The sequence below is a fragment of the Cantharellus anzutake genome (genome assembly GCF_015039405.1).
Source record: "Cantharellus anzutake strain C23 chromosome Unknown EI90scaffold_72, whole genome shotgun sequence".
Taxonomy (NCBI): domain Eukaryota; kingdom Fungi; phylum Basidiomycota; class Agaricomycetes; order Cantharellales; family Hydnaceae; genus Cantharellus; species Cantharellus anzutake.
This window is the reverse complement of record NW_024067022.1, coordinates 344,501-415,367: the sequence shown is the minus strand read 5'-3', so window position 1 is coordinate 415,367 and position 70,867 is coordinate 344,501. Positions and strand designations below refer to the sequence as shown.

General features: G+C 48.5%; 7 protein-coding genes across 7 annotated transcripts; 5 read left to right on the top strand and 2 right to left on the bottom strand.

The window, feature by feature from the left end:
* Positions 1-2,645: 2,645 nt before the first annotated feature.
* Positions 2,646-6,284, bottom strand: EI90DRAFT_3020116 (heme peroxidase; the record flags this gene model as incomplete). The annotated part of the gene is made up of 15 exons (XM_039057474.1): positions 2,646-2,660; positions 2,756-2,987; positions 3,057-3,369; positions 3,429-3,552; positions 3,645-3,797; positions 3,861-4,064; positions 4,134-4,536; positions 4,649-4,793; positions 4,905-5,058; positions 5,086-5,373; positions 5,413-5,433; positions 5,486-5,872; positions 5,921-6,043; positions 6,075-6,162; positions 6,202-6,284. The coding sequence occupies 15 exons, from the start codon at positions 6,282-6,284 to the stop codon at positions 2,646-2,648; spliced, it is 2,733 nt and encodes a 910-aa protein (XP_038910871.1).
* A 1,907-nt stretch (positions 6,285-8,191) lies between these two features.
* EI90DRAFT_3157775 (uncharacterized protein) lies at positions 8,192-9,386 on the top strand. Its single transcript, XM_039066137.1, has 4 exons — positions 8,192-8,510; positions 8,563-8,706; positions 8,756-9,319; positions 9,344-9,386. Exons 1-3 carry the CDS (start codon positions 8,283-8,285, stop codon positions 9,275-9,277), a joined length of 894 nt encoding a protein of 297 aa, XP_038910870.1. The 5' UTR covers positions 8,192-8,282; the 3' UTR covers positions 9,278-9,319; positions 9,344-9,386.
* A 385-nt stretch (positions 9,387-9,771) lies between these two features.
* Positions 9,772-10,661, top strand: EI90DRAFT_2483161 (uncharacterized protein). Its single transcript, XM_039053105.1, has one exon. The coding sequence runs from the start codon at positions 9,959-9,961 to the stop codon at positions 10,466-10,468; it is 510 nt and encodes a 169-aa protein (XP_038910869.1). The 5' UTR covers positions 9,772-9,958; the 3' UTR covers positions 10,469-10,661.
* Positions 10,662-11,401, top strand: EI90DRAFT_2483160 (uncharacterized protein). The gene has a single exon (XM_039053104.1). It carries the CDS (start codon positions 10,855-10,857, stop codon positions 11,326-11,328), a length of 474 nt encoding a protein of 157 aa, XP_038910868.1. The 5' UTR covers positions 10,662-10,854; the 3' UTR covers positions 11,329-11,401.
* EI90DRAFT_3078080 (uncharacterized protein) lies at positions 11,090-12,846 on the top strand (the record flags this gene model as incomplete). Its single annotated transcript, XM_039061759.1, has 5 exons — positions 11,090-11,320; positions 11,346-11,347; positions 11,379-11,946; positions 12,040-12,518; positions 12,577-12,846. Coding segments are annotated over exons 3-5 (1,266 nt in total), but the record flags the coding sequence as incomplete, so codon positions are not given.
* Positions 12,847-18,549: 5,703 nt separating this feature from the next.
* EI90DRAFT_3131107 (uncharacterized protein) lies at positions 18,550-19,827 on the top strand (the record flags this gene model as incomplete). The annotated part of the gene is made up of 3 exons (XM_039064364.1): positions 18,550-18,745; positions 18,822-19,432; positions 19,492-19,827. 3 exons carry the CDS (start codon positions 18,550-18,552, stop codon positions 19,825-19,827), a joined length of 1,143 nt encoding a protein of 380 aa, XP_038910866.1.
* A 41,881-nt stretch (positions 19,828-61,708) lies between these two features.
* Positions 61,709-62,092, bottom strand: EI90DRAFT_2854540 (uncharacterized protein; the record flags this gene model as incomplete). The annotated part of the gene is made up of 1 exon (XM_039053762.1): positions 61,709-62,092. A coding segment is annotated over one exon (384 nt), but the record flags the coding sequence as incomplete, so codon positions are not given.
* Between the last annotated feature and the right edge of the window lie 8,775 nt (positions 62,093-70,867).

Below are 70,867 nucleotides of genomic sequence, written 5' to 3'. Positions count from 1 at the left end.
CCGTCCATTGTGGTCGAATTACATAACGCCGCCATGCAAATGCACACACTGGTCTCCGGACGCCGCCAATGACCACGTAACATTGTACATCTGATCTTACGGTAGTAAATATTGGCAGTCAGTTTTAAATAATAAATTGTTCCGCGGACACATGTGTCAATAGTCAAAGGGAAGATACCACCTCGGAGTACCGTTTGGACGTCAGGCCGGAGACCCTTCGGTGGGAGACATCGGATTCCTAACGGTATGTGCCACATCGGCCAGCAGTTAACCCGTTGCACTGGAGAAATACGGATCCCGCTTATCCGCTGTGCGTTATAATCACCCACCGCCGACCCACACCCCAAGCAATGCAATGCCATTCGAAGGGTAGGGGGCGCATGGCACTTCCTTCCTTCAACTTAGGACCCCTCCGGCCATTTTGAAAAAAAAAAAATTCGACCAATCTGATTTTGGCGGGGGGGGGGGGACCGAGGTGGAGCTGTCTCTTTATCAAGATCGATGGATTTGACGGCAAACCCAGTATATCCATAAGCAACCCGGACTTCATTACGCCCGCGATGGCGATTCATTTGTCTTGTCCAGCCAGCAACATGGCTGGGAAAACATCTTGAGTCGCCGCATAAGGATAAACACATCTTGGTCTCTGCGTGCATACGTCCTCGAGAGGGAGCGCAAATATAAGTCTGCTGACTCGTTTAATTGACGGCGAATCCAGTATATCCATAAGCACCCGGACTTCATTACGCCCGCGGTGGCGATTCATTTGTCTTGTCCAGCCAGCAATATGGCCGGGAAAACATTTTGAGTCGCCGCAAAAGGATAATAATAATTCTCTGTATCAACCGATCATACTTGTTCTCACATGAACAGCACCTTCCATCGATCACAAAAACCCCGATGCTCTGAATTGGAGTGATGAATGGAATGCGCGCAGTTCTCGATCGACCTGGACAACCAGACTTGGTCATACTATGTACTTAAAAAAGTGCTGAAGCGTTATGTATATATTTAAATTTCTTCCCCAACCTTATGTGGGGAAGGCGTTCTAGTCCATCAAGCATCAAGCAATGGCGCCGCGACCATACCGAGAGCAAATACCGCGCGAAAGCTCGGCCAATGGGTTTTCCTCTGAACCACGCTACCGATCGCGAGCGACAGGGCGACTCCTGAGACCAGCTGTACTGTGTCCCCCATGATGAATCATCAAGCACACGGATGGTTCAGGCATTCAGGCTCCAATGTGGTGGTAAGAGACACTCAACCGTGGGTCGTCGATTCCAAAAAGGATTGGAGTCATAGTACTATGGATCTGCCAAACCTTAGGGTTCGTTGCGATCGACCCCATGTTGAGAACCTCGACCTGATCTCCATCAATGAGATGGGAAAAAGGCTCAGAGGCGAAAACAACACAAGGAGTGATTACTTGTCCCACACCTTTCCTGGAAGCTATACTACAAACAGAAGAGAAATGGGCTAGAACATCGAAAAAAACACGTCACAATGTGGGAAATCCACATCGACCACTCATCCAGAGTCTTTAGAAAGAGCCACTGCAACAACAATGAACTGCAAACACTTGTTCAGAGGATAGGCAATGTTTCGGTCACATCGCTTTCTGACGTCAAGTTGTTGCGACATGGCAGTGAGCTGGACGGTAGGATAGAGTGTACGATCTATTTCCTTCCATCGTTCCGTGTGTCCTCAAGCTGTTTTTGTCCAAATGAGGAAATTCCCATTTCCTAAGCCCTCTCGTCCACAATATTATCACACCACGCATGCAAGAGACTGCGGTTATAACAAAACCAATTATGCCACGATCTATCTTGGCAATCGTCGGTATAGCCACAGTCTCGCCACGGCAGTACGATATTCCAAGCCAATGAAAACCTGCAACTTACCCGCTGCCCACCCAGATCGGAACCGATCGGCTGGTAGATCTGTAATCTCTTACCCCCCTGTTTAGTGCTTCGAGCAAAAAAAAATCATAGAGCTCGCAGCGTTATGCTACGTTAAAATCCGGGAGATCAACACTCTGGATTGAAAGAGCGACCCCGAAATATGTAGTCCCGGGCGCTTCACGGAAACACTTCGATGGAGCACTGCGTACAGCTCGACTCCAGCGTGATCCAATCAATCCTCCAGCTTGGATCGAGTTCAACCATAGCAGCCACTCAAGAGCCACGGTAACGTCCAAGGAGGGAATTGAGTGGATCAGTTCAGAGCCGAAAACCAAACGGGCCAGACTCGAAAGTGTGATGAGAGTTTAGTGGATCCAATCACCCCAGGGCCCCAGAGGCGTCAGTTCATGTCGCTGAATGATATGTCAGGGGACGGTGATTTGGACACGACACCCCTGTTTCGCAATGCCCGCCTACTTACCAGTGGAGCAGCTCCGGCTGCCAAACTCCTTGGTACACCGTACAAGCAATGCGCAAGAAAAAAAAGTGGCCGACGAGCGTACAACGGTTCGTTTATCATGCGGTTGGACAAGAACAAGAGGAACCAAAAGGCTCCTTGAGGGTGGGAAAAGTAACACAGCATGAGGTGATCACATCATGTGCACGCAGGGGTGGTTAATCAAGAAATAGGTATTATTGATACATATGTATTGAGAATATTCCGATACAAGGAGTTTCTTTGAGTCATCTCAGACGAGGCTGAGAAGGGGCAGGCAAGATCATTGAAACTGATGAGCATTGCACATGGTTCAGAAGAAATGTTTCGGGTTGCAGAGGGAAAAATGATTACATACGCTAAGAGTGAGGCCAGTAGCCCAGGTGCTTGGCCTATGTCCTATGTCGGAGTCCAGATACGACCACCGATCGGCAGCTTCTTCTGGATCACCAGGCGTGAGTGTGTACTTGAAGACGGTTTCCTTCCAAGGAGTGTCAACGATATTTCCATCCTCGTCGACGGACTTGAAGTCCACTTCGACAGGTGTGGCTTGAACGGTATCGTCGACGCGGATGACAGGTTCACGGTATCTGAAAACGTAAAACAGTGTATTTGTACCTGAACACTCTATCGTTGAAATCAACCCAAGGATGCTTTACCGTCGTAGAGTTCCAGCAACCCCCTTCGTACGTTGTACGTTACGCTGGGTGAAAACAGCACGAAGAACCTGAGCAGTAACACAGGTAACGAAGGCATCGCCCAGAGTCTTGAATACCGTATCACCACGATAGGTAGAATAAGCGGAAGCGGGACGGGTAGGATCTATAATCTCAGGGGAATCGAACGCTTGATCGTCCCTTCCGACTCTGGCTAAGTCAAAGTAGAGTCTATCACCAGCTTTGGAGGTAAGATAGCCGACGGGGATATCTTTAGTTACGATACGGTAGACACCTTCAACCACAGGATCCAAGCCTAGGAATGAGAAATGAATAGTTGAACGCGGGTGAGGTGTTCGCTCTGGGAAAATGTACGAAGAGCTTCGCGAACGTAACCCTCAAGAGTGGCATTGGTACTGGAATCAGACCCCTTGCTTGCGATAGCAATAATTTTGTCGTAAAGAGCCTTCTTCTCAGCGTTATCATCGGCACTCTTGTCCTGGGGGGGAAGATAAAAGTTGATAACGTGGGTGAAGACTAATCGTCGGCCGATCAGTATCCGCCAGGTTGTTCCAGAAGGGGAAGACTCACTTTGATGGAAGCAGTAGAGATGACGCTAATTACATCGTTAGCGGCCTCATCTTCAGGAGTGCTGAGGTCAAGAAGACGTTGAAGGACACGATGATGTTGATGGGTTCCTCCCAGCAACAGGTGGGCAAGGCCACCAAGAACCGTAGCCGAAATCTAGTATCAAACACCCAAAGCGTTTTTAACACCTGCACGATCATCAAACACAATAATGCTCACACCGCCCTTGGCCTCCCTAAGACTGATTTTCACAAACAGACGAAGACGGTCAACATTGTTTCTCGCCTGTCTCCGATCAGGAATTTGCATAGTTGGAGAACCCTCAACGAAGATATACGTATGAATCTCCCTGAGTATTTGATACAACTGTTGCTCGCAGAGGAAACCGCGGGGTTCGAACTTGGACTTGACAGGAAGACCAGCCTAAGGAAAAAAAAAATTCGGAGCCCCATTGAGTATCATTCCTAAACATCGCCAAAACCAGACACTCACAATCTGATACGAAGCCCAATGAACCGGAACAAGTCTCAACACATCCTTCACAATGTCCACAAGCGTCGGTCCCTTCTCGTAAACGACATATTTCTTCTGCCCAATCAATTCGATCGTCTTATCGTAGAACCACTTCCCGTGATCGTCCAGCTCGGCCGAGGGGACGAAAATATCCTGAACAAGTTTCGTTGCGCGCGAAAACACAAGAGGATTATCGATGGCACTGAGGTAGCCTGGGATAAGTTCCACGTCCTTGATCTTTTGACTGTAAAGAGTGATGAGGCCGTGTGAATTATTCAGGTCACCTATTCTGTTGTAAATGCCGTTGGAGTCCGCGATAAGAATGGTTTCGCTTTGAGGCATGAAAGTATACCCTTTCGCCTGACCGAGCTTCGTGAGGACCCTGTCCATGGCGCACGGGTGTCCCGTAGGCAGGATAAGGGGGGAGTGAGTGTAGACAGATGTCCCATCGAAGTGGCGAGGGAGTGCGCGAGTGAAGAGTTTGCCAAGTATACCCACCCCAAGAAGCGTTGTGGACGTTACGGGTACTATCAATGAAACCCCATGTTGTAAGGTTGAGGGGTGTGTAATCGTAAGTGAAATAGCGATCTCCACGAATGAGAGCGACAGCATCGGCTAGAATAGCACGAGACATGGTGTCTACCATCAAAGTCAAGTCAAAATTTAGCTAACTTCATTCGGTAAGAAATTCCTCTCACAAGAAGGACACAATCCAGCACCATCCATGACTTGCTTACTCCGCCACCAAACCGACATACAGTTCCAAATTCTCCGTATTCCTATAAAGCTTCCTGGCAGCATCAGCAACGCTCTTATCAGAGTTCCATTCCTCAAACGTAGCATAAGGCTTCAACCCCAGAAATCTCCTAAACTCATTCAACGAACAACAGCCCCAGTTCCTAGACTGTTAAATTCCCAAAATTTCAATAACCCTCATCACACCGGGAACACCCCTAGCCTGGAATGCATGTGCAGGAACACTTGTGACGTTAACGAGAGCTTTGGCAAGAAGTATATCTGGGTATTTGAACGTCTTTGGGTCACGGGGATTAGCAATCGGTCTACCGGATTCGTCGGTGAATCCACGGTAGTCGTACTCGGGAAGAAGGTAATCAAGTGGTTTCCCGTCATCGATGAGGTCTTTCGCCTGAGGCTCGGAGAGATCCTCAAGTCTGAGAAGTTGGACCTTGTTACCGTTTCGGTCTTTGACGCGACCGTACTAGTAGGTTGCTCGAAGTTGTTGCTGGCCAACAACAACCTCGAAGTCCTTTGGAATGATCTACGCAAAACAGGGTTAGTGTGAGTTTGGGTAGAAAACGAAAAACACTCACCGTGTTAAAGTCAACTTCTGGACCAAACAAGTGATGAAAAGCCCGCTCGGTATATTCCGCATCCTCCTTACTCATACTAGGATGTAGCCTATAAAGTCCAACCGAACAACTGTTCCCAGTCCCCCTCTCCAATAATCGATGGTCCACTTCTCTCCTCTCACCAGCAATGTTCAGCGTCCAACTCGAACCATCTCGAACTGTGCCAAGGATAGCAGCGAGGTAGTCTCCCAAGACGACGTTAGCGTAGGCGGAAGAGTTAATAAGACGCGCAGTGTTAAAGATCTCGTGATCTTGTTGTTTGAGTTTTTGGGGCGTGGGGGCGAGTTTGGAAATATCTTGTTCCCAGGTGCCTCGTTCGTTAATGCGTAACAGAAGGTCGGCTATGTACTGGCGAGGCATGTAAAAGGACGGAGCATTGCGGGGGGGGGAACTTACGTTATGATTCCTGTTAAAAACAATCAATAAAGCCGTAACCGCAGGAGGCAAATTCAACAGCCTTGTTTCAGCATAAACATCAGGAAGGATTCTTCCCCTTCCGTCAACATAACGAATCTTGTCCTGATGAGCTTGAGTGTTTCCATAAACGAACCTGGGCCCGAAAGGCCTCAATCCCGTTCGAGATCCGGGAGTGAAGTTTATTGTCATCAAAATCCTCCGTCACGTCGGGAACGTGGGAGCTTCATGATGTGTGGACGCTTTCCGCAGCTAGGGAGAACTTTTCAAGGCCAGAGTCTGTGGCTTTGAGAGTCACGGAGAGGACGTTGGCTGCCACCTGTCGAGGGGTTGGAAGGCCAGACATTTCGCGCCCCGTGGTCCGTATGGAAGGTAAAGAAAGAGCCTCAAGCGAAGGGAGAGTATTGGCTGAGAAGGGAAGTGGGAGAGGTTGAACGGGTTACCGTGCCCGACTTGAGAAGCACGACGACTGGAGACACCAAATTGTGGTATAAGGTAAAAACAAAGATAAGACCCTTCTGATAGGGACATTTCGACTTGAAGTCCCCTAAATATTTTGAATAATTATTGAGCTTTCAGTTTCTGTCTGACGGGTCGTGGCCTTAATACCAACCACCCCTTTAGAGAAACACGCGCGAGGTTACCCCGCTGCCTGTGCAAAGTGGCCATGGAAAGTTGACGAGGGGGCCGGCTTGTCAGCGCCTCGCCAGATGTAGGCATGCTCGAAGGGTTTTCAAACGGAGTTCTGATATCGACAGCATTTAGCGCGTGTGCGCGCCGCATACGCCGCATCACGCACTTGGTCGGCGGAAAGGGTGAGAGTGGCTGTGTTGCACCAATTCCCACGAGAAGCCAATGTTCGACCTCAGGTTCAAGTGCCCTGTGTTTTGGGCCAGCACAGTGCCCAATAGTAGCTATGACGCGATACTATATACTGGAAGTTCATGTCATTATTTCCGATGCGGTATGGACCGACCTTCACAGTTGCTTTGTCTCGCGCCACAAGAATGTTGCTCAGGCCCAGCTCGAATTAAACGTCTCAATACTGTGCAGCCCATTTAATGTCCTGTACATGTTAGGGCCAAAAGTGAAGCGAATAACCGGTATCCATGCTGTACTGAGCCTTGTATTCAGAGTGCATTTCCGCGTGACTCTATGAAGGAGGCTACCATCCTGGGAGATAAGAGTGGTTCATACGCTGTCCTGCACAATGGGCCGGACATCCGATCAACGCAAGAACTATAGACAAGGACATATTGGTCAAGAACAGGGTGGGGCCTGACCGAGACGTTTTCACGCTTGACTTTATCTGGAGTCGGAACGGTAATATCGGAATGCGCGTAATCAGATGAGTCAGCTGCACGGGAGGCGTTCCAGGACTGTAGACCCGTGGCTTAAATGCATAGGGCCAGATCATGAGTCTGGTGTTCTCCTTGTGCTACTGTAATAGCTCGGCCGGGAGGGCTGAACCGTCTAAAGTTCGAGCCCTTTCTTCTCTCGACAGTCATGTCGCACTCCATCCTCTATCCTCTCCCGTATACGACGTCAGAGCCACTTGCGCAACTTTTTTTTGCCCGATCCAGACAGCTTGGGTCGGCGAATGAAGGATTTTTGCAACAGTGTCATATTATTGTTGGCCGCTCGGATAATGTTGCGGTTCGTCCCATGTGTAATTGGACGCGCGCGAGCCTACTTATCTCTTTTCTAGTGGAAGTTGCTCAACGAGATACGATGGGTCCCAGAAGGTGCCGAGGCATCCCCTGAGCATGAATCTCGAAACGGGTTGGCAGTGTGCGCGAACCATCATCTGGCATTCGATAGGTGGCAATTCTTCATTCGCGAAGTGAGTCCCACCTTCGTACTACCTATTAATGACAACCAGATCCAAAAGTATGTCTTCATCCATTACGATAACACTGGAGAGTCTGGAGAGCAGGCACCCAAGGCCGTTGCCCTTGACCCCAAGGATAAGCACTCACCACTCCCTCTCCTACTTCTTGCCCACGAATATATGGTCCGCGGAAGAAATTTCTACCAACCCAAGCGAATGTTGGACCCAACTAATGCTTGGCAGGATTGGATCGTCAGAGACAGCGTGGTGAACGAGGGAGATGGCGCTTTCAAGCGCTCGCGCTAACTAATTTGTTTACATTAATAATTTATTGTTTAATCGTGTGGCTGTTTATGTAGATGACCGTAGGCGAATAGACGAATAAACAAAATCATGTGCTTTGAATAAACTTGAAAACTTTGAGCGAATTGGCGTTGGTCAGCATGCTAGGTTACGTGTTGGTCTTCTCAGTCTCAGATAGTTGCAAGCGCCGCTTTTCTTCTCTTGATCGCGATGTCGTGCCTAAACCTATATGCTCTCCCCTATACTGCACCAGAGCCACCTGCAGAACTTTTCCGCCACGTTGAGAGAGAGTCTGGACATTCTGACACGGCAGCGTTCAAGGAGGGTCTAGACAACCGCGATGTGTTCTTTGCAAAGCGCAAGTGTGTGATTTGTGGGTCCAGGAATCGGATACTTTTAGAACGTTGTCATATCGTTGCTCGCTCGGACTGTCATGTGGTTCGTCCCATATGGACTCGCATGCAAGCAGAGTCACTTACCTTCTTTCTAGTGGACGTTCCTCAGGAACATAGGATGGATTCCAGAGGGTGCTAGGGAAGCGCCTGGGCATGAGCCCCGCAATGGGTTGACGATGTGCCCAAACCATAATCGGTCATTCGAACGTTGGCAGTTTTTCATTCGCTTTCGACCAGGTGTAAATCTCGGGTTCTTTGCCCTCGTGCTACCTATTAACTGGCAGCTAGATCCAAAAATATATCTTTATCCACTACGATAGCTACGCTGAGTCTCTAGAGCTGGCACAGTTCCACGGCAAGGCCATTGCCCTTGATCCCAAAGACAAGCACTCGCCACTCCCTCTTCTATTCCTTGCCCACGAATATATGGTCCGCGGGAGAAATTTCCACCAACCATCGCCCATCCCGGAGCCAACTAATACTTGGCAGGATTGGATGGTCAATGACGATGTGGTAAACGAGGGAGACGAAGGTTCATTCACTTTCAACCGCTCGGGCCCCCCAAGGCGCAATTCTCCTACCTACCAGTCTGCGAACCTGCAAGGGTTCGACACCGATGCCTCACCTTCTGGTTCTCAAAATGGAATCATGCCACCTACCGCTGACCTTGTCGCGGAATTGATGGCGTATCAACTTACCATGCCCAGTTGGAAGGCGTGGCAGACGGAGAGCATGAGCTGGGAAGGGACGGCGGAAGAAAACATAAAACAATATGTCGAGAAGGTGGGCGTCGAAGAACCTGAAGGATGAATGGTTAAACCCAGACTCGTACCCTGGACGCGCAAAATAATAATAGCTTTTGCATGCAATCTAAATAAACGTTCTCACGTTCTGGTGCTATTCACGTTCTGTACTCAATACAAAAGATCACATGCTACGGAGTTAAATGTTTTGGAGTCGGACGCCACCCAGCAAGTTTCGCTTATGTAAGCGACACCCGCCCGGACTTTTTGGCCAGCCGATGGAGTCTTCAGGCGACAACTCTTGGGCCACTGATGGTTCAGCTCTTCGTGGTCCGTGCCCTTCAATATCGTGTGCAGTAGTGGGTCCTCTGTCATTATCGCTTCGGATTGCTGGGTGTGATGGTTCAAACCTCCACGGTGAGGTGATGGCTCTTATTATGGCTGTTGTCTTGTCACATCCCACTCCCACTGCTGTTACGGTTTTCTCCGATCATCTGCACTCAATCCGTTTAATTCAAGATATTCGTGCCGGCACATTACCTCCAAATTTTTGGTCATACAAGCCCGCTCGACCTTGGTATCGGTGGTTGGAACACGTGGTGGCAAACAACCAGAATTTCTCAGTCCATCATGTGAAGGCTCATACTCAGGAGCTTGATGTCGCTTCGAGGTTGAACAATGCTGCTGATCGCTTGGCAGCTCAAGCTCATTTTGACCCGTTGCAGTTGCTCCTCTACCTTCGTTTTTGATGGATGACTTTGTGGTGTGGCATCCACATCGCGGCTATGTTGATTCAAACCTGCTCTCCTATTTCACATCTCGGTTTGTGTCAATGTCTCACCATGCTTTATCTGTGACACCCGAGTTTTGCCTGCCCAATCCCAACTTCCCATCATGCGCATCATTCCCATATGTGAGATCCAATGCTGGCTACTCTGCTGCCGTCCAGTTGTACCTTCGATCTGGTCAGTTACACTCTAATTCTTTGATGTTTTTCAGGGGACTGAGTCGAAGTGGGCGGTGTCGGAATGGTTGCAATCTCCGCATCATTTGTTCTGTGTTTGCCCTATTTTCAAGGCTTATCGAGTGTCCACTTTGGTTGACATCACGCGTTTGTCACAAGAGGTTTTGGAGGACATCTCTTAATTTGTTCGTTGTAGGGTGTGTCACGCAATTCCTTCACTCCTATCTGATGACTCCGCTTTATCCTGGCCGCATGGAAGGAATAGTTGGTTTTTGGGCCATACACCGTTATTAAAGCAGGATTTCCCTTCACTTCCAGATAGGGCGGCGGTTGCCTTGTCTCATATCTGGCACGCTGCATTTATTCATTTGGCAGGTCGTATTTGGGGTCATGTTCAGAGGTCAGCTGGTGGTGTTCATCGGCGAGTTTGATCATCGAGTGATTTCTTGGTGTTTTGGTTAGCTGGGCGTTTAGGGGGTCATGTTCAGAGATTTGATCGGTCAACGAGGTCCAGTTATGACCTTAGCTGTATTGTAGCGGAGTTGTCCGAATTTATTGTTATATTGTTATATAGAGTTGGCCGATCTATTTGTCTATTAGGGTTAGTTCCTTTCCACTAAGCTATTCGGTTTGCTGTCCTCCACGAAACTATATACCGTCTTACCACTTTTAGTGAGACTATGCTGAGTTGGATAGCTCACCAAGCGCAAAGCGCAAGCCACCAAGTTACCACGGCCTTCCACGACATCCACGACATTGACCTGAGAATCCGTGCCCTTACCACCATCCTGTCAATTCTTGATCCTCAAGCTAGCTCTGCTACCAAAGGCCCCTCGTCAATCGAGTTCAAAGTTGCGATGCATATTGCCACGCTCCTCACCCGTGGTGCGGATGAGAGGAGAGGCATAGTGGGGCCGAACATTGGACCGATTGCAGTCGCCGCGCGAACGACGGTGGATTCCGTAAATATCCTTGCGACGATTGATAGAGACGATAACGAATATTCAGATACCCCTAAGAGTGGGCTCTCAAACGATTTTGTTGTCACCCAGAATCCTACATCAGATGACCGTGTTGCATTTGGTGTCACTGTGACTGAGATTGAATCTAAAGATCTGGACGACGTGCAACACGACGAACTCTTGAACAGGTGATCGACTCCCCATTCTATGCGTCGCCCTGATTCATGATTACCATTGCATTTAGCGACCGCCCCCCAGAGGATATCACTCTGAGTCAGCATGCAGCAGACGTCATGTCTTTATTCAATAATATCCGCACCGCACGGCGAAGTAGATCCGAACAAGCCATTGCCGTTCGACGTATCACTGAATTTATCGTTCGGCGATGCGCACCGATCATCTCCCATCGACTCCGATCTGACATGTTCATCTTTCAAGACACGACATTAGATAAGATTCTCCAAGGATGGAAACCTAGCGACGGGGACCATTTTGTGAAGACTGAGTGTGAAATACCAGAACGTCTTATTCGCTTATTCCAGACGGTGGGCATCCAATGTCGACAGTCCAACAGGAAATATTTCGCACCATGGACGAAGGACATAGCTCCAGCTTGGATGAAAGCATTTCTATCGTGCCTATCATTGTGCAAGGATTGTTTCAAGCTAGAAGACAAGAAAGTGGCAGGCAACACCACCATGGGCGCGACTGTTCTAAAATTGCTCCAAACATTGATTGAATCAGAGGGGTTCAAATATCTGCTTCGACTGAGGTCTGTCAACGCTATCCTGGTGTTAAACCGTCGGCAAGGTATAATATTTTTAACGTCTCCGTTGTCTCCACGATCTAAAAGCACAACCTCTTCATCAGCTCCAGCTCGCTCCGATGCTGGAAACACAGAAGACTCCGCTCGCTCCAATACTGAAAATCCAGAAGACTCCGATGACACACATGGCGACAATTTGGAGCTCATCGCTGAGACAGAAGAGGATCCGGTCGCTCTTACCATGCGATACCTTGGTAACGCCGTCGCGTGGATCAATGCAACAGATTTTTTATTTTCCAGTTCACGTATTCGACGTACCCCGAGGCTTCGTCTCCATCTCGCGATCACCGCTCCTCCTGTCGAGCCGAAAGCAATGGAAGATGCAGTACCAATCTTCACGGATATATTCAACAAAACCCTTAAAAATTGGGAGGATCAATCCAGAGGCCGCAACTCGGGGGTGCGTTCATGGTACTGGCAATCTGTTGGGAGGCTTCGAAAGTCCAGGGAGTTTCATGGTACAGTCCACTGCGAGGCATCGCTGATGGGTGCCATTGTACACTACAATGGCCAAGCTAATAACACGCATAATACCCAACTTCCGGAGATATTCCATGTAAGTTGTCAGTGTCCTACATCTTTGGTGGTGGCTGCCGCTAATCTTTCTTTTGAAGAGCACTTCCAACAAGCCAAGGACAATTGGAGTGGCTCAAAAATGTTGTTGGTGCTGCAACATGCTGGCCACCCTCCTGAACTCAGCAGATATCCAGTTCAGCCTCCCAGGCTCGCATGGTCGAATATTCCCGTGGGCCCTTCCCAGTATGGGAATATCTTATGAAGTTGCTTGCTCCCTTGAGGATAAGCTTCAAAAACAACTGTCACTGGCAATTTGGAAGATGCTGGATGAATTAAGATGTATATCTGAAAGCCAGACAAACAGCCCTGCATCAGATGGCAGTAGTGGTAAACTTGAGCTTGAGGGTGATTATTGGGATGAAGCGATGAATATGTATGAACATAAGCTTCATTCATGTAAGCTTCGTTCACATTGAAGAAACAGGATTCTTTTTCCTGTTTCTTTGAGTTTAGCATTTGAAGCAGCTATGTAGTTTATTCCTGTATTGTCAGGTTAGTTGAGTATAGACCATATGCTTCATTCAGGTTGGAGAAACAGGATTCTTTTTTGAGTGATTTCTTTAGCATTTGAAGCAGCTACTGTTCTATAACAACCATAGGTTCAGTTGCATATTGCACAAAAATTTTGAACTGAACTATAAAACAGTAATGTCACATGTCACAATGGGATTTTGAACTAACAAAGCAGGATCTGTGACCCACCCTTTTCAAATTGTAAATACATCTTTGCAATCAAGAAATTACTCTGCATCTGTGTGTCATGGCCCTGCAAAAGGTGCCCACATAACTACAGTATGTTGGAAATGCACGTGCTTTTCTCATGCATCAGGGAGATTCTCAGAAATCTGAGTGACCAAAATCTGCATTCACACCCATAGAGAAATTGTGCCAATTTTGAAGCAAGTTGAAGTAGCGGAAAGGTACATTCCACTGCTCTGAAGCTGAGATGGATGTGGGCCCTAACTCTGCAAGGTGCAAATATGGATCATGTGTCAGGCTTCACTGATGTGCACTTGCCCAACTTGACTTTGACATCTAGGTCTCTTGCTCCTTTGGCTAGGCTTACATTGGGCTCAAGACTCAACCCTCCCATATCCCCTTCCTAGTCTCCCAAATGCCAAGGGATAGAGCTGCTTGGAAGTATTCCAAAAAAAAGGTTTCTTTTCCCAAAACCCAACAGATCAACAAAGCTCAGAGGACTAGTTTGGCTAAATGACAAACAGATCATGTATTAAGTGAGAATGCATTGACAGGACTATCAACTCGAAGTTGCCCAACCTTTGGACCTATTCCATGATTGTCTGGCCACTATCTCTGTCACCGCTTGTTAGCATGCAGTCTCATGGGGCTAGATGTAAGGGGTTGGTGTAGGTTCCAACCCCAGTTAGCCTCAGTCCTCAGTTCATTGAATATTAAGCTGTATAGAGCTATGATTATTCAACAATGGGGAGGAAAAAAGCTTAGTTGCCTTTTCCCAAATTCCCACATTATTGTAATTACATTGTTTGTACATGTTTAATGTGAGACAAATGAACAATAAGATAAGAAAGTAAAGGGTGGGGTTGCCACTCCTTACACTAGACTAGCTGGGAAACAGTTGAGGGAACCAGCAGAGCAAAATGTGAGCAAAAATGTGCCCCAGTTCAAAGGCACGAAATTCTTGAATCCATCACTCCCACTGCTGAGCTGCTATCACCATCCAATCCAAATGAGCACCTACACAGACAAAGTATATTTACCTTTCCAATTTTTTGGGGGGGGGACAATTAATTGCTTGCAGAAAGACAAAAGAAACCTGACAAAGGCTGCTCATTGGATGGAGATTGTGTTTAGATCATGCATGGCTCAAAAATTCATTTATGTATTCATTTTCACATGTAGATAACCACCGATTGATATTGTATTATTGTTCCCTGAGTTTTAACATAGCTTGCAACCTAAAGATGAGGTCTTGGGAGAGGGGGGATGGTGCGGCCATGATCGAGCCATGTTTCACTTATGTAAGCATCACAAGGTCACAGCCTTGTTGCCGACCCCCATTAAACAGGCCTCTTGAGCATGGTACAAGAAAGCCAAAGTCGAACTGAACAAACTTGGCTTCTCCCACTCAAATTCAGATCACACTGTTTTCATTCTTTCCCAATGTGCTCATTTTTGCATTGTCGCTCTTTATGTTGATGACTTAATGATCCTTTCCAACCACCTTCCCCTTCTTAGAAAGAAGAAAAAGCAGCTAATGTCCACATTTAAGATGAAGGACTTGGGGGAAATTCATTGGTTCCTTGGACTGGAAATCATGTGCAAGCGCCAAAGGTGCTTAATTTTTGTCTCTCAATCTCGCTACATATCCAAGGTTGTCAATCACTTTGGATTTAGCACCTCTCGTACAGTCTTGACTCCTATGATGCCGAATCTCAAACTCACTCGCCACGAAGGCTCTGACCCTGACATCAACACTTGTGAATACCAATCCCAAATTGGTTCAGTAATGTACACGATGCTAGGAACTCGACCAGACATCAGCTTCACCATCACCATACTCAGCCAATATTCTTCCAATCCAGGAGAAGGGCATTGGGCCGCTATCAATCATCTACTATGCTATCTCAATGCTATGAAACATTTCAAACTGGTCTACAACAGTAATTCGAAGTCTAACGACAAGACTGGCTATTCCGATTTGGATTGGGCTGGAGATCCAAGGGATTCTTGATCTATTTCTGGATTCATTTTTACCATGGCTGGAGCAGCGGTAAGCTGGAGTTCAAAGAAACAGACATTGGTGGCACTCTTGAGTACCGAAGGCAAGTATATGGCTGTTACCCATGCAACTAAAGAAGTGCTCTGGATTCAACAGTTTCTATGCAACCTTAACTTCCCTCCTTCCAACCCAACCACCCTCCTTGTCGACAATCAAAGCGCCATCACACTTGCCACCAATCCCGCATTTCACACATGAACAAAACATATTGGTGTCCAACATCACTTTATTTGCGATCAAGTAGAAGATCACACAATTTCTTTACAATACATCCCTACTGATGATCAAGTAGCTGACATATTGATGAAGGTTCTCGCATATGCCAAACATTCGAAGTTCAGAACAGCAATGGGACTGTGTGAGTAGCCACATTGAGTGGGTGTGTTAACATCTTGGTTTTCTTGTGCACTGCAAGCAGGCTAGAGATCTAACCCCCTAAATGCAAGCAAATTCATGGGGAGGGAGTCTGGGATGTCCTAAGCTCGTCCTAGGTTTGGTCCGGGTGCTAACAAAACAAAAATAATCACAAAAACTCGTTAAGAATTACATACCTGTCAGGGCACAGCCCTTGACCCCACTCACCCTCAGACACCCTCACCCTTCTCCTAACCACCCTCTCTCCACATTTCCCCATTCCCCTTATCCTTCCCCCCACTGTTTCACATAATGATGCGCGCACACGAACCTGTGGGAACGTTCTGGGCGAGCGACTCGCCCAGAAATGTACAGCCACAACCGTGGGAACATTCTGGGTGAGCAGCTCGCCCAGAACTTTCCCACGGGTCACACCCGTTATGGAAAGTCGGCAGCAAGCGGGAACTGTATAGTTCCTAGGGTCCTTTTGTGTCAGCCTCACAGGGGGCTGAGAAGCTTACCCTTCTTCTCAGCTCATTCCCTGTGAAGGCTGAGGCCAGTCCCCTCAGCGACTTTGAGGAGTTAGCACCTGGGGAGAGTACCCCAGCTTCCACACCCGGCCTCGCCCTCCGGCCACTCCCAGCTGGGGTCCGGATCCTGACAATACCCCTGGTCTGTCTTGGACAATCATCAGGGATTCCTTATAATACTCAAGGAGTCAAGCTTAGAATTTCTCTTTTTCTTGGATCTCTCAGCACTACAGTCTCTTTTGTAGTCAAAAGGGAGGTCACTTTTCCATTCCTACATGTACAAAGCTTTTAAACACATGGAATGGCAATAATGTGGAAAAACAAATGAAAGGAAAAATATAAAATGAAATATTGTTGTTATGGACACCATGTGGACCATTAAGTACGGCTGATAAGTCCAATGGCCGATGTGGAAGTTCAATAAAAAAAGACAGGAGTGATAAGCGGGCCATATCCGCTAATAATTGCTGTTCTCCACCAATTTCCACCATCACACTACACTCATCCATCTCTTCCTACCCACAGCATCCTTTCCTGACCTCTCCATTTGATTCCCTGGGTTCGTAGCTTTCTCCCGATACTAAATTTGTCCCAAATGGTTGAGATTTGACTGAGTGGTGGTGTAAGGGATTAACCTTACTTCACTATAATTCTGATTATAGTGATATTTATATTATGTTGCATCGCTATAATTCCCATTATAGTGATGTGGTTATTTCTTTATTTATTTGTGCCGAGATATGTAATTTACAGTGCCCCAAAAAACCGTTGCAATGTTTTGCACTTTTGACTTCAAGAGCTTATTAAACAATGGGAAAGGGTTCTAAAATTTCAAATAAATATGTTAAACATGTGTTAGTATCCTGTTCATAACTCCACCAATTACGTAAGCAATATGTTCATTTTTGGTTAAGTTATCCAATTCACAAGGGACCCATGTCATTGCAACGGTTTTTTGGTGTGCTGCCAGAATGGACTAAAACTGGAAATATCATGTGATAGGTCATGTGATATTGTTTACTATACAGTTGTGGACACGCAAAGACTGGAAATTTAACTCAACCCGAAATTCTCATGGAAAATACCTGAATTTGTCATCAAATCATCATAATTTAGTCATTATCCATACCCAGAAGCCCGAAAACAAGCATTTGGTTTTTTGTCAGACTCGAAAAATTTGCGGGGTGCTAAAAAATAAGCGCCCAGGTGCAATCTGGGGCTCATTTTGTAGCTTTGATGGTCTACATGATGATTATGGAAAATTGGAAGCAGGAGTAATGTCAGGGCACACCCGCCTGACCTGGGTCCACCTGGACCCACCTGGCCACACCACACCTGCTCCCCGCTGTCTATCCCCCTCCCCCCTCCTTCCTCCCTCTCCTCCCCTTTCTTTTCCCTCTTCCTTCCCCTTTCTTTATTTCATTCTTCTCATCTTCCTCTTCCTGTTTATTTCTTTCTATCTACACGGACCACCTTCCTTTGTATCGATGTACTATTGACCCATCCGGCCCACACACCCCGGATGGCTTCCCGCTGTGCCCAGCATGCGCGCATGCAGCAGACGCTCTCGGGATCCCCCACGGGGACACCCGGATGCCTGCGGCTGCCTCCGAGGATGACGTGGCACCCATCATGTGACTCAAGCCGCATGTACATAAATGTACCTGAAGTGGGAACCGAAGAAGTAACCTTCTTCTCACATTCTCCACTTCAGCCTGAGTGGCCAGGGACCACTGTCCCGGATCGGGCCCGCCAGTACACATGCCCACTCCACACCCCGCGATGGCCTCAGTGCCGGACATTACCCCCAGGCCCTCTCGACCCCGGACGCGTCCCTGACAAGTAATTGAACTGACGCGTCAAAATCAATTTTAGTGAAACAACCTGAATTGGTTCCGACCCGACTGCAAGCGCCTGCACATGCCACCAATAGCAGGCAGCATAACCTCAATCTTCGAACAACCTATGGAGGGCATTGAATATATTTCAGACTCAAGTGAAGATAATGATGACTGGAGCCCCTACCTTCGCCGAAGCAATGCATGCCTGGGTGTTCCTTTCCTGGCCTCTGATGATGAAGACACCTGTTAGGTATGGGTCAGCAAACGGGGACGACTGGCGGGGACAAGGCTCCGGGGTTGGGCTTCGGCCTCAGTGACTCCAAGAGAGCGCTGTGCCCACCTACTGTCTCATTGCCCACATTTCGAAGTGGCTTGGGGCTGCCTTGTTAGGGGGACAAACCATGTCGATATTCAGACTAAAGTTATAATAATGTAATATACATATATATATAGTAAGAAACTGAATGGGTCAGGTGACAAAATGAAACAAAAGGAAACAGAATAAGGGCCGGCATCTGGGTCAGAATGCATGGTCGTGACAACACCGAAGAATATGCTGCCGACTCTGGGGGAAATGCCATGCTGGAAAATTTCTCAAGGAGAATCAGCGCTGCACAGACTCTTGTTGAAGAGCTGACATACCATCCAAAGAAGGGAAAGTATACAAATAACACAACGGTGAATAAGAAGATGGATGCGGAGCTGAAAAAAAGGGGGGGAGGTGAGTAAAAGATAAACATAAGTTTAATCCAAGATCCCAACACGGACTTACTATGGTAAATTGATTGTAAATTCAGAATGGTGTGGCAAAAGGGGCAAATATGCAACAGGCCCTGTAATTGCCACCAAAGCTGAACGGACAAGGCAATATTACGCAGCAAAGGCATGCAAGGAAGGGATGAACCAAACCCCACTCACCAAATTTTTCCGCTCTGTCCCCTCCTCATTTTCCAAACAATCCCATTTGACCAACCCCATGCATTTACGTTCAGATGTGATTCCTCCAACTCCCAGCCTTACTTCATCTGTAGTTTCCCCAATCGAAATAAACAATGACAATCAGTTGTCTGTTGACCAAGGATCCGGGCTGAAGAAGCGTAAATGGGCTGCTCACATAATGGGCCTTCCAGTTGCATCGCTTGAGAATCTCCAATTGGAAAGTGAGAAAAGGCGCTGGACTGCTCAGATTAGCCAATCTGACAATCTGGAAGAGCATGATATGGGATTGGATGGAGAAGAGAATGACAATGACGGTGTGGGGGATGAGGAGATTGAAGAACTGATGGGCGATGTTCCACCTGCTGTCCCAGAACCTGGCCAAAAGTCATGGGAAGAGCTCCAAAACAAAATCTATGGGATTCTTAAGGCACAAAGGAAGAAAAAAACTGTCAGTCTCGCACTAACAGAGGTATGTAAAGTTTGATACTCAAATATTGTTCGACACATTGCTGACATCACACACCACAGCTTACACAATATCAACTCCTATGGAGCTGGTTTACACTCCGAATGAAGGGGTACAAGAGGCTACCTGCAAGCATTCATATAGCGATTGACCGCCATGATGGAAATGGAAGGTATTTTGCTGCACGGATCCGGGCATTGGCACGCTTCTATGAAAAGCATGAGTCACTGCCACTGGAACGGAGAGGAGGGAGAAGGAAAGGTTCATGTCACCTTGATGATCCAGATGTGCATAGAGCAGTCCATGCTTGGCTGGAAATGCAATCAGTAAAGGATCTAACGGTGGAATCCTTCCGCCGAGCTCTCAACACCATTATTCTACCCGAACTTGGGAATTGATGGGAAGATGGATGCCAAGCTCTACTTCCAAATCCTGGAAGAGAACTTCCAGCAAACCCTCTCATATTATGACAAAAACCCAGCCCACATCCTTTCCCAACAGGACAACAACCCAAAACACACCAGCAAAAGGGCCCAGAACTGGTTCAAGAACCATGGTATCAGGGTCATGGAGTGGCCCTTCCAGTCCCCAGACCTTAATCCAATCAAACATTTATGGAACCATGTAAAGAGGTAGCTTGGGGAGTATGAAGAACCTCCAAGTAGTGTTCATGAGCTGTGGGATCGGTTTCAGGAGGAGTGGGAGAGGATAGAACCAAGTGTCTGCTAGAATTTAATCGAGAGTATGCCTAGGAGGATTGAGGCAGTACTTAGGGAAAAAGGTGGCTATACTAAATACTAGTTAATGTGATTTTCCTTTCTCCAAAATGCACACCAAAAAACTGTTGCAATGACATGGGTCGTTTGTAAAGTAAATAACTTTACCAAAAAGGGACATATTTATTAGAGAATTGGTGGAATTATTAATAAGCTACTAGCGCATTATTTTCATATTTTTATGCAATTTTAGGATCCCTTCCCAGGGTGCAATAAGCTCATAAAGTGAAAAGTGCAAAACATTGCAACAGTTTTTTGGGGCACTGTACATATATATACCTCGGAGTAGTTGTAAAGGCCCGGTAGCCTTTTACCTCTACCCTGTTGAATATACAGCTCATCAAAGCTTATGTTTAGACAGACTAGCTGAGGCCTGAGGCTAACAGGGGAACGGAACATTACTGTCCCCAAATTAGTAAGCAACCTTTCAGGTGGGCATGAGAATCGTAAAATTGGCCTGTGCACAGGGTTAGACATCCCAGAAAGTGTTTGTGAGAGTCCCCGTGTCAATTGGATCTTCATACACATCCTTTGTGATTTTTCTGAATTTTTCTGAGCACTCTGGAGTGCATTTTGGTTGTTTGTTTACTTCGGTACAGCTTGTGATTTCCATTTTGGGCTGAAAACCAGTTTCGCGATCTCCTGAAGTATGGATCTCAGCTCCGCTGCACAGGACTTTCGACACTGCCACCCTCACATGCCTTTCGACATTGTGTGGAACCTTGCAGTAAGATGAGAAATCGCCACCACCATTGTTAATGGCTTGGTCGATCTGGATGAAATTTGGGGAATCCATAGTTATGATCTTTCTCTATTTTTTGAGCCCTTGATCGTCTTTTGGTGGCCAGTAGCACCAAGCATAGTTTTTGGGCTGGACCAATTCAGTACCAGCACGTTGTAGGTGGGATAATCGCCCACACGCAGAGCCGGCTCGGATACCCGCTTCCAACATTCAGAAACGACTTTCATTCACGCGACGACTCGGTACAAATTTGGTATCAAAAAATAGTCCTAATTCGTACGATTCTGACGATATCAAGAACGTCCCAATCGGTGGAGATTTGACGGAGTTCCGTGTTGGAGAAGTTAGGCACAGCAGGTCACGGGCATGTGCGGGCATGGGAATCTCAAGCGGCAACCCAGAATTCCAGCCTCACTCGTTCCCACGGCGTCTAATAAATTGGTAAAAATGCTCATTGGCTACATAGTAGTTCTATTCAGTCACATTTCCAATTTCGGCTCATAATTCCGTAAATCCGTTGAGATATCGCTTATTTTCTTTTATTTTCATATTTTGCCATCATTTCAGATATTGATTGATATTCTTTTATTGTTACTGTTACCCTTTTTTTTATTATTTCGCCTAATAAGGTATGCAGGTCATATGGCACCAATATTTGCCATCTATTCTTTCTAAAAATAATTATTAGATATAATCCTGTACATACCGGATTTTGAATAGAAGTTCTCCCCTCCCCCATTTTCTCTAAGGTGCTAGGACGCGCTAGAGAGGGTGTGAGTGAGTGGAATTCCAACAGTAGGAATAAGGGCAGTGATCTAGCTCACAACGAGTGAGTAGTGGACACTGAGCCCGGACCTTGCGGAAATCCCGGAGAACCCACACAGAGTTTAAGGATCGAGAGTGTAGCGAAGTCTAGTCAAGAAGTAGGAGTTTTGGAGAGTTAGGCCCCACGAGCTTGGTCGGCATAGAGAGCCGCGAGCCCTCTTTCAACGTTATGTGCACTTGTACTCCATAATAAATGTTCTTATGCACCATTGGCATTGGTAGGTGATCATTGCATATGGGAAATCCTTAAGGAATGTAAAACCACGAAAATACTGGCAGTGTAGGGTATAGTAGGTTATCCCACCTACAGCACTGTGGCCAACTCACAATGTGATGTTGAGCTAGCAGCACTTTATTTCCTTTCTTGGTATTCCTGCTACCAAAGTCAGTGCACCATTGGGGTGACTGCTTATAAAAGCAGTGAACAATTTTTCACTTTCATCTCCCTCAGTTCAACAATGATTGACTGAGGTGAGACTATGCTTTTACCACATGTTTGTGTTGTCACTCATGTATCTTCATGTGCCCTAGCGTAAAACGCTAGGTAATTGGTTCTAATCTATAAGTTCAACAACGATTGACTGAGCATAAATCACTAACATCCTAATAACTCAAGTATGAGATCACCAAGATCATTGACTCTAAAATTGATCGCTGGCAAAGCTGAAAGCTATTGTATCTCGTACATTGGGATGGTTACAAAGGGACAGCTGAAGAATCAGAATGGCTCCCCACAACCGAACTTGGTCATGCTTCAGACCTTGTTGCAGACTTTCATTCATGATTGTTATGGAAATGGGATTTTCCCATTTTTAGCCTCTTATGGGCTCTGTACAGTACAAAGTCACGTGGCATGTAAATAATAACAAAAAAACCAACTATTATCACCCAAAACACCCGATGTCCATGTTATTGTAAACCCCACTGTTACAACATCTGTTACATTAATTGTAACATCTTCTCAATGTCACGGCCCCCTCCTGCACCCGGACGCTATAGAAATGGGCCAATTAGGCCCCATTTTTATAACAATGATACCTGGATAAGCTGGGACCAACATGCACTGTCAGGGCACACCCGCCTGACCCCACTCCACCCGGTCCGACCCCACCCAATCCCACTTTCCTCACCTGCTGCCCCCATCCTCCCTCCTCCTCCTCTCTTCTTTCCTTTTCTACTACATGGACGACTTCCTTGCTCGATGTACCATTAACCAGGCTGCGCAATACGCCCGGGCCCGGACACACCGGGTGACACCCTACACACCGGACGCTCCTGAGACCTCTTATGGAGACACCCAGGTGGACACGGCTGTACGTGTAGATGACGTGGTGCTCCCCACGTGACCTCCAACTGCATGTACATAAACACAGCCTAAGTGGGAACTGAGAAGTAACCTTCTTCTCACACTTCCCACTTTAGGCAAGTAGCTTACATCTCCCTGCTAATAATAATAACACACTTCCCACTTTAGTCTAAGTGGCCAGGGATCCTTGCCTGCTTTGGGCCCGTTGTTATGCACACCCGCGCTGCACCCTACTGGGCCCTCAGCCCCAGGCAACATACCCGGACGCTCTCGACCCTGGGTCGGTCCCTGACATGCACCTAAGACACAGGATGGAATGGATGAATTGTGTTTAAGGATCATGTAAGAACAAAGTGGAGTAGGAGTCAGAAGTGGACGTCACAGGCTGCTCAACTCTCGACCCCATCACACTCACCTCCCTCTCCCCTGCTTCCCTCACCCCACACCTTGCCCTCGCCTCCATCAGTCTCCTCTCCTCAGTGTCACAGACGTGTTCCAACAGTCGCCCCACCACAGTGGTTAGACCAGAGATCGCTTGATGGATGTCGCAAAGTACATCATAGATCCTGTCCTTGTCATTGACCACCTTGTCCTCCTCCAATTCCACATCGTCCACATCCATCATTGACCCCTCTCCTTTTGGCACCTTGATATGAGGTCACTTTGTAGCTTGAGGTGTCCCCACTCTGCATATGCACTTCTGCCTGGACTTCTGACACACAGTGCAGATGCTGTAAGCAGGCTAGGGATCTAACCCAGCAAGCAAACAGGAAAGGATGGGGACCTGTAAGGAGTGGTAACCCCACCCCTTAATTCCTATCTTCATTCTATATGTGTCTCATAATAAACATGTATAAACAATGTATATACAATAGCGTGGGAATTTGGGAAAAGGAAGAGAACTCCTTTTCCTCCCCATCATTGATAATTAAAGCTCCATACAGCTCAACTTTATTGACGACCTGAGGATTGAGGAGAACTGGGGTTGGAACCTACACCAACCCCTTACACTTTTTTGAGCGCAATAGGCTTTATTCTCACACCCACGCATGCATATTTGCGCGCACGGGTTATTCAACACCACCCACAACTTGCCTTCTAGACATGGAGCCTAGAAGGGTAACAAGTTTTCCCCCAGCTCTGCAAAGAGCTGACTCTATGCATGAAAGTGCATATGGTTCCATGACCAAATCCAATGCTGGTGATGCCAGCATTGGCCAACCCAATCTGTACCAGATTGGTGTTTCCAATGTACCTGTTGAAGTCACGAGTTACCGGAACCTTCTGGGGCATTCTGGATTATTGTGGGAAATTGTTAGACACTGGTCTGGGGTCGGCACCGAAGGTTGCCATTGTGGGCCGCTATAGGCCGTGATGGCCATGATGCCGTGAACAAGGCCCAAGGGTAGGGCATTTGGCCTCAGCAACTCTAAAGGGAGTGCTGTGCCCCTAGCTGTCTCTTGGCCCTCATTTCAGACTCACTGGGGTTGCCTTGTTGGGGTCAGGACTTAGGGGTCATGGTCACATCGATATTAGAGCTAAGGTACTATAATGTAGTATACAGGATATATATATGAAGATAGAATGAATAGAAGCGGACCCGGGCCAAAGGCCGAAGGGTCCAGAAGCAAATAGGACCAAAGAGTGGGGTTGGCTGCACAGCAGCCGGCAATGACCGAGGGTCAAAACAAACAATAACAGATAAATAAATGAAGGGGTGTAGGGCCGCGATAGCAGCGATGGTATTGTAGCGGAGTAGGCAATGTCACGGAGTCACGCTAGGTTGGTGCCAGAGGCGGACTCAGGGCAGGGAGGTCAGTGTGGCTGTGGGGGAGTCGGCCAGGTGCAGGGGAGCCTAGGGGCAAGCGGGGAAGTGAGCAGGGAGTCCTCATGGAGGATAGGGCTGAGGTCGGGGCTCGTGCTCGTGCTTGCATAGTGGGAATGGGCTCGGGTGGCATTGGGACGGGTGGCTAATGGGCCGGAATGCATGGCCGTGACAGAAGTCGCTAGAATATTCCCACTTAGTCTGTGCTTGCATACGCATGCTTGTGCAGTTACTTATTTTATGTATAATATCATTGTAATACATTTTGTGTATGTATAAATACGCACAGACATGCATTGAGCAAAATTATCAGAAAGTTTTCTAGCTTACCTCTGGTCTTGCGAGTATAACTGCTGAAGTAAGTGGATTGCCTTATCAGGAATCCCTACATTACAACAGTACCTCTAGGGCCTGTTGATCCCCCAGGTGCATTGGATGGTTATAAATCGCTAGCTGAGCTTGACACACTCAGCGAGCATGAATTGCATGAGTACAGCGCAATGGTCAAGCAAAGGGCTGAGGAAGCCCAGAAACGGGTTGACGCTGAAGGAGAGAACAAAGGAAGGTCAGTTGGGAGGTTCAAATGAGACCACCACCAAGCTGTTCCCTGGTTCTTTAGTTAGGATGGGGAAGTGTACTAGTATTATTTATTGTAAATATAGTACCAATCCGAGTGTTTTGGCTAATTGTCAGGGACTGCATGTCAGTTCACAACAATAAAGGTGTTCCCGAGAATCCTAGTCGTTGTTAATGCTGAAGCACCACCTTCAGTGGAGATAGGGCTTATATACATGGATACCGCTATCCACTAGAGCGTGGCTACAAACGAGATAAGGAACAGCCGATAGAGTGACGACATGAAAAGATAACTATTCATTCTGATAATCGTAAGCAAGGTGTGGGAAAGGGGTGACATGTGGACGGAAGATGGAAGCGGGATGCTAAGCGAAAGCTAAGCGAGATTACCTGCGTTCTTCAGATCTCTCCGGATCGTCTGACGGCAACTCCCTTCCAGCATAGGGGGTCAGGGTAGTGTCAGGGCCTGGCCTCGGACTCGGAGGCTCCCTGACCTCAACCCCCATCTGGCCTGTCCTCACACTATGCAGGGCATGAGATGTATAGTAAAAGGAAAGATAATATACACTTGCCTATGCGGGGCATGAGATGAGAAGAAGGGTAAAGGTCTCATCTCCCCGCATGGTTGCTATATAAAGGAATGGGTCACATGCCCACAACTATACAGCTCCTAGAGTTGTGTAGTGTGACCCGGAGGGGACATCCAGGTGGCAGTGCCCAGTAAGCGTGGGAACGTTCTGGGCGAGTTGCTCGCCCAGAACTGTGGCTGTGACCCGCGGGAACATTCTGGGCGAGCTGCTCGCTCAGAAAGTTCCCACGCTATCCAGTGCGCGTGCGTGTACACAACACACAAAGGCAACAACAAGGCAACAGTCAAAGAATAAAGGGGGTAAAGTAGGTGGGGAGTCCGGGGCACCCTAAGGCAGGGTGCTGAACCCTGACAGGTAGCCGGTTAGGCCGTGCCCTGACACTAATTCTATTTTTATGGGTTAGTTTTAAAGTTCCTGGGAATTGACTTACAGATAAACTGAGCCCTGCAGAGCTGTTTCTTTATTGAAATTTCTTAATTTGTCTAGGTGTAATTCTGTGTAGCGTTGTTTAATTTGGAATTTAACTTGAATTTAATCTTCTACTTGGTGAAGTTTCAAAGATTCTTATTCAGTTAATGGATTTGGATTGTGTCTGGAGTGTCCCTTGGGTTTGTTTTTATTTTTGTCTTATTTTATTGCTTGTTTTAACAGTAGCAAGATAACTGTTTTGTGTTTACACTTTGAAATCTGGAGTGTTAACCAGCTCTCCTGTTGAAATATTTACTTAATATTTCTCTCCTTAATTGCTGCCTTTTACTACAGTGGCAATCTTAACTGTATATCACTTTTTCACACTGGAGTGACAACCAGAAATGCTTGAGAAAAATAATACTCTATTTTCTTACTTCTCTGTGGGGGGCAAAAAGTCGCAGAAAGGGTCTCCCTTTTATACTCCTTGGGTCGCCTTCCTTTTTCACGCTCTACCTTCTATTTACAGGATTTATTTACAGTGTATTTTTCTCAAACTGAATAAAAAATGAAATTTTCACGCTATAGTTCTACTGTGCTTTTGCTGCGCTGAACTGCGGTTCTACTGTGGTCAGACTGCGCCTAGAATCCTTCTTGCCTAAGCTATTTTAATGGTTAATTAGAACTTGGCTGCGCTGCATTTGTCGCAGTTACCTATTTCAAATTCCCTATATATACCATTAAATTTGCTATGACTCGATGATTCTGAATTCAAACTTCGCATTACTATGCGTACAGCTGTGCTGAGACCTTCAGCTGATTTATTCCATTTTTATTTAGTGATATTTAGTTAAAATGAGACTGAAATGGTAAATGAGTGAATTATTCAGGTTTAAAACTGAAAGAAAAAGTTGCTAGTAGTCAAGAATTACTCAAACGAATGTGTTATAGCTCTCCACTTCATTAGAATATCGTTCCCTAAAATTCCTGCCATGGTCTGTCGTAGTTTAGTGGTTTTCATGAATTTCGTTCATATTCCCTGATTCCCCTTTGTATTATCACATCCTAATCCTCCATATGTATTGTTCGTTGTTATAGTAGGTCGTCCTTGAAGATATCATATTTTTATGTATTTTATTTAGGACTCTGGACCTCTTGAAGCTGTCTTCCCACGCATTTTCAGGTTTCTAACTTCATGTCCTTGTATCTCATTCATTTCTGAATGTTTTCTCATGTTCTTGGTATCATAAATTTTCATTTATTCCCACCTTTCCAATGGTACTAAGGTTGTGTCCTATTTCCTGGTATTCGTTGAGTTAGCAAAAGTTTGCATGCACATTCAGTAATCACGTGCATCGTTCCCATAGTCGTTCGTATGCGGGCGCCGTTTCCATTTAATTGTTCAGGATTTATGATATGTGCAGGTGTTTATTTCTTTCATATGGGCTTCTGTGATTTATTTCAGATTTTTCCCTCATGATCTAAGGTTGTTTTGCACTTTCTGTGCTTTGTTTTGACTGGGCTCTTCCTTATTTGGACGGAAATTGGTCTTCACGATCTGCCGAAGTGTGGATCTCGGTTCCGACGGCCGGTTCCCTGTGCATTGCCACCCTCACGTGTCATTACACATGATGCGGATTTCTACATTCCTGTCATGGGTATAACTTCACAACGGCTGGACCGTTTGGGCTGAAAATTTGCATAACTTTAGTTCCCCATTTTTCATAATTTCCGTGTAAATTTCGTTGTATGTTTTAATTATGAATCCTACGCAAACATCGTCTTTTCCCTGAGCTCGGACTTTTGATGTTGCTATTCCTGTTATTGGATATCTCATTAATGCATGATCCTTTTATTATGAAAATTTGGGAGGATTAAGATTAGATCCCTTCCTTTCTAATGGGCTATCAAGCTTGTCTCGGTCGTTACTGGTTAATCTTTGCACTCGCCTTTTAGACGTTGTCCTCGTTTTGCAGGAGTTTTAGTCATATCTCCGTCGTTTAAGGGTAGTTTCCCCTGTAATTACTCTCATTGGGTCCGTTTGGGGGACATCTACATTTCCTATTATAGACACGACTTTGAATTTTGCATTAGTTCCTGAGGGATCCTTGTTCTGTGGTACTTCCATCCTTGGCTACATGTGTGGACGTGGGAACGTAGTTTCCGTGGAGGTTCTCTGATTGTTTTTATAGTCAAATCTTGGTTGATTGTCCTAATTATTGGTTTAATATTTCCTATAAATTCTCCCGAGAATTCCGTCTCGTTGATGGTAAGCTTGAAGTATTTTTGCTATTTTTCTTTCTTTCGATTTATCGCGTATAGTCATAATAATTCGTAAAAATTCAGGTCCTTCTATTTTCTCATATCTACTTGTTGTATGAGGTTTTGTGATTTATCTGGCATATTTCCATAATGGGTTTCCATAGTGTGACTGTTATTTCTCCTACAACGGGGAGTGATAGCAGGGGAAGCGGAGTAGGGCAGGGCAGCGTGGGATGCGGCACAGGGTCAGGCAGGGTGTGCCCTGACACATATGGCCAAGAGGTATGTCCAATTTTGGATTCGACGCTTTTCAGCATCACAACACTCATTGACACAAGGGTTCTGTTGACTCTTTCCACTACACTGTTTTCCTGAGGTGTTCAAGGGTTGGTCTTTTCATGAAGGATGCCGAGGGATTTGAGATAGTTGGAGAAATTGGAAGAGAAGTACTCGCCACCACCATCTGTCCTGAGAATCTTTAACTTATTCCCAGCTTGACGTTTGGCTTCCACAAGGAATTCTTTGAACTTATCGAGTGTGTCGGATTTGTTCTTCATTGGATATACAGTGAGGTACCAACTGAAGTCATCAACGAAAGTAATGAAGTATTTGTAGCCTTCACTCAATACTGTTTGCAGTTTGCAAACATCAGAGAATACACAACCAAGTACTTGGTCAGAGCGGGTTTGTGTTTCAGAAGGAATGGGGTTTCGGTGATGAGATGCAGCTTCGCATTTGGGACAGTAAGTTGATTGATCAGCGTCATTTGCTCCTATAACATCCATTCCCTTAACCATTCCACTCCACATCATCCTCAAGATCGAATCTTCTGCAATGTGCCCCAATCGGGCATGCCAGATGTCGAGGGATGCAGTAGCAGTGATGGTGTGTGCAACATTAGTGTTGTTGGTATAGGGGTAAGTGATGAAGGCTGTGGATAAGGAGGGGATTCTCACTGGCCATTGGTAGAGGCCCTTTTCCACAGGCACGATGGTGACAAGTTTCTTAGAGGAGTCGAAAATTCGACATTTTTGGTCCCAGAAGTCTGTGCCTGCACCCAATTGGTTTAGTGTCAGGGCACACCCACCTGACCCGGCTCCACCCGGCCCAACCTGACCCGGTACCCTGCTGCCCACCCTTCCTTACCTCCTCTTCCTTTTCCTTCCTCCCTCCTCATTCTTCCCTCCTCACTTTCTCCTTATCTTACTTCTTCTTTATTCTCTCTTTATTCTACATGGACGACTTTCTTTGTATCAATGTACCATTGACCCATCTGCAGCGCACCCACCATGTACCCGGCCCAGGCACCTCGGGCGACTTCCCACTGTGCCCAGTACGCACACCTGCACCGGATGCCCTCAGGATCTCCCACGGAGATACCCGGGTGGTTACGGCTGTGTGTGAGGGTGACATGGCACCCATCATGTGATCTAAGCCGCATGTATATAAACGGACCTGAAGTGGGAACCGAAGAAGTAGCCTTCTTCTCAACTTTCCACTTCAGTCTAAGTGGCCAGGGACCACTGTCCCGCATCGGGCCTGTCAGTACACACGCCCGATCCGCCCCCCGCCAGGCTCTCAGCCCCGGACGTTACACCCGGGCCCCCTCGACCCCGGACGAGTCCCTGACATTTAGTTGGAGAACAGAAAGGAGGTTGTGTGCAATTTTGGGGCAGTAGAGGACGTTACAGATTATGAGGGTTTCCTGTGAGTTCCCGATGTCTTATCTGTCCAATCCCTGGCACTAAAATCACATCCTTATCTCCCAAAACGACCTTTTTAAGGACATCAAGAGGGTTGATAGGATATAAACCAGTCATGATTGCAACACAAGTGAGAAGTGGCACCAGAGTCAATCACCCACTCAGTTTGAGCATGATGATCAGGAGTAATCCCTGTGTTTAGCGAGTTGAGTGTGTTTGCTACAAACACACCTTTTTGATGTTCCTCTATCATTTCAGTTACCAAGGCTTTCTCTTCATCCACAAATGTTATTGCCACCTCTAACTAACTGTCTGTACAGTTGTCACGGAAGAGTCCGATACAAATATAAATGGAAAGTCACATGCATGAATGAATGAAAATAGTAAGGAAAATAAAGAAAAGGTCATATCTCCTCAACCACTCCACCAATCCGATGATCAATCCTAGTCCCTGATGCAGTAGGGGGTGAAATGTGTGATAAGGGTTGGTTTGACCTGCACGGACTTGTCCCCACAACAGCATATCTGACGGACTGGAAGTGTGAGGCAAACATAATATCATGCATATAGCATGATTAAGTAAATAACTTACAACCTTCCAACATTGTTTGAACGTATGTCCCAAGTTGCCGCATTTAGGGTTAGTGCAGTGGACTACCGATTTAGGGGTGGCAGCATTAGGCTTGGAGCCACTGGACTTCCCTGCATTGCAGCATTTGGATTTGCCAGAGTTAGCAAACATGGCAATAGTCTTTGGGCCAGAATTATGGAGTTTCTCTTCCAAAAGGATGTAATCGATATACCCTTTGGAATCAATGTTGTTCCTCTTCATTTGCATGAGGGCAGAGAGGTAGCTTTTGTCTCCAATTTCGAGACCTAAGGAGGAGGAGACCTTGAGGTGCATGTCTTCCAGTTCTTGGAATTGGGGACCCAGTGGTTTAGAGTCATCAAAGTGAAATTGGAAGAGGGAAGAGTGAAGCATGTGCATGTCTTGTTCATCCTTTCCGACAAATTGGTCAGAGAGGGCTTTCCAGGCAGCATGCACAGTAGGTTTGTTCCTCATCATGGACAAGCAGGAGTCGCTAACATAGCACCTCAAGTAGGTGAACACTCTCTCATCTTTGTTGAGCCAGTCAGCTAAGGTCGGATCAGTGTCTGGGGGCCTTTCAGTGCCACCTTTTGACCTTTTGACACATCTTCTATGACATCCCAGATCTGGTTTACAGTTCTCCAAAAAACCATTTCGATGTTTGGCACTTTTCACTTGATGTGTTAGATGAACATGCAGAGTTGTCCGGAAGCGGAGAAGGGACTCAGGAGTGGAGGGACCTTGGCCTCAGTGACTCAAGTGGAGCGCTGTGCCACTGCTTGTTGTCTAAGGTGGTCCTTAACTTCAGGTCAGCAGGGGGAGTCTCTTTGGGGTACAATCCAGTCGTCATTGTTGTCGATTTCAGACTGGGGGTACAGGAAACTAAGTACAGAGTATATATATAACGATACAGGAGTGGAGTCAGAGAACAAAGGGAACTGGAAGGAGGACAAAGGGGGACTGGATGAGGGAACAACCCCAAGGGTCAAGGGTTGGGACTCTATGGTGCTTCCCAAAAGGGCAAGGCCAAGAGGGGAAGGAGTGGAGGGGGTTGTGGGGAATGACAGCTGACTAATGTGGAAAGGAAGCAGCTGTCTAAATAAGGAAGAGGCAACAAGAGGATTAAATGACACCATACAGTAGAGACTGCAGGGTCCGGAGTAAGTTCTGGAGGTCTGGAGTCGGAAGTCAAAGTCCGGAATATTGGCAAGACATAATAAATGAAATGTGATTGTCAGGGTGTGGGAAAACATTACCATGACTCGCCGTCGGTGACCGTTAAGGTCCGCTACTCCAGCGTAACAGCCCATTAAGGGTGGGGGTGTGTCAGGGCACACCCGCCTGACCCAGCTCCACCTGGCCCAACCTGACCCAGTACCCCACCGGTCCACCCTTCCTTACCTCCTCCCCCTTTCCCTTCTTCCCCCCTCATCCTCCCCTCCTCAGTTTCTCCTTATCTTACTTCTTTATTCTCCCTTTATTCTACATGGACGACTTTCTCTGTATCAATGTACAATTGACCCATCTGCAGCGTGCCCACCATGTACCCGGCCCGGGCACCTCAGGCGACTTCCTGCTGTGCCCAGCATGCACACCTGCACCGGATACCCTCGGGATCTCCCACGGAGACACCCGGGTGGTTACGGCTGTGTGCGAGGGTGATGTGGCACCCGTCATGTGATCCAAGCCGCATGTATATAAACGAACCTGAAGTGGGAACCGAAGAAGTAGCCTTCTTCTCAACTTTCCACTTCAGGTAAGTAGTACAATATCTCTCCTTTAATGATAATAACAACTTTCCACTTCAGTCTAAGTGGCCAGGGACCACTGTCCCGCATCGGGCCTGTCAGTACACACGCCCAATCCGCCCCCCGCCAGGCTCTCGGTCCCGGACGCTACACCCAGGCCCCCTCGACCCCAGACGAGTCCCTGACAGGGTGACAATCGTGGCAAAGCAGGGTTTCGGCTTCAACGACTCGTCCGTGAGTGTTGCACCTCGTACTTGACATGGCCCCAATATTTCAGAGGACAGAGGGTGCAACTGGGTCAGCCAGGGAGCACAGGGGGTAACCCTAGTTGATTTTCGAACTAAAGTATGAGGTAGTGTACAACCGGTATTTAAGTGTAATGGAATGAATAGGAATAAGTCGCCAGATCTCACGGAGATTGTGGGCAGCTTTATGTCAGAAACTATGTTCGAGGGGATCGCGGGAAGCGGGGCGGAGTACGGCGGCGTAAGTGGTCACTTAGCTAATGAGCTACTCTGTTGCAAGGCGTCGAGGGGGTTGGGACTTCGGCTTCAACGACTTTGCCAGAGCGTTGCGCCATGCGTTCTAGGCTGTCCCGTATTTCACGTTAGCGGGAAAGACCTTGCGGCGACGTTGACTTAAGCGGGATGAAGTTGAGGGGCAAACTTAAGATGAAAGGACTTGGGGGGAATTCTAGTCGATATTCGAACTGAGGTACATCGACAGTAAACTACAAGTATAAATAGGAAAGGAGAACAGAGAAGGGACCAGTCGGTCCGGCGCGGGACGGGAACGAGATGATAAGTATGACAGAACTAAAGAGCGATGAGGACCAGGGTAATGGAACAGAAGAGATGAATGGAACAGAGAACGGCGAAGTTGGGAGGCAGAAAGGATAAGCCGACAATCTAGGCGCGCGGATCAGAATGTCAATATACGTATAAATCAAATATCAATAAAGGAATAATCAATTGTCAATAAGGAATGTCGATAAGGAGCGGATCATCGGCGACCATAACAACCGCTAGTTAGTTAAGCGAGTGAATAGAATAAAACGATACCAGCCGAATGGTTGAGGAACCCAAGTGGTGGCGGGAAAACGAGGGAGGCGCTGCTACGGGGCCGTAGAACAGGAACCACTATCGGCGCCGCTAAGTGATGGGCAATGGCGAGATTAACGGGCACGAGTAACGGCGTAAGAATGGGGGTGCAGAAAGTGGTAGAGGGGCGGGGACTTTGCGGGGCCGTGACACTTTAAGAAGGAACAAAAACAAACAAAGAGCATGGGAGAAGGATGGCTGTGCATGGCCATCTGTCAGGGACGCATCCGGGGTCGAGAGGGCCCAGGGGTAGTGTCCAGCACTGAGGCCGTCGCGGGGTGTGGAGCGGGCGTGCGTACTGGCGGGCCTGATCCGGGACAGTGGTCCCTGGCCACTCAGACTGAAGTGGAGAATGTGAGAAGAAGGTTACTTCTTCGGTTCCCACTTCAGGTACATTTATGTACATGCGGCTTGAGTCACATGACAGGTGCCACGTCATCCTCAGAGGCAGCTGCAGGCATCCGGGTGTCCCCATGGGGGATCCTGAGAGCGTCCGCTGCATGTGCGTGTGCTGGGCACAGTGGGAAGCCGTCCGGGGTGTGTGGGCCGGATGGGTCAATAGTACATCGATACAAAGGAAGGTGGTCCGTGTAGATAGAAAGAAATAAACAGGAAGAGGAAGATGAGAAGAATGAAATAAAGAAAGGGGAAAGAAGAGGGAAAAGAAAGGGGAGGAGAGGGAGGAAGGAGGGGGGAGGGGGATAGACAGCGGGGAGCGGGTGTGGTGTGGCCGGGTGGGTCCGGGTGGACCCGGGTCAGGTGGGTGTGCCCTGACATCACCCCCTCCTTAAGCTGCTTCGCCTCGAAGCGGCCAGGGGGTTCGTTCTCTCCCTTCCTGGGGCGTGGGGGTGTGTTTGGTGGAACTCCTCGATCCGGTCAGGGGCATGGATTAGTTGGTCTCGGGGGAGCCATTCATTCTCTGAGTTCGGCCAACCCACGAACTTTACTAAATACCAGAGCTTCCGGCGTAACCACTTAGAGTCCAGTATTTTTTCCACTTCATATTCCTCCTCTCCATCTACGAGTTCTGGGCCTGGGCAGGGGTCGGGGGGTCATTCTGCGATCTCGTCCGGGCGGTAGGGTCTTACGTTCGTCACAGATACGACTGGGTGAATTCCCTTTTGCTGTGCGGTGAGCTGGAGCTTGGCGGCAGCCGGGGAGATGACCTTGACAACTTTGAAGGGGCCTAGCCACTTATGGTCTAGCTTCTTGGTCGGGCGGTCAGTCGTATAGTTTTGGGCGCTGAGCCAGACTCGGTCACCCTCCTGGTACTTGGGGGCTGTCTCTCGACCTCGGTCGTAGTAGTGGGCCATCTCGTCCACTGCATGCTCCAGGGCCGCCTTTGCCTCTTCCTGCATCTTCATCATCCTGGATGAGAAGGCATCGGCGGCTTCTACCTCGGACGTACATGTGGGCTCCGTCCCCATCCTGGGATGCTGCCCAGTGTCAAGCTTGAAGGGGGTTCGATGGGTGGACGAGTGGATGCAGTTGTTGTAGGCAAATTCTGCCAGTGGGAGCCAGTCCGCCCAGTCGTCCTGGTGGTGGTTGACGAACACCCGAAGATAGGCTTCAATTTCCTGGTTAACCCGCTCTGTCTGTCCGTCAGTCTGGGGGTGGTAGGGCGTTGAGGGGGTTAGCTTGACCCCCAGGAGATCTGCAAGTTCTTTCAAGAAGCGCGAGACAAAGGCGCTCCCTCTGTCGCTAAGGATCTCTTCCGGGAGCCCGTGGTGCTTCCAGACGTGCTCTAGGAAGAGCCGGGCGATACCAGCCGAGTCCACGGATGTCATGGTGGGGATCATGTGGATGCGTTTGGACAGACGGTCCACTACAACCAGGATGGCGTTATAACCTTTCGACTCTGGGAGCTCTCCCACCATGTCTACCGAGATTACCTGCCAACAGTGGGTGGGGACCTTATTTGGGGTGAGCTTCCCAACCTTCCGTGCGGGGAAGGGTTTGACACGGTTACAGGTGTCGCATCCACATACATATCGCCCGACATATTCTGCCATCCGAGGCCACCAGTAGTCGCGGGAGACGAGCTCTAGGGTTTTCCATCGCCCTGGATGTCCTGTCGCCTGCGCATCGTGGTGTAGCCATACCAGATCGTGGTGGAGTTGTGGGTCTTTTGGAACATACACCCTGCCTCGGTAGAGGACCAACTCTCCCTGTCTCTCCCACTCGTCCGACCTTAACGTTCCTTCTCCCAGTTCCCTCATGGCCTTTACCACCTGCTCGTCATGATCTCTCGCTCCTCGTACCCTCTCTAGGATATCTGCCTCCTCACCTTCCACTGAGACTGCTTCCATCGCACGGGCCTTGAACCAGGCCGGTTGGAGGAGGGTCAGCCCCTCATTGTCGTCCCTTCCCTTCGGGTGGTCAGCGCGGCGAGAGAGTGCGTCTGGTTTCCCCATGAGCTTCCCTGGGCAGTGGACGAGGGTGAAATGGAAGCGGGAGAGGAAAAGGGACCATCTGGCCTGGCGTCGATTTAACCTCTGGGCCGTCCGGAAGTAGCCCAGGTTACGGTGGTCGGTGTAGATCTCGACTTTCTCCTCAGCACCTTCCACGAAGTGTCGCCATTCCTCGAGGGCTCGGACGATTGCAAGCATCTCTTTATCGTACACTTCGTAGTTGCGCTCTACATCTGTGAAACTTTTGGACATGAATGCTACCGGGTGGAACTCTCCATCCAGTTGGAGTTGGGAGAGGACCGCGCCGGTTGCAAAGTTGGATGCATCGCACTCGAGCCTGAAGCGGCCGTGGTCGGTAGGGAAAGAGAGGACAGGGGCTGTGGTGACGGCTTCCTTGAAGGCATGGAAGGCATCGTCTTCATCCGGGCCCCAGTTCCAGGTTTGGGTCTTCCGGGTCAGCCTGTGAAGGGGGCGGGCCTTCTCAGAGAAGTCTCTGATGAACCGGCGATAGAAGTTTACGAATCCTAGGAAGGATTGTACTTCTTTCACCTTGGTTGGGGGGGGCCAGTCGAGGACACCCTGGATCTTCACCGGGTCCATCGCGATGTTACCCTCCGAGATAACGAGGCCCAGGTACTCGATCCGGGTTCGCTCAAACTTACACTTCTCTGGCTTAAGGAAGAGCCTCCTTCTCCTCAGTGTCTCTAGGACTTCTCGGACGACCCTTCGATGTTCCTCCAGGGTGGCCGTGAAGATCAGGATGTCGTCCATGTAACAGATGACAACCTCCCGGTTGATGAAATCCCTCAGGATGTCATTCATCATGGTCTGGAAGGTCGCCGGGGAGTTACACAGGCCGAAGAACATCACCATGGGCTCAAACAGCCCCCAGTTGGTCACGAATGCCGCCTTCCACTTGTCTCCGTCCTTGATCTGGACGTTGTTAAACCCCCAGCGTAGGTCCAAGGCTGAGAAGTATTTGGCATTGCAGAGGCGGGTGAGGACGTCTGAGATGAGGGGGAGCGGGTACGAGTTCTTCACCATGATCTTGTTCAGCTTCCTGTAGTCCTGGACCAGGCGTAGGGACCCGTCCTTCTTCTTGACGAAGAAGACTGGTGCTCCCATGGGGGATTTGGACGGCCGTATGTGCCCGTTCTGTAGGTTCTCGCATAGGAACTCGTCCAGCTCTTTCTGTTCCGGGCACGAGAGTGGGAAGGTCTTCCCCCTGGGCAGTTTGGCATCCGGTACCAGGTCTATAGCGTGGTCCCAGGGCTTCCGGGGGGGGCAATTGGTCAAAGGCTTCTTTGGAGAACACATCCCGGAAGTCCTGGTAGTGCTCTGGTACTAGCGTCTCAAACGACGCAGGCTCAGCCTCCGGGTCGTGGGCCTCTTGGGCCATCCGCTGCGAGGGGGTCGTGGTGGCTCTCAGGTCATGGCCCCAGCTTGGGGGAATGATAGCAGCGTAGATCCCATCCCCAGGCTCCAGTACCGGGTCCTGATCATCTTGTATTCGTGGTTGTCTGCAGGAGGACGGGCAGCGGGACATGACGACTCTCTGTCGTACCCAGTCCACTTCTGGGTTGTGGTGCAGCAACCACAAGTGTCCTATGATGAGGGACTGGCACCTGAGATTTGCAACCGCGAAGCATGCCTGCTCTGTGTGTCGCCTGAAGGTCAGGAGGGCTTCTAGCTCTTCTGTTATAGCTCCATTTTCGTTCGGGGTTCCATCGACATTACGGACGGGAATGGGCTGGGGAAGGGGGGTTGTCTCTAGGTTGTGCTTTCGGACGAACTTGGGGCTTATGAAGTTCCCGGTGGCTCCTGAGTCCAGGAGGGCTGATACAGATACCGACGCGAGGGAGGTTAGGGCGGTCAGTTTCACTGTGAGGTTAAGGGATCTGGGGGACTGCTTGGAAAGGACGTAAATGGCTGGGGGGGAGACTGCTACCTCGGGCATTGCTGCCCTTGGGGTCTTCTCGTTCTCACGGGTGGAGGATGCGTTTCTCCTCTTTTTCTTCGCGATGACTCGGTGAAACTTTGGCATTGGCGTTGGCTTACGCGCGCTGCGGTATTTACACAAGCTATCTTCTACGGGCGGCCGGGACGCATCCCTTACCGGTCGCCTGCCTGAAAATCCCTCTGAGGTTCTTCCTCTGGTTCCCCCTCCACCATATCTGTCCCTTCGGTCAACTGCCTCTTCAGCCCTTCCATCAGTGTTCTCAGGTCTTCCGGGTGGAGACGTCGTACTCAGCTGACCCTGGGGTGTGGGCATTCTCGCGCAAGATGACCTGGGGTGTTACAATTGTAGCACCGTCTCTGGTCAGTCCTCGACCTGTCGAGATTCATCGGCTGGGGGCCCGTCCCTGGTGTAGGATGGGCTGCTGGGGTGGGGGGCGGAGGTGCGGGAGCAGGTCGTGGGGGGGTCTGTGCAGGTCGGGTCTGGGATGGGGTCGCGGTCAGCGGAGGTCAAGCTGGCGGGAATGGGGGTCTAGGTGGGGGTGCGTGTGGTTGGGTGGCTTGGAAACGTCGCCACTGGTTGTCCAGAAGCGTGGCTTCGTGCTTCCACTCAGTCCAAGTGGTGGGCATGGGGCGGAGGCGGTATATACTCTCCCTGAGCCGCGAGTTAATCGCTTGCTCAAACCGGTCGACCAGCCCGACATCGCCTAGCCTCGAGGTGGGTCCCAATATCTCGAACTCCTGGATGACCTTATCCATGGAGTCAGTCCCTTGGCGGATGACTGCCAACTTCTGCCAAGCTGTGGCCTCCCGGTTCAGGTCTTGAAACATGGCGTCGAGTTCCATGTTGAACTCGTCCATGGTTATGGTGGGGGAGCTGGCTGTCAACAGGGTGATCGTCCGTTGTGTCGCCCACGCCCCTGCGGGTCCTCCCTTCATGTAGGAGAGGACGAAGAGGATCTGGGATAGTTCGGTAGGGAACTCGGCTGCGCGGACATGGAAGTAGATCCTGCACTCGGCTTTGAAACGATCGAGGTCTTCACTGGCTCCCGAGAAGGGAGTGGGGGCAGCGACCTTCGGTGGTTTGGGTCTGGGCACGAGTGTGGGTACGGGCGTGGGTGCAGGCACGGGTGCAGGTGCAGGTGCGGGTGGGGGGTGGTTGCAGGTTTGGCTCTCCACAATGGCTTGGAGCTCCTGGAAGTGGGCCAGCAGCTCGTCATACTGTTCTTCTGACACCATGGCTGGGGAGATGGGGGAGGCGGGGGAAATAAGGTTAAAACCTTCTTCTGCTGTCAGGGATGCATCCGGGGTTGAGAGGGCCCGGGGGTAGTGTCCGGCACTGAGGCCGTCGCGGGGTGTGGAGCGGGCGTGCGTACTGGCGGGCCCGATCCAGGACAGTGGTCCCTGGCCACTCAGGCTGAAGTGGAGAATGTGTTATTATTATTAAAGGGGAAAACTATACTACTTACCTGAAGTGGAGAATGTGAGAAGAAGGTTACTTCTTCGGTTCCCACTTCAGGTACATTTATGTACATGCAGCTTGAGTCACATGACGGGTGCCACGTCATCCTCGGAGGCAGCTGCAGGCATCCGGGTGTCCCCATGGGGGATCCCGAGAGCGTCCGCTGCATGCGCGCATGCTGGGCACAGCGGGAAGCCATCCGGGGTGTGTGGGCCGGACGGGTCAATAGTACATCGATACAAAGGAAGGTGGTCTGTGTAGATAGAAAGAAATAAACAGGAAGAGGAAGATGAGAAGAATGAAATAAAGAAAGGGGAAAGAAGAGGGAAAAGAAAGGGGAGGAGAGGGAGGAAGGAGGGGGGAGGGGGATAGACAGCGGGGAGCGGGTGTGGTGTGGCCAGGTGGGTCCGGGTGGACCTGTCAGGGCACAGCCCTTGACCCCACTCACCCTCAGACACCCTCACCCTTTCCCTAACCACCCTCTCTCCACATTTCCCCATTCCCCTTATCCTTCCCCCCACTGTTTCACATAATGACGTGCGCGCGTGAACCCGTGGGAACGTTCTGGGCGAGCGACTCGCCCAGAAATGTACAGCCACAACCGTGGGAACATTCTGGGCAAGCAGCTCACCCAGAACTTTCCCACGGGTCACACCCGTTATGGAAAGTCGGCAGCAAGCGGGAACTGTTATAGTTCCTAGGGTCCTTTTGTGTCGGCCTCACAGGGGGCTGAGAAGCTTACCCTTCTTCTCAGCTCATTCCCTGTGAAGGCAAGTGTACTTACCCGCTTTTCAATGAATAGCAGCTCATTCCCTGTGAAGGCTGAGGCCAGTCCCCTCAGTGACTTCGAGGAGTTAGCACCTGGGGAGAGTACCCCAGCATCCACACCCGGCCTCGCCCTCCGGCCACTCCCAGCTGGGGTCTGGATCCTGACAGGACCCGGGTCAGGTGGGTGTGCCCTGACACCATCAAGAAAACAAGCATAATAAGGAATGACTCATAGGCCCATGACAGGCCGTTGTCAGGGGATGACTCCCAGGTCCCCATGACCCTCCCCTATGGTCCACAGCCTGTGGTGTAACCAGCCCTGTCCAGGGCACAACTACTGTGGGTAAGGAGATGAGAAGGAAGCTAACTTCTCATCTTCCCACAGTGGCCACCATATCAGGAAAACTTCCGGGGATACCCGGAAGTCACATGAAGGCAGGGTCCGGGGCCGGACCATGCGGCACATGGAGCGTGCGGCGCGGGAATGCACGCGGGAAGCATAGCGGGTCCGGACGCGGGTCCGGGTCCGGGCTAGTCAGGGTGTGTGCCCTGACAGCCGTGGAACAGGTAGCAGTGATGGGGAGGGTGTCAGAGATCTGGAATGCTGTCAGAAGATGGATAGAAGATGGATAGAAGATGGATTGGGTTCTGTCTGAGTTGAGGTCGGAGGTGATGCAGAGGTCTGTTGGAGCACGCGTGCGGATATGCGGGCGGAAATATGCGGCGCGTCCGGAAGCGCTGTTCAAGGTTAGCAGAGTGGGATCATGGCCTCAGCGACTCAGGTGGAGCGCTGTGCCCTGAGCTTGACATTTGGGGGGAGATCCCGTATTTACAGACTGACACTCACAGCGGACTTCAAACAAGACTTGCAGGTGGAGCAGACCTGTAGGAGGAGTGCAGACTCCGCGAGCACGGACTCAGAGGGGGGGAAGCCCCCTTTGCAGAAGGAGAGACTCAGACCAGACAGGGGGGTACTCTAGTTGATTTCAGACTCAGGTCCCCGAAAGTATTTACAGGATATAAATAGGCAGGAGGGAAACACAGAAGGACCGGTCAGTCCGGCATGGTCTGGCACGGAAATAAGCGGGGATTGTCAAACTGAATGAAAGACAAGAGCCCAGGAAATGGGAGGCAATGAACTAGACAAAAGTGGATCAAGTGCCAATATTGACAGGTAATAAGAAGTGCATCAGCACATGGATCAAGTGCCAATATTGGCAAGTTAAGTGAATGAATGGATGAACAATATAGGCACTCGGCAAGGAATGAATGGTATGCTGCCGAGTGACAAGATGGCCAGAGAAAAGTGGAGGTCAGCACGCGGCGCCGATACAAGTCCACAAATAAGCGGGGTTGGTGTGGTGCCGACACAAGTCCGCAAAGGGACATGGAAATCAGTGTGGTGCTGACAAGTCCGCAACAGAGGGTGGTCCGTCAGTGCTGTCACAAACAAGGGCAGGATGATGGCCAGCAAGGTTGGAGGGGAGTGTTGGCCTGACCACAGGGTGTGGAGGGCAACCAGGAGTGGCAGAGGTCCAGAGGGTGTGGAGGTGGGCAGAGGTGCAGATGCGGGTGGAGGTCCGGATGCGGGCAGAAGTCTGGATGCAGGTGGAGGTCTGGATGCAGTGCATGGTTGATAGGGCAGGGGGCCAGACATCGGATTGGGGGCTGGTTAGATTGGGTTTCAGGTCAGTGGATTCGCCTATCAGCATCAATTCGCTGCTGACAGAGCCCCAGGATTTGTTGGTCATGACAGAGGGATGACGGGGTTGTCCAGGCAGCGTTGGGCAGGCAGTGGAGTTGACGGGGTCGAAGTGGAGGAGGGAGAAGGTGTGGGGAGTGGTCACCTGACCGTGGGAATTTCCGGGTCGTGACAGTAATAAGGAATACAAGGAGATAAGATGGAGGAGGAGGTCAAAGTCCAGAGGTGGAGATGTGACTGGAGTTCCGGAGGTGGAGGTGCAATGGGGTTTCAGTACAGGAGCCTGGAGCCGGAGGTATGGAGCATCACAAACTCTGGTCTGGAAGGTATGAGGTTGGGATCGGACCCGGAGTAAACTGGAGTCAGACCGGAGGTAGTGTTGGACATTGTGTTGGAGCCAGAGGTAGAGTGGGCTCTCAACAACCAACAGGGGGAGGAGGTGGTGGAGAATGTGGAGTTCTGGAGGAGGAGATGGAAGTCCAGAACAGGAGTGGAGGTCCGGAGTTGTATGGATATGACATGATGGGCTTATAGTATTATGGAAACACATCCTAAAATTCCCATAAAATCATGGAATATTACTTACTATCTCATCTACAGATCTGCAAATTGTCACGACCTGGCATATCCACCATTTCCGTCAACGTGTCCTAGTGCCACTTGGCCTGTCCCACCCACTACCATCATCCATCCATCACCCTCATCCACACTTCCTCCCCTGCACATGTACCTTCCAACCAAGGTTGCCTGTTCAAGTGGTTCATTGTTGTCTGCCCACCAGCCAGACAGCTTGCTAGACGGCCAGATGGCCTTTTCTCTTTTTTTCACTTGTGGACTATTGTTCCTCCTTTGCCACTCATTGTTCTTGCTTGCCTTTTGTTGACCAAGTTTGCTGATATTAACTATTTGTCTGTTTCTTCATTCATTAATATCGTGCTTGATCCGCCACTCCTTCCAGGCCAGTTCTATTTAGTTACTTGTGTTTATAATGCATGTAGGTTACACTGGATGTACCTCAGTTTGTATATCGACTTGTATTTCTGTCAGGGGACATGCATGCTTGCACAGGTTGCTCCAATAACCTAGTTGTGATTAAAGCCAGGGGAAAGGGATGTCCCCATCTTAGGGTCAGCTATATACATGTAGAGTCCGGCAATAAGGAAACCAAATGGATTGCTGATAGAATCACATGATCATAGAATGTTCCAGAACAATGCTGGAGATGATCCAGGCCACCGGGGCTTAGGTAAGCAGAGTAGACAGGAATTGCCGGCATACTTCCTACACACATATGCGCAGCCAGCATAGATTGCTGATCCCTGACAATTTCCCCCCTAGTCTCTTCTCTACATTGTAAGGCTTCTGTCTGAAATTGGGACAACAATGTAAGAACGAAGCGGAGCACTCCACCTGAGTCACTGAAGCTGAAGTCCCACCCCTCCAACCTTACGAGCCTGGACGACTTTGCGTGCCCTTGTGGATCATCCAGATACGTGTCCGACATGTTCCTGACACAAATTATCTAAGCAATATATCGATTTTTGGTAAAGTTATTCAATTTACAAGGCACCCATGTCATCAAAACAGTTTTTGGAGTTGATTTTTGGGAGAAGAAAATAGCATTTATTAATATTTGGCATAGCCACCCTTTACCTTAATCACTGCCTCAATTCTCCTAGGCATACTTTTAATCAAATTCTGACAAATCCTTGGATCTATCTTGTCCCATTCCTCCTGAAACCGATCCCACAGCTCATGAACACTATTTGGTGGTTCTTCATACTCCCCAAGCTTCCTTTTCACATGATTTCAATTGGATTGAGGTCTGGGCACTGGGAGGGCCACTCCATGACCCTAATACCATGGTTGTTGAACCAGTTATGCTGGTATGTTTGGGATCATTGTCCAGTTGGAAGAGGACATGGGCAGGGTTCTTGCCACAATATGATAGGGTTTGTTGGAGTTCATCATCCAGGATTTGGCAGTAAAGCTCCCCATCCATCCTCCCATCAATCTTGCATGCCATGCCAACCCCATCCTACATCCTACATCCCCACACCATGACTGATCCACCACCAAACTTTTTGGTCCCTTGCACCAGCCTGTCACTGAGAGGCTCACCCACCCTCTTCCACACCCATTTCCTTCCATCTGAGCCCAGGTGATTAACCTTGGTCTCATCTGACCACACCACTCTCTTCCAGTCCTCCAGAGTCCACTCCTTGTGGCTGATTGCAAAGTCCATTCTGTTTTTCCTATGCTTCCTGCTGAGCATAGGCTGCTTCTTCTTCACCACTGCTTTCCAACCAGCTTCCTTCAAGTGCAGGCAGACAGTCTCAGGTGAGAGGCTCTTGTTGGTGATTTTTTGGAGCATTTGGGTGACTTGGGAAGAGTTGTCAGCCTTGCCAGAGTTAATGAGGCATTGGGCATGGTGAATGTCAGTCCCTGACAGCTTGTGTGGACACCCACCACTGGGCTCAGGGACATCAGGATGGTGTTGAGACCAGAGCCAAGTGATAGTGGAAGCTCCATGGCCAGTAGTAGATGCAATCTGGTGAGCACTGTGACCAGAATCAATGAGGGAAAGGACTTGTGCAGTTTGTGAAGCAGATAAGGGTCACATTTTAGATTTGGGGGCATTATAATGCAAAATCCTTCAGTATTTCTGCTCCAGCGATGTCAGTCTGTTTACTAGTGTGTACAGTAAACAATGTCACATGACTTGACCTGTGATATTTTGTTTTTTAGGTTGTGCCAGGTGCACTCCAAAAAACTGTTTCGATGACATGGGTGCCTTGTGTTAGAATTTGCGGATTCGGACGACTCCGGAGTGGAATCGGAGACTTAGCATGGAAGGACCTCAGCCTCAGCGACTCAGGTGGAGCGCTGTGCCATTGCTGGTTGTCCTGGGGGTCCCTAATTTCGGATCTAGCAGAGGGAAAGTCTCTTGGGGGAATTCAAGTCGATTTCGGACTGAGGTTACAAGTTACTAGGTACATTGTATATAAGGAGGGGTCCGGAATCAAAAGGAACAAGAGTAGGATGAAAGGAGACAAAGGGAGATGGAAAGAGGAACAACACTGAGGGTCAAGTGTTTGACTCAATGGTGTTTCCCAAAGGAGGAATGAAAGGCCAAGGCCCAAGGAGGAAGGAAGGAGGATGGGAGTCGGGAATGGCTAGCTGACTGAATAGAAGGAAGCAGCAGCCCAAATAGGAATGAGGGAGAATAGCGGAATTGAAATGGACAATGCAATAGTTGCAAGGTCCGGAGTAAGTCCGGAAAGTCCGAACTCAGAAGTTAAACTCCGGAATATTGGCAAACATAATTAAATGGAATGAGCTAACCAATACAATGGGTATAAGCGGAGGTGGGGTCAAAGTCTGAGGTTGGAGCTAAGACCGGAGGTTCCGGAGACGGAGACGCAAACGGGATTCCGGAGCGGAGGTCCGGAGTTGGGAGCATAGGTTTTGCGTACTCGTCTGGAAGGTGTCGAGGTTGGGGTCGGACCCGGAATGTTCCGGAGTCGGACCGAAGGTGGTGTCCAAGCCGGAGGTGGGATAACCTCTTGGGAGTCGGCAAGGAGAAAGTGACGGAAGGGAAGTAGGGCTCCGGAAGTCGGAGTTCGGAGTTCCGGGAGCCCGGAGCGGAGGTCGGGATTGTATGGATATGACACCTTGTAAATTAAATAACTTTACCAAAAATGGACATATTGCTTAGATAATTTTCAGATCTGTAAATGAGATAGTAAGTAATATCCCCTGATTTTATGAAAATTTTAGAATGTGTTTCCATAATGCTATAAGCCCATCAAGTGAAAAGTGCCAAACATCAAAACAGTTTTTTGGAGAACTGTACCTCCTTTGGGAAACACCATTGAGCCAAACCCTTGACCCTTGGTGTTGTTCCCCCTTCCAGCTCCCTTTGTCTCCTTTCAGCTTACCTTTGTTCCTTTTGACTCCAGATCCCTCCTATATATACAATGTACTTAGTAACTTCTAACTGTTAGAACGGGTGGATTCAGACAACTCCGGAATGGAATCAGAGACTTAGCATGGAAGGACTTTGGCCTCAGCGACTCAGGCGGAGCGCTGTGCCATTGCTGGTTGTCCTGGGGGTCCCTAATTTCGGATCTAGCAGAGGGAAAGTCTCTTGGGGGGAATTCAGGTCGATTTTGGACTGAGGTTACAAGTTACTAGGTACATTGTATATAAGGAGGGGTCCGGAATCAAAAGGAACAAGGGTAGGACGAAAGGAGACAAAGGGAGATGGAAAGAGGAACAACACCGAGGGTCAAGGGTTTGACTCAATGGTGTTTCCCAAAGGAGGAGTGAAGGGCCAAGGCCCAAGGAGGAAGGAAGGAGGTTGGGAGTGGGGAATGGCTAGCTGACTGAATAGAAAAGAAGCAGCAGCCCAAATAGGAATGAGGGAGAATAGCGGAATTGAATGGAGCAATGCAATAGTTGCAAGGTCCGACATAAGTCCAGAAAGTCCGAACTCGGAAGTTAAACTCCGGAATATTGGCAAACATAATTAAATGGAATGAGCTAACCAATACAATGGGTATAAGCAGAGGTGGGGTCAAAGTCCGAGGTCAGAGCTAAGACCAGAGGTTCTGGAGACAGAGATGTGAACGGGATTCCGGAGCAGAGGTCCGGAGTTGGGGCATAGGTGTTGCGTGCTTGTCTGGGAGGTGTCGAGGTTGAGGTCGGACCTGGAATGTTCCAGAGTCGGACCGAAGGTGGTGTCGGAGCCGGAGGTGGGATAACCTCTTGGGAGTCGGCAAGGAGAAGGTGACGGAAGGGAAGTGGGGCTCCGGAGTAGTTTCGGAGTTCCGGGAGCCCGGAGCGGAGGTCGGGATTGTATGGATATGACAGTAACCTCAGTTAGTAATCAACTTGAGATTCCCCTTGGGACTCCCCCTGTGCTGGATCTGAAATTAGGGACCCCCAGGACAACCAGAAATGGCACAGCGCTCCACCAGAGTTGCTGAGGCCAAGGTCCTTCCTATTGAGTCTCTGATTCCGTTTGGGAACTGTTCAAGACCATCCTCTAACAGTACACCAAAAAACTGTTGCAATGACATGGGTCATTTGGAAAATGAATAACTTGACCAAAAATGGACATATTAATTATATAATCAGTAGAGTTTAGGTGGGATACTAGCACATCTTTTTCATATTTTTTTGTAATTTTAAAATCCCTTCCCATGGTGCAATAAGCTCATGGAGTGAAAAGTGCAAAACATTGCAACAGTTTTTGGGGGCACTGTACATGAGGATGGATCTACCTTTTCCCTGGGACTAGAAACCAGAGAGTTTTCCCCTCCCAAACTAGTAGGGAGTAGTAGATGATCAAGAAGGGACCTCTGGATCAGTCCTTGCCTTAGTGTCACCCAGAGAGGTGGGGCAAGAGATTGATTAGTGTAGACCATGCACCATACCGCACTGGACCATTTTCCTTACCCATTTCCCTGACCTGCTGGATACTGATCCAGTCCCCTCCTTTTCCTGTTTGCCTGCTGGGTTAGATCCCTAGCCCGCTTACAATGCCCCTTCATAAAAATAATGTCATGAAAACCGGTATGGCTCTAGAGCACTCAGGAGTGCTCTGGAGATTGGTTGCATACTCCCAAGCTCTCAAAAGCTCCCACAGCTCCTGAGTGATCCCAAGTAATTCCAGATGTGGTTTTTCACATCATGTGACATCCAACCTTACCTATCTCATCTTTGACTGCTAATGTCCGGAGGCATTAAGTGCATCACTGGTGTATTGTGGTCTTCAAACACTTTGAGACTTGGCTGTCAATCACTAGAGGCATTTGTAGTGTTTAATGCTAGTTCTTCACCTCATTTTTGACTGCTGGTGTCCAGGGGCGTTAATTTCACCACTGGTGTATCTATCATATCCATCTACAGCCATCATCCTCCACTACCTCTGATCCTTCTGGACTACCTCTGCTCCTTCGTCACTAACCTCGGAGCCTCCATATTCCACAATCACCTCCGACTCCCTTGATGGTCACCACCCCCTCAATTCAATATATTACCTACACCTCCCTAAGTATGGAACCCCAAAGGCCTCCAGACAGCTTCAATGTCTGCCAGCACACTCCCACCCCTGCTGGGCAATTCACTTGCTTGCCCTGCAAGCCTACCTTTGGGCCTATCCCTCCTTTCCATTTCTGGGTTATAGCCCACCATTCCGCTAACTCCATAACCCAACTTGTCAGTAATATTCAGTCAGTTAACGTTTAACTCCGTTAGCTCCACTCCGCTCAGCCCTGCCGTTCATGGGCCCACCCTCACTGTAACTATATATACATAACTTGTAGATAGGTTACACCCTAGTGATAAAATCGACTAGAGTTATTCCCCCTTTTTAGTTCTCGCTGCCAGTAAGTAAATGTCAGGGACAGCTCTGAAAGCGGTGAGGTCCCGGTGTGCAGGACTCGGTGGGACGAATAGTGGCTGTGCATAGCGGCGATCCCATCATGGGGTGAGCGTCCCCGACCACTTAGTCTGAAGTGGGAATGTGAGAAGAAGGCTACTTCTTCGGTTCCCACTCCAGCTGTTATTATATACATGTGGGATCGATCACATGGGGCATGCCACGTCACCCTCACACACAGCCACAGCTCCCCAGGTGCCTCTGTGGGAGATCCTGAGAGGGCCCACTGTGGGTGCAGGGCGAGTGTGGTGGCAGTGGTGGCGATATAGGGATGGTAAGATACAGGAGGGGAAATGGGCATGCATGCCGGTGATACATTGAGCAGCGGGAAAGGTGGTCCATGTAAGAGAGAGAGAGAGAGAAAGAAAGAAAGGAAGGAAGGAGGAAAGGAGAAAGGAAGAGGGAGAGGAGGGAGAAGCGGTGCGGAGCAGGGAAGCAGAGTGGGGGTCAGGTGGGGTGTGTCGGGGCGTGCCCTGACATTACCCCCTCCTTAAGCCACTTCACCTCAAAGTGGCTGGGTGGTCTTCTCTTTCTCTCCCTGGAGCGTGGGGGTGCATCTGATGGAAGTCTTCCACTAGGTCGGAGGCATGGGTTAGGTGGTTGTGTGCAAGCCACTGGTTCTCTGAGTTTGGCCAGTGTCAGGGACACATCCGGGGTAGAGGGGGCCCGGGTGAGACGCCTGACACTGGAAGTCTCGCGGGGTGTGGAGCAGGCATGCGTACTGGCGGGCCCGGCTCAGGAGGCAGTCCCTGGCCACTTAGACTGAAGTGGGAAAGGATGTTATTATTATTAAAAGGGAATACTATGTTGCTTACCTGAAGTGGGAAAGGATGAGAAGAAGGCTACTTCTTCGGTTCCCACTTCAGGTATGTTTATATACATGCGGCTTAGGTCACATGACGGGTGCCACGTCATCCTCGCATACAGCCATAGTCACCCGGGTGTCCCCATGGGGGATCCTGAGGGTGTCCGCTGTGAACGCGCGAGCTGGAGATAGCAGGGGTCGCCCGAGGCACCCAGGCTGGGCATGTCGTGAGCGCACTGCGGGTGGGTCAATGGTACATTGATACAAGGAAAGGTTGTCCGTGTAGAATAAAGAGAAAATAAAGAGAAGGTGAAATAAGTAAAGAGGGAGTGGAATGGAGAAAGAAGGAAAGAAAGAAGAGGGGGGAGGAGGTAGGGGAAGGCCGGGTGGCGGGGTACCGGGTGAAGTGGGGCCGGGTGGGGCCGGGTCAGGCAGGTGTGCCCTGACAGCCAGCCAGTATACTTTACCAAGTACCAGAGTGTCCAGCACCACCATCTGGAGTCCAGAATTTTTTCGACCTCATACTCTTCTTCCCCATCTATGAGGTCTGGACCCGGGCATGGGTCGGCAGGGCGTTCCGCGATTTCATCAGGGCAGTGCAGTCTGACGTTCGTCACGGACACGACTGGGTGGATCCCCTTCTGTTGTGTGGTGAGTCGGAGTTTGACAGCAGCAGGGGAGACGACTTTGGTGATCTCGAAGGGGCCAATCCACTTGTGGTCTAGCTTCTTGGTCAGACGGTCAGTCATGTAGTTCTGGGTGCTAAGCCAGACCTGGTCGCCTTCTCGGTATGTAGGGGCTGCCCTGCGATTGCGGTCGTAGTAGCGGGCCATCTTGTCTGCCACATGCTCCAGCACCACCTTCACCCCCTCTTGCATTTTCATCATTCTTGAGGAGAATGCATCTGCGGCTTCCAGCTCGGACGTGCATGTGGGCTCTGTCCCCATCCTGGGGTGTTGCCCAGTGTCGAGCTCGAAGGGGGTTCGGCAGGTAGTGGAGTGGACATGGTTGTTGTAGGCGAACTCCGCTAGCAGGAGCCAGTCTGCCCAGTCATCTTGGTGGTGGTTGACGAACACTCGAAGGTAGGCTTCTATCTCTTGGTTTACCTGCTCGGTTTGTCCGTCCGTCTGTGGGTGGTAGGGTGTCGAGGGGGTGAGCTTGACTCCAAGGAGGTCTGCAAGTTCCTTCGAGAAGTGGGAGATGAAGGCGCTTCCTCTATTGCTGAGGATCTCTTCAGGTAGGCCATGGTGTCTCCAGACATGTTCGAGGAAGAGCCGCGCGATTCCCGCTGAATCCACCGTTGTCACTGTAGGGACCCCATGGATGCGCTTGGATAGGTGGTCCACTACGACAAGAATGGCGTTGTATCCCTTCAACTCAGGAAGCTCCCCTACCATGTCGACAGAGATCACTTGCCAGCAGCGTGTGGGGACTTTGTTCGGGATGAGCTTTCCGACCTTATGGGAGGGGAAGGACTTGATACAGTTGCAGGTGTCGCACCCACACACATACCATCCTACATACTCCGCCATCCAGGGCCACCAGTAGTCATGGGAGACGAGTTCCAGGGTCTTCCATCGCCCTGGGTGCCCTGTCGCCCATGCATCGTGGTGTAGCCGCACCAGGTCATGGCGGAGCTGCGGGTCCTTGGGGACGTATATTCTTCCCCTGTATAGGACTAGCTCCCCCTGTTTCTCCCATTCATCTGACCTAACCATCCCCTCTCCGAGTTCTCACATCACCTTCACCACACTCTCATCCAGGTCCTTTGCTCTGCAGATCCTCTCGAGGATAGTCATCTCTTCTCCTTCTACGGAGATCGCCTCTGTCGCATGGGTTTCGAACCAAGTTGGTTGGAGGAGTGTCAGCCCCTCATTGTCGTCCTTACCTCTCGGGTGGTCAGCGTGGTGTGAGAGTGCATCCGGTTTCCCCATGAGCTTTCCTGGGCAGTGGATGAGGGTAAAGTGGAACTGAGAGAGGAAGAGCGACCACCATGCTTGGCGCCGGTTCAGGCACTGCGCAGTACGGAAGTACCCTAGATTGCGGTGGTTGGTGTAGACATCAACCTTCTCCTCTGCTCCTTGCAGAAAATGCCACCATTCCTCAAGGGCATGCACTATCGCAAGCATCTCCTTGTCATACACTTCATAGTTGCGTTCCACGTCTGTGAAGCTTTTTGACATAAAAGCTACCAGGTGGAATTCTCCAATCGGTCTGGAGCTGAGAGAGGATGGCGCTGGTTGTGAAGTTGGAAGCGTTGCACTCGAGCTTGAAGTGGCCCATGTCAGTGGGGAAGGCGAGGATGGGGGCGGAGGTGACGGCATCTTTGAGGGTGCGGAACGTGCGGTCCTCGTCTGGTCCCCAGGCCCAAGTCTTTGTCTTGTGGGTTAATGCGTGGAGGGGGCAGGCTATCTCCAAAAATCCTTGATGAACCGGCGGTAGAAATTGACAAACCCCAGGAAGGACTGCACCTCTTTGACCTTAGTTGGGGTCGGTCAGTCGAGGACTCCGCAGATCTTCATGGGATCCATCACGATGCTGCCCTCAGCGATGATGAGGCCGAGGTATTCAATTCAGGTCCACTCGAACTTGCACTTCTCTGGCTTCAAGAAGAGCTTCCTTCTTCGCAGCGTTTCCAAAACCTTGCAGACGATGAAGGAGAGAACGAAGGAAGGTCAGTTGGGAGGTTCAAACGAGACCACCACCAAGCTGTTCCCTGGTTCTTTAGTTAGGATGGGGAAGTGTACTAATGTTATTTATTGTAAATATAGTACCAATCCGAGTGTTTTGGCTAATTCTATTTTTATGGGTTAGTTTTAAAGTTCCTGGGAATTGACTTACAGATAAACCGAGCCCTGCGGAGCTGTTTCTTTATTGAAATTTCTTAATTTGTCTAGGTGTAATTCTGTGTAGCGTTGTTTTAATTTGGATTTAATCTTCTACTTGGTGAAGTTTCAAAGATTCTAATCAGTTAATGGATTTGGATTGTGTCTGGAGTGTCCCTTGAGTTTGTTTTATTTTTGTCTTATTTTATTGCTTGTTTTAACAGTAGCAAAATAACTGTTTTGTGTTTACACTTTGAAATCTGGAGCGTTAACCAGCTCTCCTGTTGAAATATCTACTTAATATTTCTCTCCTTTATTGCTGCCTTTTACTACAGTGGCAATCTTAACTGTATATCACTTTTTCGCACTGGAGTGACAACCAGAAATGCTTGAGAAAAATAATACTCTATTTTTATTTTCTTACTTCTCTGAGGGGGGCGAAAAGTCGCAGAAAGGGTCTCCCTTTTATACTCCTTGGGTTGCCTTCCTTTTTCACGCTCTACCTTCTATTTACAGGATTTATTTACAGTGTATTTTTCTCAAACTGAATAAAAAATGAAATTTTCATGCTATAGTTCTACTGCGCTTATGCTGCGCTGAACTGTGGTTCTACTGCAGTCAGACTGCGCCTAGAATTCTTATTGTCCTCCCTCGCCTAAGCTATTTTAATGGTTAATTGGAACTTGGCTGTGCTGTATTTGTCGCAGTTACCTATTTCAAATTCCCTATATATACCATTAAATTTGCTATGACTCGATGATTCTGAATTCAAACTTCGCATTACTATGCGTACAGCTGTGCTGAGACCTTCAGCTGATTTATTCCAATTTTATTTAGTGACATTTAGTTAAAATGAGACTGAAATGATAAATGGGTGAATTATTCAGGTTTAAAACTGAAAGAAAAAGTTGCTAGTAGTCAAGAATTACTCAAACGAATGTGTTATAGCTCTCCACTTCATTAGAACATTGTTCCCTAAAATTCCCACCATGGTCCGTTGTAGTTTAGTGGTTTTCGTGAATTTCGTTCATATTCCCTGATTCCCCTTTGTATTATCACATCCTAATCCTCCATATGTATTGTTCGTTGTTATAGTAGGTTGTCCTCGAAGATATCATATTTTTATCTATTTTATTTAGGACTCTGGACCTCTTGAAGCTGTCTTCCCGCGCATTTTCAGGTTTCTAACTTCATGTCCTTGTATCTCATTCATTTCTGGATGTTTTCTCACGTTCTTGGTATCATAAATTTTTATTTATTCCCACCTTTCCAATGGTACTAAGGTTGTGTCCTATTTCCTGGTATTCGTTGAGTTAGCAAAGATTCACGTGCACATTTGGTAATCACGTGCATCGTTCCCATAGTCGTTCGTATGTGGGAGCCGTTTTCGTTTAATTGTTCAGGATTTATGATATGCGTGGGTGTTTATTTCTTTCATATGGGCTTCTGTGATTTATTTCAGATTTTTCCCTCATGATCTAAGGTTATTTTGCACTTTACGTGCTTTGTTTTGACCGGGCTCTTCCTTATTTGGACGGAAATTGGTCTTCGCGATCTGCCAAAGTGTGGATCTCGGTTCCGACAGCCGGTTCCCTGCGCATCGCCACCCTCACGTGTCATTATACATGATGTGGATTTCTATATTCCCATCATGGGTATAACTTCACAACGGCTGGACCGTTTGGGCTGAAAATTTGCATAACTATAGTTCCCCATTTTTAATAATTTCTGTGTAAATTTCGTTGTATGTTTTAATTATGGATCCTATGCAAACATCGTCTTTTCCCTGAGCTCGGACTTTTGATGTCGCTATTCCCGTTATTGGATATCTCATTAACGCATGATCCTTTTATTATGAAACTTTGGGAGGATTAAGTTTAGATCCCTTCCTTTCTAATGGGCTATCGAGCTTGTCTCGGTCGTTACTAGTTAATCTTCGCGCTTGCCTTTTAGACATTGTCCTCGTTTTGCAGGAGTTTTAGTCATATCTCCGTCGTTTATGGGTAGTTTCCCCTGTTATTACTCTCATTGGTTCCGTTTGGGGGACATCTACATTTCCTATTATAAACACGACTTTGACTTTTGCATTAGTTCCTGAGGAATCTTTGTTCCATGGTACTTCCATCCTTGGCTACGTGTGTGGACGTGGGAAAGTAGTTTCCATGGAGGTTCTCTGATTATTTTTATAGTCAAATCTTGGTCGATTGTCCTAATTCTTGGTTTAATATTTGCTATAAATTCCCCCGAGAATTCCGTCTCGTTGATGGTAAGCTTGAAGTATTTTTGCTATTTTTCTTTCTTTCAATTTATCGTGTATAGACATAATAATTCGTAAAAATTCGTAAAATTCGTTAAAATTCAGGTCCTTCTATGTTCTCATATCTACTTGTTGTATGAGGTTTTGTGATTTATCTGGCATATTTCCATCATGGGTTTCTGTCAGGGCTCGGTCCTCAATCAGGGACAGCCCGACCTCGGTCCTAGGTGTGTGTGGTGTTCCGGGTGGTTGGGCGCTAGACCCTGTCCTCAGCTCCTCAAACTCACTGAAGGGACTAAGCGGGGATTGAGTTGTCATGTATTACAGAGGGTAACTACAACTTGCCTAAGCGGGGATTGAGTTGAGAAGAAGGGTAAGTTTCCCTATTCCCCGCTTGGCTACTATAAAAGGAAGTGTACTGTACAGTTCATAACGTGATTCCGGGTAGAAGCCGAGCATGTTCCCGCGACTCGGAAAAGGTGTCACATGGGTTAAGGCGAGTTGCTCGCCTTAACCCACGTGACTTTTCCCGCGGGCTCGCATGCGGGTTGAAGTTGTGAGAGGTATGTAGGGATGGGGAGGTCTGGGAAGGTGGTTCTGGGGTGTGGTTGGGTGCCCTGACAGTGGGGTCAGGGGCCGATCCCTGACAGTTTCCATAGTGTGGCCGTTATTTCTCCTACAGCACATGATCGGAGTCGATGGGAGAGGGGTTTCAAGGTTAGAAAAGCTTCGAAACTCAACTGGGTTTCCCGCCAATTGACTAGGACCAGGCTGTGAGGGTTCTGGGGAAGGTGAGGCAGAGTTGGGAACTAATGTGCATAGTTGCGAATGAGTGCAAAGGGTTTTTGGTGCCATACAAGACATGTACTAGTCAGGGAGTAATAAAATACTGTCAGAGACCAGGTTCGAGACGAAGGAAAGTCTCCGTGGCAGAGGGCTTCGGCCTCAGCAACTTATGCCAAGAGCGCTGTGCCTAGTAACACGTCCATGCCCTAACTTACTAACTGGCAACCAGAACTGAAGGGGGTTAACTCTAGTCAATTTTATTACTGAAGTGTAACCTATGTACAAGTTGGATATATATATGGTTACAGCAAAGATGGGTCCGCAAATGGCAGAGCCGAACGGAGCGGAGCTAACAGGGTTAAACATTAGCCGACTGAATATTACCGACGAGTCGGGTCGCGGGGTTAACGGAAAGGCAGGCAATAACCCAGAAATGGAAAGGAGGGATAGGCCCGAAGGTGGGCTCTGCAGGGCAGGCAAGTGTATTGCCCAGCAGAGGCGGGAGTGCGCTAGCGGACGTCGGAGCTGTCCGGAAGTCTTCGGGGCTCCGTACTTAGGGAGGCATAGGTAATAAATTGAAAGGAGGGGGTGGTGACCATCGAGGGGTACTGAGGGGATTGCGGAATACGGGATCTCCAAGGTTAGTGAAGAAGGAGCAGGGGTAGACCGGAGGGATCGGAGGGACCGGAAGTCGATGGCCGGGGATGGATATGACAGGACTCCCGAGTATTGCAAGACTCGCAGAGGAGTATAATTCCCCAGAGAATAAGGGAAAAATCTCCTGGGAAAGTCTAGGCAAAGCCACCTATCTAAAGTCCCAGTTCAAACCACTCAGGACTCCTGAGGAACATGCCGCAAGAACTGCAGAATGGGAAGCGAAAGCTTCCAAATACTGGGAAAGAGACGCAAGTCTCCATGCTGGACAACCAGCCCAACGACCACCCTTCCCCACGGGAAGAACGGTAGATCTACCGTACTCCACACCTGAGCCAAGTAGCTCAGGAACACAACAACCCGCTCCCACCCAGGGAGCACCCACTTCGTCGAGCCCACAGCCCGACAATGTAGCCCAGGCTATGTCATCGCATCTGACGCAGCAATCGGATGTCCAGATGAACAACCTGGAGGAAAACCCTCCTCCAGGGCAATGACTCCACCCTTGAGAAAAGGGAAAGTGACACGGTAATACGCCATCGAGGCGCCCATGAAAACACCTTCCCCCAACTCAAGGCCCTGCACACAATACTGTATGCAAGGAACCTGAAAGGTTTGCTTACTATTTTGGGGACGGTACGTTCCATTCCCCCGTTCGCCTCAGGCCTCAGGTAGTCTGTCTAAATATAAGCTTTAATGTGCTGTATATTCAACGGGGTAGAGGTAAAAGGCTACCAGGCCTTTACAACTACTCCAAGGTATATATATGTAAATTACATATCTCGGCACAAATAAATAAAGAAATAACCACATCACTATAATGGGAATTATAGCGATGCAACATAATATAAATATCACTATAATTGGAATTATAGTGAAGTAAGGTTAATCCCTTACAGAACCACAAGTAACAATTGCGGAAATCTCCACTCTGCCAAAAGACCCACATCCACCACTGCTCGTGTGTAAACACCACTTACACACGAACCCTCATGGAACAAGTGAGGAACACCAAAGACATACAACCTTTGGGTCGAAATTCATTTTCGACAAACTCCACTACTTTTCTCCCTGCGATACCCATGTATCGCCGTTCACTTCAAAGTAATGGCCCACACTCATTTATTCCTTAAACCCTCTCTCTCTCCTTCACCGACATGTACAAAATCGCCCACTTTAAAGTGGCGACAACAAAACACTCATTGATAATTCCAAACTCAATGTAAATCAATTATTAAAACTTTGTTTTATTCACTATCAACCTTGTATGCATCGCAAATGCAACGCAAGGGGGGAGAATGTCAGGGCAATAGCCCCGAACCCCGAGCCACATGTAAATTAGATACATATAGTCACGTGGGTAAGCGGGAACCTCCAGGAAACTGCTTACACACCACCGTAAAATACACATACTTGTATCACTTACGGCCTTGTGTGCTGAGCTACCCAAAGACCTCACAGTAAGTCCTTCTTGGGTTTTCCCTTTCTTCTCATATTTGTCCTGTATTATGTATATAGGTCATGTACCATAGTTGATGGCACTTCAGTGCAAAATCGACGACTAGATTCCCCCAGAGTTTGCGCCCTCCCATTCTGAAGACCCAACAATAGTGTAATCAAATGTTGGCACAGTGCTCCCCTCCGAGTCACTGAGGCCACGGTCCCTCCACTCGTCCTCTATCTCCAGCCTCCCTTCCAGGGAAAGGTCCAGACACACTCGTTCCCTCTTTGCCATGTTTTGACAGCATGAGTATGTATTCCATATCACACCTGAACTTGCACATTTGTGGTTCCACAAATGTAATTACATTTGAACTTTGTTGGATGTCTACATTTGGATGTTGAAGGGCATCATACTGGTGTGTTACATTGTCATCAAAATGTAACCCAAAACGATGCTGTTATTATGCATTGATACGAGAAAAGAAAAACATGGAATTTGAACAGAGACAAATGAACTAATTTCGAGTGTGGTTTGAACATGTGAAGTAGAGGAATAGGGAGGAAGGCACACGGTTTCCCCAGCATGAGTGAATGACAATGATTCTTTGCTGTAGAATGTGAGCGACTGGGTCATAGCATATGGTGATTTGATGATAAGTAGTGAGGAATACATCATAACCCATCACATACAGGTTACAGCAAGAGTGATGGACAAGAGATCACTAAGAAACCAATCATTAACACACCAACACAACAAATAACTACTAAGTCTTGAAATGCACAAACATACTGCTTATGTTGCTTCAAATCTTTTTGCTTTGTACTTGCATTCTAAGTAGGGCTCCTAGTGGATCAGGGGGGCAAATCCGAATCTGCACTTTTCAATCTATGGATTCAGTTCGGATTCTTGGATTGGTATAAGCAGGCAGAACCAGACTCCTATGGGAGCAGTAGAGAGGGGAAATTGGTGCATCAAGCCTGATGGACACAGTCCTTTCCCTTCCCTGACCACCCTCTCCCCATATTCCCCCATTCCCCCTATCCTTCCCCCTACTGTTTCATACAATGATGCACATGTGTGGACCTGTGGGAACATTCTGGGTGAGTGACTTGCCCAGAAATGGTCACAGTCACAGCTGTGGGAACTTTCTGGGAGAGTAACTTGTCCCATGACATGTGACTGTGGGAACATTCTGGATGAGCACCTTGCCCAGAACTTTCCCATGGGTCACACCCATTACAGGAAGTCAGCAGCAAGCGGGAACTGTATAGTTCCTAGGGTCCTTTTGTGTCAGCCTCACAGGGGGCTGAGAAGCTTACCCTTCTTCTCAGCTCATTCCCTGTGAAGGCTGAAGCTAGTCCCCTCAGTGACTTTGAGGAGTTAGCAGCTGGGGAGAGTACCCCAGCTCCCACACCTTGCCTTGTCCTCTGGCCACTCCCAGCTGGGGTCTGGATCCTGACATCCCTCCTCCTTTTCCACTTCTGGACATAGCTATATCTAACAGAGGCCCCCTAGGGTATGTATAACAATTGACACCCTATAGTGTCTCCCTTGGCTGATTGGGCTGATGGGGAGGACCTTCTGCTCTGTCCACAATAGTCTCATGTTTCAATCCAACAACATATTATGCATGGGATACTTGAAAATCATTATTGATATCATACCTGAGCGATTTTAGAGTTGCAAATGTAAAGATGGACATGAAACTATGTGAAATCCAATACTCTAAAGGAGTTTATCATTGGGGTTGTCAGGTGTTTTGGAAGAAGAATCATCAGATAATTTGTCACAGGGAGAAGAAATGTCAGATGATGTGCTACAAGGAGAATAATTGCTAGGCACTAGGAAATCATAATCATGCATTGCACTTGGATACCAAGTGGCTTGGCCAATATCAACAACAATGGGAGCTTTCTTCTGGCCCTGGAGCAGAAATCGAGTGCCATCCTTGCTGGCTCGAGGAGAGTAGAAACTACTGATATTCTTGATCAGTCGATCACCATACCAGAGTCCTATGCCATTTGCTTCAAGAGAAATTGGGCAATAGCCCAATGGGACAGCAAGTTGTGAGCTTCCATTGAACCATACCTTTGATGGGGGGCGGGCACTGATTAATGGGGTCTTTCCTGCAGCAAATGAATAGCCCCAGCCCTGGCCATGGATTGGCAAGTGATGGAAAAATGGACACTTGATCCAAGACTCATCCAAGTCAGGCCCTGCATAGACTGTGTCACTGCCCAATGGGAGAGTAGATACTGGATGAGGGATGTGATAAGGGCAAGTAGGGGCCATCCCAGGATTTATAATCCAAGTTGTATCTCCTCGTACATCATAACATGCAATAAAATCACCTGATTCTGTCAACCAGGTGAAAGCACTGTCCCCATCAAAGGCAGCAATGTATCGTGCTCCTGGAGAAAATGCAATCATGTGACGCTCAGGAAAGGCTGGCTCAGAATTGGATTGGGGGGATGAAATGGAAGAGTTGGAAGGAGTGGCAAGTGGCTGAATGTGTGGATCACCTAGAATGCATATACATGCCATGTTGTTGTACCAAGGCTTTCTTGGATCCCGTAAAACTCGTATGATGAACAATCCACTATCTGAGATGGCAGTTACAGAAGGATAGGCACCTACAGGGAGAGTGCCAAGGTGCACAGGGAGTGCACCATGGCCATAGATTGTGATGTTCCCACCGAAATCCTCAGTAGCAACACAATGACCACCATGGACAAACTCAATCCATGCTGGTGGATTGGGTGGATGATTCTGGAACTGAGAGATTGTATGCTGATCATCAATATCAGCAATCTCAATAACACCACTACCAAACCCAAGTGCAATGTATCGACCATCACTTGAGAGTGCTGCACATGTCACAATGCCATTACGGACATCAGGTTCACAGAATTCAGCTTCATAAGTGACCACTTTATGACCCCACTTGTTAACCTTCTTTGGCAATCCACCTAATTTTGCCTCCATAAGCATTTGGGCATTAAGTGAAGCCTCAGTCAATGGAATCAAGTGGTTTGAAATCTTGCCAGAAATACTGAAGATCTGAACAGAGTCAGAGAGGTGGCCATATAGTTGATAAAGCGGTGATTTGGGCCGGCAGAAAAGAGACATAGATCGGTGAAGCAACCACCGATGGACCCCAAACATTGCCTTCCCTTCTTGGAGGATGTCAATTACATCATAATTCTATTGAAGTGATGTCACATCAAATAAATGTAACACAAACTGGCTCAGACTTACATTGAATTCATCAAATCCTGCTGGTATGTGAAGAGACCCAAATTGCATGTGCAGGAATGTAAGGAAGTTTTGTGTAAGGAAAGAATTGAACTCCTTCTGCAATCCATTGTCATTGGACTGTTGGGAAAAGAGTTTTGCTGGGTCCAGGTGTTTGAGTACATTGCCAATGATGTATCGGATGTGAATGGGTTGATTACTGAGGGCATTGGTGTCTGCCCATTTTTCTTTGTCACCAAGAGGGGGATTGGTGGGTATCCTAAATTCATTCCTCTTGCAACAATTATTGAAAATCCGAAGGAGTAGTGGTCCAAGAAAATATCCCTTCATGTCATTGATAAAAAACACTTTGTCATTTTCATTACCAATTGGATCCCCCATTATGAATTCTTTTGCTGTGGCATGATAGAATTTAACATCCTTCATGTTCTCTGAGGGAAGTTCAATGATTGAGCTGATTGGTTCCAGTGTGGCTTGGGCCTCATCTTCAGCAATTCCTAAAAGCTGTGACATAGAATATACACTCAGGGGTGTATGTGCCACAATAATTGTGCCAACTAATAGGTGATACTTGTTGGCTACATCAGCAAGCATTGCAGATGAATCAGGCATGTAGGCTCTTCGAAGTATTCGCAAGTACTCCCAGTTGAGATCGGTGGGTGCATTGGAGAGACTGAGCAAGTACTGGAACTCTGTCTGCAGGGTGCGGCCATGCCGTGTCCGCAATATAACTTCACGAATCCGAAGTGAGGCCATAACAGGCAATTCACGACAAGCCAAAGTAAATGCATGGAGATCTTTCTCCAAAGGTTTCCACCGAGACTTCTTGATACGATCTCGAAGGCCATCCTCCACCATGCAACGGATTGTGTGGTGTTTCTCCTCCTTTGTAATTATATCCATATCTTCACATGGGATAACAAGGCCCCGTTCCCGAGCTTCATCCCAAGCTGACACAACCAATGACTCAGGACGGCAGCTGACAAAAACCGAAAATGTGGCTGGCAGCTCTTCAAGGATAAGGACAAGCTCTGTCAGATGTTCAAGTGCTTCTAGATCTCCACACTCATCCAAACCATCTAAGACAATGACAGGGCGATCTTTCCCAGAAGGCAGTATCTTTGTCAGATTACGCATAGGCTCGATAACAAGAGATTTCAGTTGCTTGTCCAGAGGCAGATCCTGGACCAATTGCAGATCTTGCTGCCGAAGGCACCTGACAAGTGACATCTTGAAGTCCTCATTGAAGCATGCAAGTTGGTGTGCAAGCGTGGAAGGGAACTGTTTAGTAGAATCAAGGCCTGATCCGGTCTGGTTTTTATCCCAAAAAAAGGATGCTGCCAGAGTGCCTTGTGCTTTGAGGGTGGATGCAACACTCATGGCTATGGCAGTCTTCCCCGTCCCAGGAGATCCCCGTAACCAGACAAATCGATTCTTGGCATCTTTCAAATGATTGAGGATTAACCCCCGTGTCTTATCCTGAGTGGTTGGGAGGCACTCTGACTTGCTCTTTACATGAATGTGCTCGGCAGGGGCAGGCTTCAGTCTCAACAGCTCCGCTGAAAGTGTGTGAGCAGGGGAGTTCAAAAGCATGCACAGCCCGAGAGACATACATTGCACCGATAATTGACTTGTCTGAAGGAGGTTCAACGTCGTTGCCTCCGTCTGTCGAGTGATTTGGTTGGCTAACATTCAATGCTTGAGAGAAAAATTTACAAACCGAGAACGAAATAATTGCCATATTGATACACGCCTTCACATCACCTATGTCCCGAGCTATCGTTGTGGCCGATATGAATTTCATGATACGCTTCTGTATTTTGAGGGACTCGATACGCTTGACCTGACCTTCCAGAGTACTGTTAACAGCTTCGAGGTCAGATGAATGGCCAAGGGAAGGAAATGCAACATACGAATGAAATTGTTTGAATAAGAATACCACTTCGGGCGGGATTTGGCTCGTACAGAGCTGAAGTGGCCGCAAGATGGTGGCGTAAGCTTTCCGGACCTCATCATTAAGGCCCTCGAGATTTTTATTATTGCTGTCAATGGTCTGCTCGGGTGGAAGAAACATGAGCAATTCCAGCCGCTGACCACCAGACCAAAATGTCACAGACCTCGTAACCTTGGAGCAACGTCACAAGGAAATCCAGAATCTGGCTGGCATATGGGACAGGCGAGATTTTGAAAGAGAAGGATGCGGATTGAAGCATAGATACTGTGGCGCTAATAGCCCTTGCTTTTCTAGGGATGGCGGACGACGGTGGTGCCCCCGAGGAAGGAGGCAGTGCACCGGTGTACTTATCTATACCCATGTATCTTTCCTGTGCACTGAGGATTGCGCGGGGGTCATAAATGGGTTGTATTGTAGAAGTCGAGTGGCGGTTGTAATTGTCTATACTATCCGGGAAGGAGGGGCGAGATAACGACGGCCTGGAATCACCCGGAGATGCGGGGTGGGGCGTAGTCGGTACAGACTCCGCGAGATTCGGTGTGCTCGATATGTTGGGATCGGGGCTTCTGTGGAGAAGCCCTGCTATAGGGCGCCCTGAAGACATCCGTCGTTCCGAACCCCTAGATCCGCTGGAGGATCGCGCAGTAGATCGGGCCCGGGGAGGCTGAAGATGAGCACCATCAAGCTGATCATAGCTGGTGTTATCGTGGACTTGGTCTGTCCTAGCTCTTGTGAAACGCATCTGGGGAAGTGAGGAACCCGAGGGTTGTGATGACTGCGGATCAGCAGAAGACGGCGCAAGGGTGGGATACTGAGACGAGGGTTTTCTTTTGGGAGCCATAGCACCAGTGTAGATCAAGGCAAGAGGTGAGGATAGGAGGAAGCCCGGACGACCTGCTCAGCCACGGCTTACGGCGGCAAATGCAAATTCAATTGGGAGAACAAAGGGCTACTAGATGTTTCCCTTTTTGGAAACAAGTCATCACTGTCGAGCAAGCTTGAAGGCGCGTGCATTGACCACGACGCAGATCCAATAAAGGGGTGTTTGGCCTCTTGGAAATAGGCGCCGTTTCTTGAAGTTGATATCTATGTACCGACGATAACGTGGCATATTCGACTGGGGCCAGCAGTTCCGTGGCAAAAGGGCAAAAGTAGCCTGGATTGGCACGGACCACCATCATACTCATCTAGGGGCTATGAACAAAAATGTCCGATGCACGACCGCAACGTCGTTAAACTAGCGAGCGTGAGATGACACCTAAGTACAATAAACTCAACACCATAACACAACTCAATAAAACCAAGGGGAGCCACTAAGAATCCGGATAAAACACAGGCAAAGACCCCTGGACCCCGATGGGGTAACCTTCACTAAGCCCAAATACACCGTCAGGTCCCCATCCGGAAGGGGCTAGGAGTTGGGTACGCCAGACGGGAAACTGCAAGTACCCGGGTAATCCCGCAAGGATTAGGCTGGGTCCAGCCGGACGACCGTTCGCTCTCTGATTGGCTCAAGCCTCGCTCTTTAAGGTTTTAACCTTAACCCCGTGAAATGGCTGGCCATCTGTGCATTTTTTGGGTGACATTCACTCCGTTCACGATCCCTTTCGAAAGTGTTCATCTTTTCTACCCAACCCAACAACTGATTAATGGAATAACTGCTTGCTCTAGTGCTAAAGCTCAGTCTCAAGCTAATGCGTGAGAACTGAGGAAAAGGGAAACTAATTCAAAAGATTGAATGTAGTTTGTGGCCTTCGCGGATAAGTCCGAAGTGACCAAAATAAGTAAAAAGGTGTTGTGACCAAGTAGTCACACTACCGTGGGAATGTGGCTGTATGAAAACTCGTCCAGCCTCCCATAGCACATGGTTCCTCCAACACTGATTGGTGGTCCTCATGCAGCAGTGATCTCTTAACACTGAATCATTGGACCCATAATGTTATAGAATGCATAATTGTCTGGAAGCAGAGAAGGGACTCAGTAAGGAGGGACCTTGGCCTCAGCGACTCAAGTGGAGCGCTGTGCCACTGGTTTGTTGTCTGAGGTGGTCCTTAATTTCAGGTTAGCAAGGGGGAGTCTCTTGGGGGGACAATCCAGTCGATTCTGGTTCTCTAGTCATCAATTTCAGACTAGGGGTACAGGAAACTATGTACAGAGTGTATATATAATAATACAGGAGTGGAGTCAGAGGACAAATAGAACCCAAAGGGAACAAAGGGAACTGGAAGGAGACAAAAGGGGACTGGATGAGGGAACAACCCCAAGGGTCAAGGGTTGGGACTCTATGGTGCTTCCCAAAAGGGCAGGGCCAAGAGGGGAAGGAGTGGAGTGGGTTGTGGGGAATGACAGCTGACTAATATGGAAAGGAAGCAGCCATCTAAATAAGAAAGAAGCAACAAGAGGATTAAATGACACCATACAGTAGAGACTGCAGGGTCTGGAGTAAGTTCCAGAGGTCCAGAGTCAGAAGTCAAAGTCTGGAATATTGGCTAGACATAATAAATGTAATAAGGAATACAAGGAGATAAGATGGAGTCTGGGGCAGAGATGTGACTGGGGTTCTGGAGGTGGAGGTGTAATGGGGTTCTGGTACAGGAGTCTGGAGCTGGAGGTGTGGAGCATCCCAAGCTCTGTGTCAGGGCACACCCCACCTGACCCCACACCACCCTGCCCTACTCTGCTTCCCCTGCTATCACTCCCCATTCCTCCTTTCCCTTTTCTTCTCTCTCTCTATTTCTGTTCCACAGTTGACTTCCCTTTTCTCTATGTATCACTACACACCTAATGCCTGATCACCACACCCACCACATGCATTCCCGCCTACAGAGCGGCACACCTCTGGGATCTCCCATGGAGACACCCAGAGAGGTGTGGCTGTGTGTGGAGATGACATGGCTCCCCCATGTGACCCTGACCACATGTATATAATAGTGCCTGGGGTGGGAACAGAAGAAGCAGCCTTCTTCTCAACTTCCCACTTCAGGTAAGTACTGTAGCTTCCCCCCTTTTTAATGATAACACAACTTCCCACTTCAGACTAAGTGGTTGGGGATGCTCACCCTGCAATGGGACCGCCGCTACGCATAGCCGACACCTGTCCCATCAAGTCCCTCATGCCGGGACCTTGCTGCTTTCAGAGCTGTCCCTGACAGTAGTCAAAGCTCTGAGAGCTCATAGAGCTATATTTGCACGCAGGGGACTATTATCTATATGAGCTCCCTGAGTGTTTAATTTACCCGATATTAAAATTTAAATTTAAAAGCATTGACTATGGCATCATGTGACTAGCCATAGCCAAGTCCCTACCATACAAGGGACTGAACAAACTCAGCTTAACTTTCAGCACCAATGCAGCACCACACACCAAGGGTATGTAGCCCAATCAATATATAGACCAAATTTAGGGATATAAATGCAGTTAATCTGAAATTACTTAGGGAAAATGCGGGAAAATGAGTGGGAAAATGAGTGGGGGGGAAATGGGGGGGAAAATGAGGGGAAAATTGAGGGGGGGAATGGGGGGGAATTGGGGGGGGATGAGGGAGAAAATGAGGGGGAATTGGGAGGGGGAATGAGGGGAAAATTAAAGGGGGGAAATGGGGGGAAAATGAGGGGAAATGGGGAAATTTGGAGGGGGGGATGAGGGGGGAAATGAGGGGGAAAATGAGGGGAAAATGGAGGGGGGGAATGGGGTGACATTTGGAGGGGGTGTCAGGGGACGACTCCCGGGTCCCCATGACCCTCCCCTATGGTCCACAGCCCTGTGGTGTAACCAGCCCTATCCAGGGCACAACACTTGCCTACTGTGGGTAAGAAGATGAGAAGGAAGCTAACTTCTCATCTTCCCACAGTGACCACCATATCAGGAAAACTTCCGGGGATACCCGGAAGTCACATGAAGGGGTAGGAACCGGGCCTGGAGCATGCAGCATGCGGAGCGTGCGCGTGTGTGGGAAGCAGGGTGGGTGGAAGCGGGTCCGGGCTAGTCGGGGTGTGTGCCCTGACAGGGGGCAATGAGGGGAAAATTGAAGGGGGGATGGGGGAATTGAGGAGGGAATTGGGGGGATGAGGGAGGAAATGGGGGGAAATTGAGGGGGGGAATGGGGTGAAATTTGGAGGGGGGAATGAGGGGGAATGAGGGGAAAATTGAGGAGGGAATTGGGGGAAAATGGGGGAGGAAATGGAGGGGGAATGAGGGGGGAATGAGGGGGAATGAGGAGAAAATTGAAGGGGGGGATGGGGGGAATTGCAGAGGGAATTGGGGGGGGGGGGGGGGAAATTGAGGGGGGGGATGAAGGGGAAAATGGGAGGAAAATGAGGGGGAACTGGGGGGTTTCTAAAAACTTGAAAAAAAGTCAGGGAAAATTAAGGAAAATTCAGAAAATGGGGGACTTTCTAAAAAAGGAGCATGTCCAAAAAATCAGGGGGAAAATCAGAAATTTTGGGATAAGTTAGGGAGTGCATTGGAAAGTGCCAAAGTGGGGCAATGTAGCAATGTATGTTTCAGTGTTAGAAAAGTCTCCCACCATGTTTTGTGTCAGGGCACAGCCCCTCACTATTCCACAATCCTGCATGCATGCAGACCCATGGGAAAGTTCTGGGTGAGTTACTCACCCAGAAACCATCACAGCCACAACTGTGGGAACTTTCTGGGTGAGCAGCTCGTTCCCACAGGGGGGTGCCATTTATGGAAAGTCAGCAAAGAGCCGAAAACTGTATAATTCCTGGCTCCCATTTGTAGAGGAGGTTGAGAAGGTTTAGCCCCCTCAGTGAGTTTGAGGATCTCGGACTGGGACTAGATACCCCAGCAACTAGGAGGATCCCCCTGGGCCCGTCATGGAGCAAGGGCTGGGCCCTGACAGTGAGCCAAATAACCATGGCTTTTTGACCATGGGAAATTTGGTGTCAAAGGCTTGGATGATATCTGAAGAATACATCAGCTTTTTGTTTGCTCTATTGGGTGGTATTTTCAATTTACTTCATTTGGAACACTTTGTTAAAACTGATTTATACCCTACATAACATGCATGGTTACATTGCCACACTTTGGTGCTTTCCAATCCACATAGAATCATCAAAATTGGTTGAGTTTTGAGCAAGAAATGAGATGAAAGATAAAGTGCAAATTTTCGAATTTCAGAGTTTTCCTCGAATTTTGTAAATAGCAATAAAAAATAAGGTGCTGATTTTAGTAAACACAAAAGGTATATGAGCTCTATGAGCCCACTGAGTTCATAGAGCTCATAGAGCTCATAGAGCTTTCAGAGCAATGACAATGGCCATTTTACACACATATATATCCATATTATCTTTGCACTACTGGTGCCAAAATAACTAAGCAGATTTCATGGAGATATGAAGACTATCCATGATTTAAAAACAAAAAGCTCCATGAGCTCCATGAGCTCACTGAGCTCATAGAGCTCATAGAGTGTTTCAAGTAATGATGCTGGCCATTTAATATGCATTTCCAAAAATGTATATACATATTATCTTTGCACTTCTGCATCCTTAGGAGAATAAAATCATTCAAACATTTAATTTTCTCCACCCAATGTGTAGAGGGTGCACAGCAAAAAGACTCAATTTGCTCACAGAGCTCTGAGAGCTCCCTACCAAGTTTGCTGATGTTTGACCAAATCGACCTCGTCAACTGCATGTGTCAGAGACCAGATCTGGGATGAAAGATGATGTCCCTGTGTGCCCAGTAACATGTCCATGCCCTAATTTACTGACTGGCAAGGAACTCTAGAAGAGGGGGGAAACTCTAGTCGATTTTATCACTGAGGTGTAACGTATCTACAAGTTAGGTATATATAGTTACAGAGGGAGTCTAGAAGGCAGGCCTGTAAACAGCAGGGGCAGGGTGGAGCAGAGCTAATGGAGTTATGGGTTAGCTGACTGAGTATTACCAACAACTTGGGTTACAGGGTTTAATGGACTAACAGGTTATAACCCAGAAGCAGAATGGAGGGATCAGCCCAAAGGTAGACTTGCAGGGCAGGCAACTAAATTGCCCAGCAGAGGCAGGGGTGTGCTTGCGGACATCGGAGCTGTCTGGAGGCCTTTGGGGCTCCATACTTAGGGAGGTGTAGGTAATATATTGAAATGAGGGGGTGGTGACCATTGGGGGAGTCAGAGGGGATTGTGGAAACCAGAGGCTCCGAGGTTGGTGACGAAGGAGTGGAGGCAATCTGGGAGGACTGGAGGTGGCAGAAGGTGATGGCTGTGGATGGATATGACAGCATGACTGACCTATGTGAACTGACTAGCCAGGATGGAGCGATTATTGCCCTTGACCAGGAGAAAGCATATGACTGCATCTGACATGACTATCTTTGGAAGGTCATGGAAACCATGGGAATCCCACCCAAACTTATATTAACAATCAAAAGTCTCTACTCTAAGGCTAAAACAAAAGTGATCCTCAATGGCATAATCAGCAAAGAATTCCCGATAACAGAGGGGTCCACCAAGGTGACCCCCTATCCTGCCTCCAATTTAACTTTGCTATAGAACCACTAGCAATCACCCTCAGAGAATCCCCCTCCCTTAAGGGCCTAGAGATCAATACCCCCTCCCTCTCACAAAGAGTAATTGTATCCCTCTTCGCTGATGATGCCACTGTCTTCCTCTCCAAAGACGATGACCTACATGACCTATTCTCAACACTAAACCGCTGGTGCATCGCATCTGGTGCAAAGTTCAACCAAGAGAAAACTGTCATCCTCCCAGTCAGCTTGCCAGAATTCTGCGAAAGAGTCCATAATGAAAGAACCCTTAACCCCTGTGGTGACGAAAGCATAGATGAGTCAATAACCATTCTAAAAGATGGACAAACAATGAGATACCTAGGGGCCCAATGCAGGAACAAACCCAACCATAACAACCCCTGGCCCTCAATCATAATGAATGTAGAAAAATCACTCACCCAATGGAATAAAACCCACCCATCCATTGAGGGTAGATGCCTGATCATCCAAATGACCATCGGTGGAATGACACAATTCCACACTCTTGCCCAGGGAATGCCGAAAAACCTTGAAAAACACCTGAACAAAAGAATACGAGAGTTTATATGGAACTCCAATAGCCCCCCCCCCCCCCCAATCAGCATGAATCAACTGAACAAACCAAAAACCCAAGGCAGCAAAAATGTCTTGAACTTACAAGATAGGAATGAGGCAATCCACCTCATCAAATCCTTGACAAAACCCCCAATAGGCCCCTGGCCTCAGATGCCACTGAAGCAATCCTAATAGCCACCCTCCCAAAAAAACAACTGCCCCAGGACCCAGCATACCCCTTCATCACAGACATCCTCACCCAAAAACCCTTCCTTAATGCCTGATCCCACACCAAGAAAATCCCAGATGAACTCCACAACACCCTAAATGTCGGAACCAAGTATAACCTCAGACTAGAAAACCCAACAATCGACCTGGATGCCAAGCTCAATCAACCAGCCTGGGCCCACCCTGGCCTAGGAGACAACCTTCAAATCAACGACTGCTTGAAAACTACATCCTGCCTAAGAGGGACTCACAGGTGCACACATATTGGTGACCTAATCACCCAAGTCAGCCACCAAGAAAACCCAATCCACAACCCCACAAGAAAAAAGTGTTCCTGCCCCCCATGTGCCATGTGTGCAACCTACAGATGAGCTGGGTGCAGAAACCCAGAAGCCTGTTACCAAACAGCGATAATAACCACCAACCTTGACTACCACTATAACCCCTACAGTGACTCACACCTCCTCTCCCAACTGGACCACCCCCCTGAAGAAAAAAACAATACACCATTGGGGACCCAAAAGACATCAAAATCTTCTCCCCATCCCCACTCTACACCCCACTTGACCACCACTACAGAATATTTGGCAGAACCCCCCCCCCCCACCCCCCGACCACAACAGCCTCACAACAAAGTGGCATTCATGGATGGGTCCTGCTCCCAAAATGGTGAGACATACACCACAGCCGGCTTTGGAGTATGGTATGGCCTGAACGATCCCTGGAACACCAGCAAAAGAGTCAATCCCTGCTACTCACAATCCAATAACATAGCCGAAATACTGCCATACATCATGCTGCCACCTCCATACCCCCATCATCCAACCTCCATATCAAATCCAACTCAAAATGGTGTATCAACTCCCTCTGCAACAACCTCGAAACCCTCGAAGACACGGACTATGCCTACACAAGAACAGCTACTTTATTAAATTGACTGTAAGCGCCCTGAGAAGTAGACTCACC

Coding starts and splice junctions, on each gene's coding strand:
- EI90DRAFT_3157775 (XM_039066137.1), top strand. CDS start 8,283: ATGTCGTGCCTAAACCTATATGCTCTCCCCTATACTGCACCAGAGCCA. Junction 8,511..8,562: donor CTCGCTCGGACTGTCATGTG/GTTCGTCCCATA, acceptor CCTTCTTTCTAG/TGGACGTTCCTCAGGAACAT. Junction 8,707..8,755: donor TCATTCGCTTTCGACCAGGT/GTAAATCTCGGG, acceptor ACTGGCAGCTAG/ATCCAAAAATATATCTTTAT.
- EI90DRAFT_2483161 (XM_039053105.1), top strand. CDS start 9,959: ATGGATGACTTTGTGGTGTGGCATCCACATCGCGGCTATGTTGATTCA.
- EI90DRAFT_2483160 (XM_039053104.1), top strand. CDS start 10,855: ATGCTGAGTTGGATAGCTCACCAAGCGCAAAGCGCAAGCCACCAAGTT.